Raw genomic sequence first — 56,257 nt, forward strand, 5'->3', positions numbered from 1 at the left:
GAATCAGAGAGTCCCCGGGGGTCGGGGGGAGACTCGGGTAGCGCGGCCCCGGGACCGGGGGAGAGGCCGCTCGGCCTCGGGCACAGGCGGGCGGACAACTGAAAGTTTCCCGTGGGGGATTTTCCACAATTGCGCGAGATGGAAAAGAGAAATGCATTTCCGCTACTTTTCTTCCGGGAAGTGGAAGTGAAATGTTTTGGTTGTCGCGGACGGGGAGAGCGAAATGGGAGACGAGGATGGCGAAGTTGCGGCTGGTGCGTCAGACTGAGTTAATGTAATGGCCGTATTAAATATCAGTGGGTGCATGTATCCTGCGTTGGTGAGTGTGTTCATGGATGATTGTGTAAGTCATGGTGTGTCCCCACATGTAAGGTGTGTGTTGGTGAGAGTGTGTGCTGTATGCCTGTGGACTAGTCGAACGAATAAATTCACTGGTGGACACAAAATGCTGGAGTAACTCAGCGGGCCAGGCAGCATCTCTGGAGAGAAGGAATGGGTGACGTTTCGAGTCGAGACCCTTCTTCAGACTGATGCCAGTGGAGTAGGTGGGACAGAGATGGAATGTAGTCGGAGACAGAAAGACTGGTGGGAGAACTGGGGAGGAGGAGGGGATAGGGAGGGAAAGCAAGGGCTATTTGAAGTTAGAGAAGTCAATGTTCATACCGTTGGGGTGTAAACTACCCACGTTAAATATGAGGTGCTCTTCCTCCAATTTGCTGTTCCTTCACTCTGACAATGGAGGAGGCCCAGGACAGAAAGGACAGATTGGGAATGGGAGGGGGAGTTGAAGTGCTGAGTCACCGGGAGATGGGTGGCAGTGTGAACTGTGAGGAAGATGCTATGAGGTTGCAGGTTGCCTTGGACAGGTTGTGTGAGTGGGCGGATGCATGGCAGATGCAGTTTAATGTGGAGAAGTGTGAGGTTATCCACTTTGGTGGTAAGAATAGGAAGGCAGAGTATTATCTGAATGGTGTCAAGTTAGGAACAGGGGACGTACAACGAGATCTGGGTGTCCTAGTGCATCAGTCACTGAAAGGAAGCATGCAGGTACGGCAGGCAGTGAAGAAAGCCAATGGAATGTTGGCCTTCATAACAAGAGGAGTTGAGTACAGGAGAAAAGAGGCCCTTCTGCAGTTGTACAGGGCTCTAGTGAGACCGCAACTGGAGTACTGTGTGCAGTTTTGGTCTCCAAATTTGAGGAATGATGGAGGAGAGAATGGGGGGAGGAGAGAGTGGGGGAAAGGGGTGATGGGGAAAGGGGGGAGTGGGTGAGGAGAGAGTAGGGGGAGAGTGGGACTGGGGAGAGAGTGGGACTGGGGAGGGGGACAGCAAGGGTGGTTGGGGGAAGAGTGAGTGGGGGTGGGGGGAAGGGGAACAGTGGGGGTCAGGGAAGGGGGAGAGTTGGGGGGAGGGGGAGGGTGGGAGGAGCAGAGAGTGGGCGTGGGTGGGAGAGTGGGACTGGGGAGGGGGGTGGTGGTGGGGGGAAGAGAGAGTGGGGGAAAGGGGGATAGTGGGGGTCAGGGAAGAGTGGGGGGAAGCAAAGAAGGAGAAGGTGGGTGGGTGGGGACAGTGAGAGTGAAAGGGGGAGGAGGGGGTGGAGGAGGAGGGAGGGGTGGGGAGGAGAGGTGGGGTGGGGGGAGGGGGTGGTGGTGGGGGGAGGGGGGTGGTGGGGGGAAGAGAGAGTGGGGGTGGGAGGGAAGGGGGACTGAGGGTCAGGGAAGAGGGGAGAGTGGGGGGAGGGAGTGGGAGAGGGAGGGAAAGGTGGATAATGGGGATGGGGGCAGTGAGAGTGAAAGGAGGGGGAGGGTGGGGGGAGGAGAGAGGGAGTGCGGGGGGAAGGGGGTGGTGGTGGGGGAAGAGAATGGGGGGTAGGGGGAGGGGGATAGTGGGGGTGGGGGAGAGGTGGACGGTGAGAATGCAGGTGGGGCGAGTGGGTGGAGGGGAGGGGTGGGAGGGGGGTGAGGGGAGGAGAGAGTGGGGGAGGCGGGGGTGGGTGAGGAGGGGTGGAGGAGATAGTGGGGCTGGGGAGAGTGGGGCTGGGGGAGGACAGAATGTGGGGGGAGGGGAGAGTGGGGGAAAGGGGGGATGGAGGAGGGGAGAGTGTCGGAAAGGGGGGATGGGAAGGAGAGAGTGGGGCGGGGGAGGAGAGAGTGGGGGGTGGGGGGAGGAGAGAGTGGTGGGGAATGGGGGGGGGTGGAGGAGAGTGCGAGTGGGGGTTGGAGGGAGAGTGCTACTGGGGAGGAAGGTGGGGTGGGGAGGAGAGAAAAGTGGGGGTGGGGAGGAGGGGTGGGGGGAAGGGGACAGCAGGGGTGGGGGGGAGGAGGGGGTGTTGATGGGGGGATGAGAGAGTGGGTGGGGGAGAAGGGGGGCAGTGGGGGTCAGGGAAAATGGGAGAGTGGGGGGTAGGGGGAGGAGGGATAAGGGGGATTGAGTAGGGGGTTGAGGATGCTACACCAATACAGGTGAGGCTTTGGGTCCAAGGCTCCTCGGTCACACCCTCTCCCCTTCCCTGTACCGCCTTTAATTGCGCTCCCCCTCCCCTGGAGGAGCACGGCACCACAGTGAAGGAGAAAGAAGATGGCCGCTGGCAGGACGGTGTCAGAGGATCCCTCTCCCCTTTCCCCATCTCACCCACCCCTCCCCTCTCCCCTTTCCCCATCTTCCCCCCCCCCCCTTTGAGATTCTTTTTTTTTTTTTAAGAGACAATTTATTTTAAAGAAAAAACGCGATTTCCCCAGGTCGAAATGGAAACCCTACGAGGAACGGGCCCAATTTGTCAATGTGCTTACAACCCTGGGGTTACGCCCAATCAGCTGCTTCCTCTAGTCCGCTTCCACCAATCAGCTGCTTCCTCTAGTCCGCTTCCACCAATCAGCGGCTTCCTCCAGACCACTTCTTTTGAAGTGTGAGGGAACATTTTTAAACCAAAGCTGCACCAACCGCTCCTGGGCCCCGCCCACACGCTGCACCAACCGCTCCAACCGCTCCTGGGCCCCGCCCACACGCTGCTCCAACCGCTCCTGGGCCCCGCCCATACGCTGCACCAACCGCTCCAGTGCCCCGCCCACACGCTGCACCAACCGCTCCAGTGCCCCGCCCACACGCTGCTCCAACCGCTCCTGGGCCCCGCCCACACGCGGCACCCACCGCTCCTGGGCCCCGCCCACACGCTGCACCAACCGCTCCTTGGCCCCGCCCACACGCTGCTCCAACCGCTCCTGGGCCCCGCCCACACGCTGCACCAACCAAGAGATAAAGAACAATGAATGAAAGATATGCAAAAACGTAACGATTATAAAGGAAACAGGCCATTATTAGCTGTTTGTTGAGTGAAAACGAGAAGCTAGTGCAACTTGATTGGGGGAGATAGAGAGAGAGGGAATGCTGGAGTTACTGGAAATTACAGAAATCAATATTCATACGACTGGGCTGCAAGTTGCCCAAGCGAAATATGAGATGCTAGTGGACACAAAATGCTAGAGTAACTCAACGGGTCAGGCAGGATCTCTGGCGAGAAGGAATGGGTGACGTTTCGGGTCGAGACCCTTCTTCAGGCTTCTTCAGATGCGATGGAGTTTCTTCCCACAGGCCATCGGGGCTGTTAACTATTATATCTCCAATGAATTTTAAAAATCTGTATTAATTTTAATTTTTATGCTGTAATTGTAATTTTTTTGTACAATCCGCAGGCGTTGCCACTTTCATGTCACTGCACATCTTGTATGTGTATGTGACAAATAAACATGACTTGACTTGGTGTTGTTTATTAGTATTGTTCAGCCTTTGCTGCCAGCGCACATTTGAACACTCGCGATACTCCAGGGCTCGGTGTGAACCAGGACGTTGTGTGAATTGAAAATGGCTTCGATGGCTCAGTCCGAGTGTTGGACCGAGGACGCGGTTTGTCCCATCTGCCTGGATTTGTTCACCCACCCGGTATCACTGGAGTGCGGGCACAACTTCTGCCGCTCCTGCATCACGCAGAGTTGGGACAGGGAGGGGAGAAACTCCTGCCCGGAGTGCAGAGAGGAGTTTGCAGACCGCAGCCTCAGGGTGAATCGGGCCCTGGTGAGTATCACCGAGAAAGCTCGAACACTCAGCCCGAAAACGGAAAGCAAGCAAAGTAAACTTCACTGCGAGGAACACCAGGAAGAACTGAAGCTGTTTTGCGAAACAGACAAGCAACTAATCTGCCTGATCTGCCGAGACGCGCGGGAACACAGAGAGCACCTCTTCATGCCGATTAAAGAAGCAGTTGAAATCTTCAACGTAAAAAAAGCAAAGAGCATCTGGTGATTTTCCATTTCCGCCTTTCGCAGAGACCGCACCCTCGGCGACTGCTGTTTTGCACTCAGTTTCCCACACGAACCACCCCTTCCCCAAGTACCCGCCCCACCTACAGTAAGACACGAGACACCGGTGGCTATACCTTCTCCCTTACAATAGACAATAGGTGCAGGAGGAGGCCATTCGGCCCTTCGAGCCAGCACCGCCATTCAATGTGATCATGGCTGATCATTCTCAATCAGTACCCCGTTCCTGCCTTCTCCCCACCCCCCCTGACCCCGCTGTCCTTAAGAGCTCTATCCAGCTCTCTCTTGAATGCATTCAGAGAATTTGCCTCCACTGCCTTCTGAGGCAGAGAATTCCACAGATTCACAACACTCTGACTGAAAAAGTTTTTCCTCATTTCAGTTCTAAATGGCCTACCCCTTATTCTTAAACTGTGGCCCCTTGTTCTGAACTCCCCCAACATTGGGAACATGTTTCCTGCCTCTAATGTGTCTAACCCCTTAATAATCTTATACGGTTCGATAAGATCTCCTCTCATCCTTCTAAATTCCAGTCTATACAAGCCTAGTCGCTCCAGTCTTTCAACATATGATAGTCCTGCCATTCCGGGAATTAACCTAGTAAACCTACGGTGCACGCCCTCAATAGCAAGAATATCCTTCCTCAAATTTGGAGACCAAAACTGCACACAGTACTCCAGGTGCGGTCTCACTAGGGCCCTGTACAACTGCAGAAGGACCTCTTTGCTCCTATACTCAACTTCTCTTGTTATGAAGGCCAACATTCCATTGGCGTTCTTCACTGCCTGCTGTACCTGCTTGCTTCCTTTCAGTGACTGACGCACTAGGACACCCAGATCTCATTGTACGTCCCCTGTTCCTAACTTGACACCATTCAGATAATACTCTGCCTTCCTATTCTTACCACCAAAGTGGATAACCTCACACTTATTCACATTAAACTGCATCTGCCATGCATCCGCCCACTCACACAACCTGTCCAAGTCACCCTGCAACTTCGTAGCATCTTCCTCACAGTTCACACTGCCACCCAGCTTTGTATCATCTGCAAATTTGCTAATAGTACTTTTAATCCCTTCATCCAAGTCATTAATGTATATTGTAAATAGCTGCGGTCCCAGCACTGAGCCTTGCGGTACCCCACTAGTCACTGCCTGCCATTCTGAAAGGGACCCATTTATCCCCACTCTTTGCTTTCTGTCTGTCTTACACCCATCAAGGGACCCCTGACAGTGAGAGAGAGAGAGAGAGAGAGAGAGAGGGGTTTTCGTGCACCACCTGTGACCCTCACCCACTGCATCCCGTGTTCCCGGCGAGGCCTCCATTACACCGGCGAGGCGAGAGGGTAGATTGAGCCACCGGTTCCGCGAGTACCCCTGCCAATCCCCGATGGATCTACCGGTTGCTAACCAGTTCAACTCTCCTTTGCATTCCTACGCTGACTTTTCTGCCCTGGGCTTGTGTGTTGCTTGATTGCAAACTGAAGGAATGGCGCCTCAAATTCCGCTTGTGAAGCTCGGAATTTCTCGTGTAATTCCTTCAGCATAAACATTAACATTTACAGTTTGTAGGTAACCAAACTACATCCATACATAACAAACCCACACCACCCACAACACTTTAATTCCCAACTATTACTCTATTAATCATTCCTCTATTAATCTTACTTATAATTTATTTATTTATCTTATTACTCTTATTATCTGTGTTTTCCTACCTTTTCTCCTTGTTCTGTATTTTTATGCTCACTTTGAATTACCATTGCAATATTACAGTATAGCAAAGGGGATTACAGAGGCATGAGGCAGGAGCTGGCCAAAAGTGACTGGAAGGAGGCGCTAGCAGGGAAGACGGTAGAACAGCAATGGCAGGTATTCCTGGGAATAATGCAGAGGTTGCAGGATCAATTTATCCCAAAGAGGCGGAAAGACTCTAAGGGGAGTAAGAGACACCTGTGGCTGACAAGGGAAGTCAAGGACAGCATAAAAATTAAGGAGAGGAAGTATAACATAGCAAAGAAGAGTGGGAAGACAGAGGATTGGGACTCTTTTAAAGAGCAACAAAAGTTAACTAAAAAGGCAATACGGGGAGAAAAGATGAGGTACGAGGGTAAACAAGCCAATAATATAAAGGAGGATAGCAAAAGTTTTTTTAGGTACGTGAAGAGGAAAAAAATAGTCAAAGCAAATGTGGGTCTCTTGAAGACAGAAGCAGGGGAATTTATTATGGGGAACAAAGAAATGGCAGACGAGTTAAACCGTTACTTTGGATCTGTCTTCACTGAGGAAGATACACACAATCTCCCAAATGTTCTAGGGGCCGGAGAACCTAGGGTGATGGAGGAACTGAAGGAAATCCACATTAGGCAGGAAATGGTTTTGGGTAGACTGATGGGACTGAAGGCTGATAAATCTCCAGGGTCTGATGGTCTGCATCCCAGGGTACTTAAGGAGGTGGCTCTAGAAATAGTGGAAGCATTGTTATCCCACTTTTTAAGAAAGGAGGGAGAGAGAAAACGGGTTATTATAGACCAGTTAGTCTGACATCAGTGGTGGGGAAGATGCTGGAGTCAATTATAAAAGACGAAATTGCTGAGCATTTGAATAGCAGTAACAGGATCATTCCGAGTCAGCATGGATTTACGAAGGGGAAATCATGCTTGACAAATCTACTGGAATTTTTTGAGGATGTAACTAGGAAAATTGACAGGGGAGAGTCAGTGGATGTGGTGTACCTCGACTTTCAGAAAGCCTTCGACAAGGTCCCACACAGGAGATTCGTGGGCAAAATTAGAGCACATGGTATTGGGGGTAGGGTACTGACATGGATAGAAAATTGGTTGACAGACAGAAAGCAAAGAGTGGGGATAAATGGGTCCCTTTCGGAATGGCAGGCAGTGACCAGTGGGGTACCGCAAGGTTCGGTGCTGGGACCCCAGCTATTTACGATATACATTAATGACTTAGATCAAGGGATTAAAAGTACCATTAGCCAATTTGCAGATGATACTAAGCTGGGGGGTAGTGTGAATTGTGAGGAAGATGCAATAAGGCTGCAGGGTGACTTGGACAGGTTGTGTGAGTGGGCGGATACACGGCAGATGCAGTTTAATGTAGATAAGTGTGAGGTTATTCACTTTGGAAGTAAGAATAGAAAGGCAGATTATTATTAGCAGCAAAGAGGTCCTCCTGCAGTTGTACAGGGCCATCATGAGACCGCACCTGGAGTACTGTGTGCAGTTTTGGCCTCCAAATTTGAGGAAGGATATTTTTGCTGTTGAGGGCGTGCAGCGTAGGTTCACTAGGTTAATTCCCGGAATGGCGGGACTGTCGTATGTTGAAAGGCTGGAGCAATTAGGCTTGTATACACTGGAATTTAGAAGGATGAGGGGGGATCTTATTGAAATATATAAGATAATTAGGGGATTGGACACATTAGAGGCAGGAAACATGTTCCCAATGTTGGGGGAGTCCAGAACAAGGAGCCACAGTTTAAGAATAAGGGGTAGGCCATTTAGAACGGAGATGAGGAAGAACTTTTTCAGTCAGAGAGTGGTGAAGGTGTGGAATTCTCTGCCTCAGAAGGCAGTGGAGGTCAGTTCGTTGGGTGCTTTCAAGAGAGAGCTGGATAGAGCTCTTAAGGATAGCGGAGTGAGGGGGTATGGGGAGAAGGCAGGAACGGGGTACTGATTGAGTGTGTTCAGCCATGATCGCATTGAATGGCGGTGCTGGCTCGAAGGGCTGAATGGCCTACTCCTGCACCTATTGTCTATTGTCTATTGAAATGTGCTATATAAATAAATTTGCCTTGCCTTGCCTTACTAGACCAAGTTACTGGGCCCAAACCTCTCCTGCATTGGTGCAGCACCCTCTCCTCCATCCCTCGCCCCTTCCCCCTCTCCTCTCCCCCATCCCCCTATTCCCCCTCCCCTCCCCCTCCCTGCCCCAGCTCACAACCCCTCCCCCACCCCACCCCCTCCTCCCTTTCCCCCTCCCCTTCCCCTCCCCCACTGCATCCCCCTCAACCCCCTTATCCTCCCTCCCTCCCTCCACCCCCCTCCCTCCCTCGGAGATAGATTTAAACTTTAAAATGTGAATAACTATAAAAATATAACACCGATTTCAATGAAACTTCTTCCATTAGCACCAAAGGGACGACGTTGAGTAAGGTGGGCCTAAAATTGTCGCGCTATCGTGTTCCGCTTTGGCTGTAGATCAGGAACAAACAAACAAACAAACGAGGGTTTTAGTATAGAGATGCCACACCTGGCAGTGCAACCATTTCCTCCTTCCCATCCCCAACCCCTCCCCATCTATATTCCTTCCTCTGGCTTTACAATTCGCACCTCTTGTTTCCTTACTCCTTACTTCCCTTATTTTTGTCTTTTCATGTATGGCCTTTGACCAACCTGCTGCCAAACCCCTACCCCTCCCCCCCCCCCCCCCAGGGGGGAGGAATGATGGGCCAGGAATGCATCTGCTAGGTGATAGGTGGATACAAGTGATGGGGGCATCACTTGGCCAGATGTATTCCTGGCCCATCTTTCCCACCTACTCCAATCAGTCCAAAGAAAGATTCTGACCCAAAATGTCGCCTACAGCTCTCCAACGATACGCTTCCTGACCCGCCAAATTCCCCAGCAGTCTGTGTCTTTTTGTAAACGTTCATGTACAGTTCCGTGTCTGCAGTTCATTGTTTCCGTCTGGTCTAATTCTTTTACTGACTGAATCTGAACCTCAATCCCAGGAGAAGATTAAAACATCTTTGGAAACTCTCACAAAAAATAAATCAGCGATGGAGGAAATGGAGCAGCAACAGAAAGAGAAGATTTCTGGAGTCCAGGTAAGGTTTCCAGTTTCCCTTCTCTGATCTTGTGCTATTTGTCTTAGATTCCAGGCTCGATAATATTGAACTTTACCTTTCATTTGACAGGAACAGTATCAGAACCTGGTGACCTACATCACATCGGTATTTGCTGAACTGCGCCAGATTCTCAATGAGAAAGAGCTGCTCTTTCTCAAGGATCTTCTGGAAGAAGAGAACAACGTTCTAAATCCAATGGAAAGGAATCTCCGAGCGATTCAAGAGGAGATAAACTCTATGCCAGAGAAATGCTTGAAGCTACAGGATCAGCTGAACCTAACGGACAGTTTGATGTTTCTGAAGGTAAGGGGTTACATTTTCAGTTTGGTTTAGAGTAAGTTTCGCGTCGAGACCCTTCTTCAGACCTGCTGAGTTACTCCAGCATTTTGTGATACCTTCGATTTGTACCAGCATCTGCAGTTATTTTCCAACATCACAAAATAGTGGGCGACTTTTGAAATAAATTCAGCATTGTGCTTTAATTTGGGGCTCATTTAAACAAATCACATACAATACAATACAATATATCTTTATTGTCATTGTACAGGGGTACAACGAGATTGGGAATGCACCTCCCCTACGATGGAATAAATTAATTAGCTAGTCAGTATTAATTTAAACAACCCAATGAAACAAATTAGAATAGTTGTAGGGAAGTAAAATACCTCATATTCTAAATAGCAAACACACCAAAAGCCTGTACACTGAACAGACACAAAATGCTGGAGTAACTCAGCGGGACAGGCCGCATCTCTGGATAGAAGGAAGTGATGACGTTTCGGGTCGCGATCCTTCTTCAGACTCGTGTACACTGAATTGTCCTATTATAGGTCAATCTAATCCCCTTCAAGTCTTCCCTGTTCCCCACAACCCTCCATATTTCTTTTCACCCCTAGGCCCCGCCATCACGTTTATACCCCCTGCTCCATCCGATGATCTCCTAAACCTTTCTGTTTAGCTCCCAGCACGTTCTCTCCTGTTGACATCGAACCCTCCCCTTCCATTAAATTCACCATCTTTCCTTTTTTTTAACGCAATTTTAAAATTTATTCAATACCATAGTACAGAATACATACAACATGAAGGAGATACATATTCGGTTACACCTGTTTTCACGTATATTCTCTTTTGTTCATATCTGTTATGAACATGGTTAATAACTACTTCTTCATTGGTAATAATAATTCACAAATACCTAAACAAGGGTATCACTCATCATATACCTTATCTCGCGTTCCACCTATGAATTGACTACGGTAACTGTGGTATAACTGCGCCCCCTGTCTGCAAACCCTGGCAAAATCACCCGTGTCCATCCACACCATACAAAGCAACATGAAGCTCACTCTGTTCAATATCCGGTCCCTCAACAATAAAAGCCACATTCTGAATTACTTCATCCTGGAAAATAAACTGGACTTCCTCTGTCTGACTGAAACCTGGCAACAACCTCTGGACTACCTCCCACTCAACCTCACTACACCCAACGGATACTCCTACATCAATAAACCACGCTCGGAGGGCCGAGGTGGTGGGATTGCCGTAATTCACCGACAGGACTTCAAGATCAGCCTCATCTCCATCTCATCTGCTCCTTCATTTGAACACCTGGCTTTCAAACTCTCTGGCCACACACAATTAGTCATGGCAGTTGTCTACCGCCCTCCCAAACCACACCCATCATTCCTTTCTGACTTCTCTGATTTTCTGACCCAGCTCTGTTCTCTCTCCCCCTCAATCCTCCTCGGTGATTTCAACATCCATATGGACTCCACTGACTCCACAATAGCCGCTGACTTCACTGAAATACTCAACTGCTTTAACCTCACTCAACACGTCAATTTTCCCACCCATAACCGTGGGCACATTCTGGACCTTGTCTGCTCCACTGGACTAAATCTACATCACCTCTCTGGCTCCGACCCCACCCTCTCTGATCACTTAGCCATCACCATGTCCGTCAACATTCCCACCCCAGCTCCAAGGCAAAAACGCAAAATCAACTTCCGTAAGCTGAACTCTGTTTCACCTACCTCGCTCTCATCCTCCCTCTCTGAAATAATGTCCGCCTCTCCCTTCGTTGACCTCCACAGCCCCTCTGACCTCACTGACTACTACAACCACACTCTCTCCTCCTGCCTCGACCAGCTAGCACCTATAAAAACCAAAACAGTTTCCTTCACCCACTCTGCTCCCTGGTTTACCCCCGAACTCCGCATGATGAAAACTCATGCCCGCCAACTTGAAAGACTCCGCAACAAAACAGGTCTCACAATTCACTCCCAAGCCTACAAAGTCCACCTGCAGCACTACAAAGATGCCCTCTCACGCGCCCACTCCACCTACTACTCTCAAACAATTCACTCTGGCTCCGGAAACCCAAAAGCACTCTTCTCTACAATAAACAAACTCCTCAGCCCCCTGGACACCATCTCCCAATCATTCACAGTTGACAAATGCACCACTTTCCTTTCATTCTTCCAAAGCAAAATAGACAGCATCTACAGCACCTTAACCACCAACGCACCTGCTCCCCCTCAAACCACCTGCCCCCCCTTATCCTGTCAACCCCTGCCTCAGTTCTCCCCAGTCTCCACCACCAACCTCTCTGACCTCTTCACAGGAATAAAAACTGCCACCTGCTCTCTGGACCCCATCCCCTCCAGCTTTGTCAAGGCCTGCCTTCCTGCTCTCTCTCCACTTATCACTGCAACAATAAACTCCTCCCTGTCCACTGGCATCGTCCCGCCATCCCTCAAAATCGCTGCTGTCACCCCCATTCTGAAAAAACCTGGTCTCAACCCTGACATCCCAAACAACTTCAGACCAATCTCCAACCTACCATTTCTGTCCAAAGTTTTGGAACGTGCTGTAGCTTCCCAACTCAAATACCACCTCTCTACCAATAACCTGTATGAAACTTTCCAATCTGGATTCCGCTCCAACCACTGTACTGAAACTGCGCTCCTCAAAATCACAAACGACCTTTTCCTCTCCTCCGACGCTGGCAACCTCAACATCCTCATCCTACTTGACCTCAGCGCCGCCTTTGACACCATAAATCACTCCATTCTCCTCACCCGACTTGAATCCTCCTTTCACATCACCGGCACAGCCCTATCCTGGTTCAAATCTTACCTCTCTGACAGGCACCAGTTCATCTCCATTAACAACTGTAAATCCCCCACCGCTCCCCTCCCCCAAGGTGTCCCCCAAGGCTCAGTCCTTGGCCCCCTCCTCTTCATCCTCTACCTGTTCCCCCTTGGTCAATTAATCCGCCGTCATGGTCTCAACTTCCACTGCTTCGCCGATGATATCCAGCTCCTCATCTCCACCAAATCAATTTCCCCCACCACACACTCTACACTGACAAACTGCATCACTGAAATAAAATCTTGGCTTCAAACAAATTTCCTCAAACTCAACTGCAGCAAATCTGAAATCATCATCATTGGTCCAAAAACACTCACCAAATCCACCCAAAATTTCATCCTCAATATTGATGGTCTCCCAGTATCCACCTCCCCTCACATCCGGAATCTTGGAATCATCTTTGATCAAACCCTCTCCTTCGACAAACACATCAAACACATCACAAAGACAGCCTTCTTCCACCTCAAAAACATTGCCCGTCTCCGTCCATCCCTCTCTTTCACAGCTGCAGAAACCCTCATCCACGCCTTCATCACCTCCCGTCTGGACTACTGCAACAGCCTCCTCTATGGCTCACCCTCAAAAATCATCAGTAAACTTCAATACATTCAAAACTCCGCTGCCCGTCTCCTCACCCACTCCCCGATCCGTAACCATATCACCCCCGTCCTTTACAAACTCCACTGGCTCCCCATCCCCCAGAGAATCCAATACAAAATCCTCCTCATGACCTACAAAGCCCTCCATAACCTGGCCCCATCCTACCTGACTGACCTCCTCCACAGGCACACTCCCACCTGCACCCTCCGCTCTGCTGCTGCCAATCTCCTGTCCGCCCCCATCCGGACCAAACTCAGATCCTGGGGGGACAAGGCTTTCTCCATCGCTGCTCCCACCCTATGGAACTCACTACCCCAAACCGTCAGAGACTCCTCCTCACTCACCACATTCAAAACATCACTGAAGTCTCACCTCTTCAGCACTGCCTTCAACCACTGAAGATCACCTCACCTTCTGTCTCCTTTCTCTGTTCGTTTACTTATTTATCTATTTATTCACTTCTGTATGTTCTAGAAATCCCTGTAAAGCGTCTTTGAGAGTTTGAAAAGCGCTATATAAATGTAATGCATTATTATTATTATTATTATAAGAAAATAACTGCAGATGCTGGTGCAAATCGAAGGTATTTATTCACAAAATGCTGGAGTAACTCAGCAGGTCAGGCAGCATCTCGGGAGAGAAGGAATGGGTGACGTTTCGGGTCGAGACCCTTCTTCAGACTGTGGTATTAACCCAACGATGAACAGGTGTAATATAAGTAAAAATAAATACCAATAAGTTTTTTTTTTAAATTAATTAAAAAAAAAAAAAAATAAATAAAAGTGAAAGGTGACTAGAGTTCTGGCATCGCCTGTATTAATGGTGGCCATCTTTTAACAAACGTCTGTCTTCAACTGTATTTTTGCTGTGATTTTCTCCATGACAAAGATTTTTTTACCCTGTCTCTCCATTGCGTTATGCTGGGGGGGGGGGGGGGGGAGGGGGGGTTGTGGCTTCTACCAGAAAACTGTCATCATTTTTTTTGCTATCAAAAGTAGAATTCTCAGTGGATAAATTAACTCTCCATCTTTCATATTGTCAGGGAGTATAGCCAGTATACAGAGTGCTGGATCTAAAGTGAAATTAATGGCCAACATCTATTCAATCTCCTTTTGAACACTCTTCCAGAACTCCAAGAGCTTTGGGCAATCCCAAAATATATGTGTGAAGACCCCCACCATTCCACAGTCCCTCCAACATAGCTCAGATGTGTTACTATATTTTGATGTTATAGATGGAGTGTTAAAATACCGCATTTTCACCTTCCAATCAAATTCCCTCCATGTTGGACTGTTGGTTAATTTATGTCCTCCTTTGAATGATTCCTCCCATTTTTCATCTGTTATTATAATATTTGTTTCCAACCCCCATTTTTCTTTGACATCCATATTGTTATCATTTGATTCATGTTGTATTATTTTATACATTTTTGATATAACTCCTTTTTTTGTCTCTTCCTCTGAAAATGACATTAACAGTTCCTCTTCCCACCCGGTCCCCTGTATAAAGTCTATCCCCTACCCCCAATTCCTCCGTCTACGCCGTATCTGCGCCCGGGATGAGGTGTTTCACACTAGGGCGTCAGAGATGTCCTCATTCTTCAGGAAACGGGGCTTCCCCTCTTCCATTATAGATGAAGCTCTCACTAGGGTTTCTTCTACATCCCGCAGCTCCGCTCTTGCTCCCCCTCCCCCAACTCGCAACAAGGACAGAATCCCCCTCGTCCTCACCTTCCACCCCACCAGCCAGCGGATCCAACAAATCATCCGCCAACATTTCCGTCACTTACAACGGGACCCCACCACTGGCCATATCTTCCCATCCCCTCCCCTTTCTGCGTTCCGCAGAGACCGTTCCCTCCGTAACTCCCTGGTCCACTCGTCCCTTCCTAACCAAACCACCTCGTCCCCGGGCACTTTCCCCTGCAACTACAGGATATGCAACACCTGTCCCTTTACCTCCCCCCTCAACTCCATCCAAGGCCCCAAACAGTCTTTCCAGGTGAGACAAAGGTTCACCTGCACCTCCTCCAACCTCATCTATTGCTTCCGCTGCTCAGATGTCAACTTATTCACATCGGCGAAACCAAGCGCAGGCTCGGCGATCGCTTCGCTCAACACCTGTGCTCGGTCCGCATTGACCAAACTGATCTCCCGGTGGCCGAGCATTTCAACTCCCCCTCCCATTCCCAGTCTGACCTTTCTGTCATGTGCCTCCTCCAGTGCCATAGTAAGGCCCACCGGAAATTGGAGGAACAGCGCCTCATATTTCACCTGGGCAGCTTGCAGCCCAGTTGTATGAACATCGACTTCTCCAACTTTAAATAGTTCCTCTGTCCCTCCCTTCCCCTCCTCCTTCCCAGATCTCCCTCTATCTTCCTGTCTCCACCTATATCCTTCCTTTGTCCCGCCCCCCCGTGACATCAGTCTGAAGAAGGGTCTCGACCCGAAACGTCACCCATTCCTTCTCTCCTGAGATGCTGCATGACCTGCTGAGTTACTGCAGCATTTTGTGAATAAATACCTTCGATTTGTACCGGCATCTGCAGTTATTTTCTTATACGTAACAGTTCCTCTAATTTGGATGGTTTTTTACAAATATTCTCCCATTCCTTATGTTTCTGAAGGTAATGTCGTAGTTGTAGGAATTTATAAAAAAGTCATGAGCTGGTAGATTAAATTCCTGTGCAAGTTGTTCGAATGACTTCATGATCTGTCCATTAAACACTTGTGCGATATATAATAACCCTTTGTTTGACCAATTGTTATACCCTGAGTCCATAGTAGATGGTAAAAAATCTGGGTTTATCGCTATTTTAGGGGCCGTACAAATGGAATTCGCCAGTTTTAATTTCTTTCCTACTTCTGACCATATTTTCAATGTTCCCTTGATCCAGTCATTACCCACCCTCAGCCTCCTCTGTGCCATTTCAGTCAAGAATGGGAGTGATTCCAACGGTAAATTTTGACAAGCATTTTGTTCTATTCACCATCTTTCATCCTGAACATATTCCAATCCTGAGGCCTTTTTTGTCCCCATCTCCACGGCGGTGGATATCTCCGCCCATCTCACCAACGTCCTTCCTCAGCCGAATCCACCTGTCAATTGCCAAGACTTGCCCTGAGTCCTTCTCCTTGCCCCTCTTTTCCAGCTCTACCCCCTCTACTCCACAAGACACAAGAAGGCTCCGGTACCGAAGCATCATCGGTACATGCCTGCTCCCAAATCCGCCATGTCTTGTGTCTCTGAATAAATGGTGCGTTTGTTCCAGGGCCATAGTTACTGCTTTCCTTACACAAGCACAGCTGCACTCTACTCTGGATCAGCAGTTATGACACTGAGCTAGTAATATTTTTCCATGTTAACTGGGCCTAATTCTCACGCAGACTCACGTAATATCTCCTCACAAGCTGGCGAAATAACTTTTGCAAGCATAGAAACATGGAAAATATGTGCAGGAGGAGGCCATTCAGCCTTTCGAGCCAGCACCGCCATTCATTGTGATCATGGCTGATTGTCCACAATCAATAACCCGTGCCTACCTTCTCCCCATATCCCTTGATTCCACTAGCCCCCAGAGCTCTATCAAACTCTCTCTTAAATCCATCCAGTGATTTGGCTTCTACTGCCCTCGGTCAAGTCAAGTCAAGTCAATTCAATTTTATTTGTATAGCACATTTAAAAAGAACCCACATTGACCAAAGTGCCGCACATCAGTTCAGGTACTAAGAAACGAACATACAATGGCACACAAAGATAACAGCACATACATAAACAGTTCACAGCGCCCCCTCAGAGGGCCTCAAACGCTAGGGAGTAGAAATAGGTTTTGAGCCTGGACTTAAAGGAGTCGATGGAGGGGGACATTTCTAATGGGGAGAGGGATGCTGTTCCACAGTCCAAGAACTGCAACTGCAAAAGCAGAGAATTCCACAAATTCACAACTCTCTGGGTGAAAAAGTGTCTTCTCACCTCAGTATTAAATGGCCTCCCCTTTATTCTAAGACTGTGGCCCCTGGTTCTGGACTCCCAACATTGGGAACATTTTTCCTGCATCTAGCTTGTCCAGTCCTTTTATAATTTTATATGTTTCTATAAGATCCCCTCTCATTCTTCTAAACTCCAGTGAATACAAAGAGGTGGGGGTAAAGGTTGGTAGATGTTCTGGGTCGAGAAGCTACACCAGCAGTGGAAGCCGGGATCTGTTGGCAAATTGTAACAATTTGGCTGAACTTCCTGCTGTCACGATGTGGAAATTAATTGGCCTTTCTGTTGTTATGTATTTCAGGAGGAAACTCTTCGGAAGAGGAGATGAGGCTCGCTGTGTTGTTTTTGGAATATAACTCAGGAAACATTGGACGTTGGTCTTCTAACTAGTTGTTTAATTAATGCAGGGTGAGTGATGAAGCCCTGACGCTGTCAGTAGCAGAGGGTGCCCTGGCCGTTGAAAGGTTCGATCACCCATTTTTGTTGAACACGGTGTTCACGGAAGTGCCCGATGGCATTACAAGAGGTAAAACCTAAAAAAAAACCCCATTGGAGATATTGAAGTATCAGTTATATGTAAAGGGTCTATTTACTACCAGAATCGAAGGTATTTATTCACAAAATGCAGGAGTAACTCAGCGTGTCAGGCAGCATCTCAGGAGAGAAGGAATGGGTGACGTTTCGGGTCAAGACCCTTCTTCAGACTGATGTCAGGGGGGGTGGGACAAAGGAAGTTAGAGGGAGAACTGGGAAGGGAAGGGGGAGGGGAAGAGAGGGACAGAGGAACTGTCTAAAGTTGGAGAAGTCAATGTTCATACCGCTGGGCTGCAAGCTGCCCATGCGAAATATGAGGTGCTGTTCCTCCAATTTCCGGTGGGCCTCACTATGGCACTGGAGGAGGCCCATGACAGAAAGGTCAGACTGGGAGTGGGAGGGGGTGTTGAAGTGCTCAGCCACCGGGAGATCAGGTTGGTTATGGCGGACTGAGCGAAGGTGTTGTGCGAAACGATTGCCGAGCCTGCGTTTGGTTTCGCCGATGTAAAGAAGTTGACATCTAGAGCAGCGGATACAATAGATGAGATTGGAGGAGGTGCAGGTGAACCTCTGTCTCACCCGGAAAGACCGTTTGGGTCCTTGGATGGAGATGAGACGGGGAGGTAAAGGGACAGGTGTTGCATCTCCTGCGTTTGCAGGGGAAAGGAATCATCAATCTGAAGAAGGGATTCGACCCGAAACGTCACCCATTCCTTCTCTCCAGAGATGCTGCCTGACCCGCTGAGTTACTCCAGCATTTTGTGATACCTTTAATACCGGACTGGTGAGGCACTTCAGACACGAATTACCTCCTTTGTCCAACAGGTGTTACCCTCTCTCCATTGTTACCCTCTTGATTTCAACGTATATGTAACACGCTTTCAAATTGTCTTCAGCCCTACTCGCCAAGGAACCTTGTAGGTCAGCAAGGGGGAGATTGAGGACAATGTGGAGAGTGGATCAAATGCATTTGAAAGTACGGACACGCAAGTCCGGTTTCATGAACACAATGGGGTTGATGTGCTAAAAGCTACTGGTTTCAATGCAGTGAAGCGGGTGAATGTATGGTCACGATTACTAAATGGATCTCTGATGTTGAAGACTGCAAAGACGTGGTTGATAAGAGGCGAAGGACAGATAGCACAACGAATCAGGATCCAGGTGTTTCCAATGTGATAGGGAGGGATGTTAAAGATGTGGTCGAACTGTGCCACTGATGATAGAAAATGTTGCAACTGCATTGAGAGAGATTATCCTAGACTGATAGAGTACTGATAGAGTACGGTGGTAATAAAGGTTCAATATCCGAACTGATGTGGAGGAAGGAACTACAGATGCTGCTTTAAACCGAAGATATACACACAAAGCTGGAGTAACTCAGCGGGACAGGCAGCATCACTGGACAGAAGGAATGTCTGACGTTTCGGGTCAAGACCCTTCTTGAGTCCGCCTCAGCCTACCTGACCTCCCAGTTGCTAAACATTTTAGCTCCCCCTCCCATTCCCACTCTGACCTTTCTGTCCTGGGCTTCCTCCACTGTCAGAGTGAGGGTTTGGAGAAACAGCACTTCCTATTTCGCTTGGGCAGCTTTCACCCCAGCGGTATGAATATTGACTTCGCTTAATTCAAGTAACCCTTGCTTTCCCTCTCTCTCGAACCCTCCCCCTTCTCAGTTCTCCAACCAGTCTGACTGTCTCCGATTACATTTTGTCTCTATTTGCTTTGATGTTACCTGCTGCTGGTAACAATGATCTATTCCACATATTCCTTGATCTCCACCCCCTTTGTCTTGTTTTCACACCTTACACTACCTTATATCTGTATCTCCCTCTCCCCTGACTTCAGTCTGAAGAAGGGTCTCGACCCGAATCCTCACCCATTTCTTCTATCCAGAGAGGCCGCCTGTCCCGCTGAGCTAATCCAATATTTTCTGTCTATCTTCGGTTTAAACCAGCATCTGCAGTTCCTTCCTACGCAAGGGTTACTTGAAGTTATTGAGATTAATATTCATACCGCTGAGTTGTAAGATGCCCAAGTGGTATTTCGCCATGTCTGTTGCAACATATTCTAGGATATTGGGCGTGGCAAGCGAAGAGATTGCGGCAGCGTTGACTGCATTTTTGAAACCTGTTTAACAACAAACAAAGTGAGTGAATCGGCGACCAGAGGACATCGGGTTAAGATGAGGGAGTAAGGACTTAATAGGAATCTGAGTTAGGAAAAGGGGATGTACAACGATATCTAGGTGTCCTAGTGCATCAGTCACTGAAAGGAAGCATGCAGGTACAGCAGGCAGTGAAGAAAGCCAATGGAATGTTGGCCTTCATAACAAGGGGAGTTGAATATAGGAGCAAAAGTTCCTTCTGCAGTTGTACAGGCCCCTAGTGAGACCGCACCTGGAGTACTGTGTGCAGTTTTGGTCTCCATATTTGAGGAAGGATATTCTTGCTATTGAGGGCGTGCAGCGTAGGTTTACTAGGTTAAATCCCGGAATGGCGGGACTGTCATATGTTGAAAGACAGGAGCGACTAGGCTTGTATACACTGGAATTTAGAAGGATGAGTGGGGATCTTATCGAAACGTATAAGATTATTAAGGGGTTGGACACATTAGAGGCAGGAAACATGTTCCCAATGTTGGGGGAGTCCAGAACCAGGGGCCACAGTTTAAGAATAAGGGGTAGGCCATTTAGAAACGGAGATGAGGAAAAACTTTTTCAGTCATAGAGTTGTGAACCTGTGGAATTCTCTGCCCCAGAAAGCAGTGGAGGCCAATTCTCTGAATGCATTCAAGAGAGAGCTAGATAGAGCTCTTAAGAATAGCAGAGTCAGGGGGTATGGGGAGAAGGCAGGAACGGGGTACTGATTGAGAATGATCAGCCATGATCACATTGAATGGCGGTGCTGGCTTGAAGGACCAAATGGCCTACTCCTGCACCTATTGTCTATTGAGTCCTAACAAAGAGTGGTGGGTGTATGGAACGGGTTGCCAGAGCAGGTAGTTGGTGCAGGGACTATCCTAACGTTCAAGAAAGTTAGACAGGTAGATGGATAGGACAGGTTTGGAAGGATATGGGTCAAACGCAGGCAGGTGGGACTGGTGTAGCTGGGACATGGCGGATGCTATGGGCAAGTTGAGCCGAAGGTCCTTTTTCCACGCCTTATCAGGACCACGTTACTAATCAAGACTTTGTCGTTCTCTGCCTTAAAAATATCCATCGATTTGGCCTCCACATCTTTTTGCTTCCATGAATTCCACAGATTCGCCACCCTGTGACTGAAGACATTAGAAAAGTTTGTCCTTTTATTCCGAAGTTTTTGGCTCTAATCCCAGACTGTCCTGCTAGGTAAACATCCACTCCACATCCGCTCTATCTGAATGCTGGTTTGATGTTGTTGGAGTTCTTGATGCCAATTTGTAGTCAACGCAGTCCATCATTCCCATCCCCGATTCTCCTTCCCGCAATCCCGAAACTCCTCCTCCTCGTCTTTCTATCCCACTCAGTTCCTTCCTCTTCATTCGAAACGCATAAGATTATTAAGGGGTTGGACACGTTAGAGGCAGGAAACATGTTCCCAATGTTGGAGGAGTCCAGAACAAGGGGCCACAGTTTAAGAATAAGGGGTAGGCCATTTAGAACTGAGATGAGGAAAAACTTTTTCAGTCAGAGAGTTGTGAATCTATGGAATTCTCTGCCTCAGAAGGCAGTGGAGGCCAATTCTCTGAATGTATTCAAGAAAGAGCTAGATAGAGCTGTTAAGGATAGCGGAGTCAGGGGGTATGGGGAGAAGGCAGGAACGGGGTACTGATTGAGAATGATCAGCCATGATCACATTGAATGGTGGTGCTGGCTCGAAGGGCCGAATGGCCTCCTCCTGCACTTATTGTCTATTGTCTATAGGTGTCTCGACCCGGAAGCGTCACCTATGCATGTTCTCCGGAGATGTTGCCTGACCCGACGAGTTGCTCCAGCACTTTGTGCCGATCTTTGGTATAAACCCGCATCTGCAGTTCTTTTTATTTTACAATATATCTTCATGACAATCCTGCTTACGACTTTGAAAGCAGCCTTCATTCATTATAATTTCATTATTTTTAATCTTAGCTTCCTGACTAGTTTGATAAAATCCAAGCTCATTTTCTCAGCGCGATTGTGCGTTGTGGATGGGCCACGATCTATTGATTCATCTAACAGGCTGAGTATTTATTGTGTAGGAAGAAACTGCAAATGCTGGTTTAAACCGAAGATAGACACATACATTTGGAGTAACTCAGCGGGTCAGACAGCATCTCCGGAGAAAAGGAATAGTTGACGTTTCGGGTCGAGACCTTTCTTCAGACTGAGAGTGAGCGGAGAGGGAGACACAGAGAATACGGAAGGGCAAGGTGTGAAAACGAGACATCAAATGAGATGTGGCTCAAGTAAAATGTAGAATAGATCATTGTTAGCTAGGAGACGGTGACAACGAAGCAAACCAGAGGTACAATTTAACCAGGGGGACAGTCATACTGGTGGTATAACAAGGATGAGAGAGGGATGGAGAAAGAGGGAGAGCAAGGGTTACTGGAAGTTAGAGAAATCAATAATCCTACCGCTGTGGTGTAAGCTCCCAAAGTGAAATATGAGGTGCTGTTCCTCCAATTTGCGCTGGGCCTCACTCTGACAGTGGAGGAGGCCCAGGACAGAAAGATTAGTATGGGATTTGAAGTGTTTAGCAACCGGGAGATCAGGCAGGTTTGGACGGTCTGAGCGAAGGTGTTCAGCCAAACGGAATTGATTGTACTCTCGAGTTGCATGTGGTCGGGGATCCGACCTTTTCATCTGACCGTGCGACGGTGATGCTTCGCAGAAGGTGGGGTTATAGACAATAGACAATAGACAATAGACAATAGGTGCAGGAGTAGGCCATTCGGCCCTTCGAGCCAGCACCGCCATTCAATGTGATCATGGCTGATCATTCTCAATCAGTACCCCGTTGTGCCGCGATTAAAAAACATCACTTGACATTCACTTGATACTACTTAAACGAGTCTCACAAAGAAAGATGAAGGAATCTATATATTCTACCTGGCTTAATGGAGTCTAACATTCCCCTCAACGCTGTGCTCAACAAAACGAGGTGGTCGATTTTTTGTCCCGGCACGGCACCATCTGCCACTGACAATAACTGGCCATCATCACTGATATCCTGCAAATATTCTACAGCATTCACCGTTGGCACTAAGGAAGTTCAGTTCCACACAGAGTTTAACTGAAGAATATGTCCTAGCTTCTCTTGCGACCAGCTTCATCTTGAAATAAATACTGCAAAACACAAAAGCTGAAGTTGAATGAGACGGAGTGTTCACTGGAGTTCAGAAGGATGAGAGGGGATCTTATAGAAACATATAAAATTATAAAAGGACTGGACAAGCTAGATGCAGGAAAAATGTTCCCAATGTTGGGCGAGTCCAGAACCATGGGCCACAGTCTTAGAATAAAGGGCAGGCCATTAAAAACTGAGGTGAGAAGGAACTCCCTCACATCCACCCCTTTCTTCTGCAGAAGGAGCAGTTGCTGGAAATCTATCTGGAGTTGACACAATTCCCTCTTACTCTGTCTTGCTCTCTGAACACCTTTGGAGACGAAGAACTTCTTGATGTTCTCCTTGGTTGCTTCCCACCAGAGTGTCGGGGAGTCAAAGAGGGGCCTCACAGTTCTCCAACATGCGTAGTCCCTCTTTAGGTCCTCAATGTTTCACAGCTCCCCATTTAACTTCCACGTCCCACTGCCCGCCTTCCGGTCCTCTTGCTAGGTGACAGGAGGCCTGGAGGAGGCAGTGGTCAGAGAAGATGGTTCCAGAGATGGTGCCTGACCCGCCGAGTTACTCCAGCACATTGTGTAATTCTGTGAATCTGTGTGGCTTCACGTCAAGCTCTCAAACACCCGTTTAAACTAATCCCAGTTTAGCTCGCCCCGTGTTCCGCTAAATCCCTTCAACCGTTACCAAAGAACAGAAGCAACTCTATTTTTTAGTGCGACTAAACCGGAGTATCGAATAGAGGTCCGCGAGGTTAGAGCGAGAACGTGCAGACTCCACAAATTGAGCACCAGGTCAAAACCAACACTGGGTCATTTTAGCTGTAAAACAATAGTGCCCGCATGGAATGGAAAACTGGACTACACTTCTTCCCACTCTGTCTCCTGCAAAAAGTCTATCCCCCACTCCCAATTCCTCCGTCTACGCCGCATCTGCGCCCGGAATGAGGTGTTTCACACTAGGGCATCAGAGATGTCCTCATTCTTCAGGAAACGGGGCTTCCCCTCTTCCACTATAGATGAGGCTCTCACTAGGGTCTCTTCTACATCCCGCAGCTCCGCACTTGCTCCCCCTCCCCCATTCGCAGCAAGGACAGAAACCCCCTCGTTCTCACCTTCCACACCACCAGCCAGCGTATCCAACAAATCATCCGCCAACAATTCCGTCACCTACAACGGGACCCCACCACTGGCCATATCTTCCCATTCCCTCCCCTTTCTGCATTCCACAGAGACCGTTCCCTCCGTAACCCCCTGGTCCACTCGTCCCTTCCCACGCAAACCACCCCATACCCGGGCACTTTCCCCTGCAACCGCACGAGTTGCAACATCTGTCCCTTTACCTCCCCCCTCAACCCCATCCAAGGACTCAAGCAGTCTTTCCAGGTGAGACAGAGGTTCACCTGCCCCTCCTCCAACCTCATCTATTGCATCTGCTGCTCTAGATGTCAACTTCTTTACATCGGCGAAATCAAACGCAGGCTCGGCGATCGCTTCGCTCAACACCTTCGCTCAGTCCGCCTTAACCAACCTGATCTCCCAGTGGCTGAGCACTTCAACTCCCCCTCCCATTCCCAGTCTCACCTTTCTGTCATTGGCCTCCTCCAGTGCCATAGTGAGGCCCACCGGAAATTGGAGGAACAGCACCTCATATTTCGCCTGGGCAGCTTGCAGCCCAGTGGTATGAACATTGACTTCTCCAACTTTAGATAGTTCCTCTGTCCCTCTCTTCCCCAGCCCCTTCCCAGATCTCCCTCTATCTTCCTGTGTCAACCTATATCCTTCCTTTGTCCCGCCCCCCCTGACATCAGTCTGAAGAATGGTCTCGACCCGAAACGTCACCCATTCCTTCTCTCCTGAGATGCTGCCTGACCTGCTGAGTTACTCCAGCATTTTGTGAATAAATACCCAGCTAACAATGGCCTGTTTCCGTTATCACCCTAACTTTTTTTTCCATATTTTTCATTCATGTGTTCTACATCTCTCTGCATCCTTGTCTACATCTCTCGTTTCTCTTTCCCCTAACGCTCACTCTGAAGACGGGTCTCGACCCGAAACATCGCCCATTCCTATTTTCCAGAGATGCTGTCAGAACCGATGAGTTACTCCAGCTTTTAGTGTCTATCTTCGGTTTAAACCAGTATCTGCAGTTTTTTCCTGCACGTGTAGATTACACCGAGAGAGTGTGGAACGCCACATTTCACCAGTGTTCGCACGTTACCATTGAACAGTTGCTCTGAATTTAAATTTCACCATCGTTTCCCATCCACGTATGGCACCATTTTGACCTTGGTCCCCTTTGTTCTTCTTTACACTGACCTAGGGCTATATCTCTGGTATATTGACTTTCAAGAACTCCTGTGAGATTACTTGGAGGTTTGTTCGGACAACTTCCCAATGAAACCTTGCAGTTTAATGTGGATAAATGTGAGCTTATCCACTTTGGGGGTAAGAATAGGAAGACAGATTATTATCTGAATGGTGTCAAGTTAGGAAAAGGGGACATGCAACGAGATCTGGGTGTCCTAGTGCATCAGTCACTGAAAGGAAGCATGCAGGTACAGCAGGCAGTGAAGAAAGCCAATGGAATGTTGGCCTTCATAACAAGCGGAGTTGAGTATAGGAGCAAAGAGGTCCTTCTGCAGTTGTACAGGGCCGCAGTGAGACCGCACCTGGAGTACTGTGAGCAGTTTTCGGCTCCAAATTTGAGGAAGGGTATTCTTGCTATTGAGGGCGTGCAGCGTAGGTTTACTAGGTTAATTCCCAGAATAGCGGGACTGTCATATGTTGAAAGACTGGAGTGACTAGGCTTGTATACACTGGAATTTAGAAGGATGAGAGCGGATCTTATTGAAACATATACGATTATTAAGGGGTTGGACACGTTAGAGGCAGGAAACATGTTCCCAATGTTGGGGGTGTCCAGAACCAGGGGCCACAGTTTAAGAATAAGGGATAGGCCATTTAGAACGGAGATGAGGAAAAGCTTTTTCACTCAGAGAGTTGTAAATCTGTGGAATTCTCTGCCTCAGAAGGCAGTGGAGGCCAATTCGCTGAATGCTTTCAAGAGAGAGCTAGATAGAGCTCTTAAAGATAGCGGAGTCAGGGGGTATGGGGAGAAGGTAGGAACGGGGTACTGTTTGAGAATGATCAGCCATGATCACATTGAATGGTGGTGCTGGCTCGAAGGGCTGAATGGCCTGCTCCTGGGTCTATTGTTTATTGTCTATTGCAGTCAATTAACATATATGCTACGAAGTGGGAGGGTGCGGAGTGGACAATGCGATACTGCAAGAATCCAGCCGCTCCCAAAAGTGTAGATGGGCTATTGCATGCTAGCCAATCATAGTGTTTGTTAGTAGTAGTCCCGCCTAGTATGTGCTTTATAATATTAAGTTCTCGCCTACGTCAGGCAGTAGGTGCAGCAGCTCGGAGCTGTAATGTGCTGTAGGTCCTGTGATGTAAGTGATTCAATAAAATGATGTGTTGTATCTTAGCGTGGATTTAACAACTTTATTACAAAAGCAAATAGACTTCGAATCCGAAAGCACCTGGAATTAAAATGGCTTCGAAAGACAAGGTCGAGAGTTGGTCCGAGGAGGTAGTTTGTCCCATCTGCCTGGATTTCTTCACCGACCCGGTTATACTGGAGTGCGGCCACAACTACTGCCGCTCCTGTATCACACAGAGTTAGGGCAGGGAGTGGAGAAACTCTTGCCCGGAATGTAGAGCGGAGATTACAGACCGCACCCTCAAAGTAAATCGGGCCTTGGCGAATATCGCTGAGAAAGCTCGAGCACTGAGCCTGAATACAGAAGAGAAGGGAAGTAATCTTTTCTGCGAGGAACATCAGGAAGAAAAGAAGCAGTTTTGTGAAAATTACAAGAAACTGGTCTGTCTGGTTTGTCGAGATGCGGTGGAACACAGAAACCACAGCTTGCAGCCGATTAAAGAACCTGTTGACATCTACAAGGTCAATGCAAACAGATTTGTATCTTTATTTACCTTGTTGAGTCTTTGTTGTCTAACACCTTTATTCTTTGATCTTAGGCTCGGGTAAAATCGGCCATAGAATCTGTCACGAAAAATAAATCTGATATCGAAGAAATAGAACAGCAACAACTACGAAAGATTTCCAAAGTTCGGGTGAGGCCTTTCTGTCTGGAATTTTTATGCAGCGTTGCTCATTTTAATGTGTAGTGGACATGCTGGATCAATTGACTGCTGAAATTAGGTGCGTAGGGAGGAACTGCAGATGCTGGTTTAAACCGAAGATAGGCACAAAAAGCTGGAGTAACTCAGCGGGGCTGGCAGCATCTCTGGAGAGAATGAATGGGTGATGTTTCGAGACAAGACCCTTCTTCAGACTGGTTAGAGATAAGGGAAACGAGGGACAGGGAGTAGATGATGACGCAAAGAAATAAAGAACAATGAATAAAAGATATGGAAACAATTAACGACGATAAAGGAAACATGCCATTGGGATGGGGTGAAAGTGAGAAGTTAGTGCGACTTGGGTGGGGGAGGGAGAGAGAGAGGGAATGCCGGGGCTACCTGAAGTGAGAAAAGTCAATATTACTGGGCTGAAAGCTGCCCAGGTGAAATATAAGATGCTGTTCCTCCAATTTTGCAATTAGCCTCCCTCTGACAATGGAGGAGACCTAGGACGGAAAGGTCAGTGTGGGAAATGGGAAGGAGAATTAAACTTCTTTGTTTCAGGAAAGTGTGAGAGAATTTGATTGATTAGATAATTCTGAGAACCGGACGCTGATGGGCTAACTGGTCACTTATTCTGTTAGCAAACACAATACAGAAATATATTATGTTAATCTTCAGCATTCATTTGACAGGAAGAGTCACACAGCCTTCAGTCCCATGTCACATCCCAGTTTGCTGAACTGCACCAGATTATCACTGAGAAAGAAAAGGACTTCCACAAAGATATCCGAGAAGACGAGGAGCGGGTTCTAAATCCAATGGAGAAAAATCATCGGGAGATTCAAGGGAATTTAAATTATATTCAGGAGGAACTCCTGCGTTTACAGAAACGGATGGGACAAAAAGACAGCGTGAAATTTCTAGAGGTAAGGAAGTCTATTTAAATTTGCTTCTTTAAATGGGCACCATCACAAAATGGCGTCTAATATATTTGAAACAAATTCAACCATGTTGTCTATTGTCTATACATCTGCAGTTTCTTCCTACACATCACTAACATCATATTCAATAGACAAGAGACAACAAGTGCAGAAGTAGACCATTCAGCCCTTCGAGCCAGCAACTCCATTCAATGTGATCATGGCTGATCATTCTCAATCAGTACCCCGTTCCTGCCTTCTCCCCATACCCCCTGACTCCGCTATCCTTAAGAGCTCTATCTAGCTCTCTCTTGAAAGCATCCAGAGAATTGGCCTTCACTGCCTTCTGAGGCAGAGAATTCCACAGATTCACAACTCTCTGACTGAAAAAGTTTTTCCTCATCTCCGTTCTAAATGGCCTACCCCTTATTCAGCCGAAACGCACAACCTGTCAATCAATAGTCGTTTATTTGTCACATACACATAAATGTGTAGTGAAATGAAACATTACCCGCAGTTGAACAATAAGGCCAATAAGAATAATCAATAAAAATGCAATAACACATACAATCACAAACTAACACCAAACAAAAAGAAACATCCATCACAGTGAGTCTCCTCCAGTCCCTCCTCACTGTGATGGAAGGCCACAATGTCTTTTCTCTTCCCCTGCCGTCTTCTCCCGCGGTCAGGCTGTTGGAGTTGCCACGTCGGGGCGGTCGTGGCTCCCGACATTGAAGCCCCCGCTGGGCGGTGAAAATCCCGCGGCCTATTCCAGGCCGCGCTGGACGGTAAAAGGTCCGCGGCGGGCCAACCCAAGCCCCGCGATTCGGGGCGGGCGAACACGTTGCCTCTGCCACTGCCGGAGCTCCCGATGTCTGCCCCCATCCAGGGGCCTGCGGGCTTCCGACGTCCAGGCGGCCCGCGCCGGAGCCTCCGGAGACGAGTCGCAGCCGCTCTCGCAGCATCCGAAGGCGGCCAGCGCCGCAGGTGGTGAGTCCAGGCCATGGGCTCTGCGAACCAGAGCCCCAGGTGGTCCCAGGTGCATGGCCACTGGTAGGCCGCAGCGGGAACGGAGACACGACACAGAAACAAAGGTCGCGTCTCCGTTCGGGAGAGAGAATTTTACAGTTCCCGTTCCCTCCCACCCCCCCAAACATAACATACAAACCCTACACCATATTAAAACTACAATTCAGACAAAAACAAAAAACACAAAAGACAGACGGACTGCAGGCAAGCCGCAGCTGCGACAGCAGCGCTGACTCCTCCCTGTTCGCATCGTGTCCAGACTATCCTGTCAGCATCGTGTAATTTTCAGAATAATTTTTATACTTCCTCCATCGGTTCTATGTCTGCAATATCATTATTCTTCTCTGTGTGTCAATGGGGGTGAGAGTGGAGAAATGGGAATTTTTGACACCTCGTAATAATCTGGGTGAAATTCGTGCTCTCAGCAGTTCTGTCTCGGTCAATTCAGTCTTGTGTTTTATTTATTTCAGGAGGAAGCCGTTCGCCAGCGAAGGTAGGGCATGTTCTTCACTGAAACTCTGCATGTAACTTATTTCCTCATAAACATCAATGCACAATTTGTAATCAGCTATTTAATATTTGCAGGATTAGTGATGAGGTGAATTCATTGTCAGTGACAGATGGTGCCATAACAGCTGAAAAATTCAACCACCTCTCTTTGTTGAAGGCAGCGTTGATAAAAATGTTTGACTCCTTTAAACAAGGTAAAACATATGGACTTATTTCACTTGGTTTGTGGGACACATTGATGTTTTATGTGATGCAAAGGTTGGCCAGGATAAAGCTCTGAATGGTAATTGGAGTTTCATTTCTGCACCAACCCACGGGCTGAGAATCCTCACGCACACATGGTCAGCTGGAGATGTTAGATCCTGGAACACATGCAACACAGGAGCACGATACAACAAATACCCAGGCTGTTGGATGAACCAATGCATCCCAACCCACCCACACCGCAAAAACACTCTGACCTATGAGTTTGAATTCTACCACGGTAGTCAGGAAATTGGAAGTAACGGAATTAAATTATAATGAACAACGGTAGCAGTAATCAGTGTGCGTGTGTGTGTGTGTGAGAGAGAGCAGAGACTGTAGTATTGTGTGGGGATAGTAAGGAGTAAGACCTGTGTGATCTCCCGGACAAGTTTCGATCGCCTAGCTTGGGGTCGGAGAGGAATTTCACGGATTTCTTTTCCCAAATTGGCCTGGGTTTTTAATCCGGTTTTTCGCCTCTCCCAGGAGATCACTCGGTTCTTTTGGGTGGGCGGTTGGAGCGGTTGGAGTAGCGTCCGGGCGGTAGTTTTTGGAAACCGAGCACGGGGCTTTGTTCTTACAGAGGCCCAGGAGCGGTTGGAGCGGATTTGCAGGATTAGTGATCAGGTGAAATCATTGTCAGAAGGTAATTGAGGCCAGTTCACTGGCCATATTTAAGAGGGAGTTAGATGTGGCCCTTTTGGCTAAAGGGATCAGGGGGTATGGAGAGAAGGCAGGTACAGGCTACTGAGCTGGATGATCAGCCATGATCATATTGAATGGCGGTGCAGGCTCGAAGGGCCGAATGGCCTACTCCTGCACCTATTTTCTATGTTTCTATGACGGCTGAAAAATTCAACCACCTCTTTTTGTTGAAGACAGCGTTGATAGAAACGTTTGACTCCATTAAACAAGGTAAAACATATGGACTTATTTCACTTGGTTTGCGGGACACATTGATGTTTTTGCGTGATGCAAAGATTGGCCAGGATAAAGCACTGAATTGTAAGATCCTGGAACACATGCAACACAGGAGAGCGATACAACATTGATACACGAGTCAGGAAATTATGTTTCAGCTTTACAGGACTTAGGGATAATTTGTAGTATTTTGTGCAGTTCTGGTCATCCCTTTGCAGAAAGAATGTGGATGCCTTGGGAAATGTGCAGAAGAGGTTTACCAGAATGCTGCCTGGATTAGAGGGCATTAGCTATTAGGAGAGGTGGGATACATTTGCTTGTTTTATGTGGAGTGTCAAAAGCTGAGGGGAAACTGATAGAATTATTTTAAATTATGAGAAGGTGTAAATCGTAGAGGGCATATGTTCAAGGAAACAGTACGAAAATTTAACGGAGGATTGTAAGGATTTTTAACAATACACGTAACTTCTAAGAATATGCTTCCAGGGGTCACTGCAGTAGCAGCGATCACACCGATGTCTAAGAGGTATTTACACAGCCGTGACAGGGAACATGGGATAGGCACGGGGAAGGAAAAGAGGGAAACGGGCCATGTGCAACCAAATGGGATTAGTTTATGTTCATAGGCATCATGGATGGCGCTGATATGCTGGGCCAAAGGGCGTGTACCTGTTCTGTATGTTTCTATTGGGGGAAGGATATTGAGGGCGTGCAGCGTAGGTTTACTAGGTTAATTCCCGGAATGGCAGGACTGTCATATGTTGAAAGACTGGAGCGTCTACGCTTGTATACACTGGAATTTAGAAGGATGAGAGGGGATCTTATTGAAACATATACGATTATTAAGGGGTTGGACACGTTAGAGGCAGGAAACATGTTCCCAATTTTGGGGGAGTCCAGAACCAGGGGCCACAGTTTAAGAATAAGGGGTAGGCCATTTAGAACGGAGATGAGGAAAAACTTTCTCAGTCAGAGAGTTGTAAATCTGTGGAATTCTCTGCCTCAGAAGGCAGTGGAGGCCAATTCTCTGAGTGCATTCAAGAGAGAGCTGGATAGAGGTCTTAAGGATAGCGGAGTCAGGGGGTAAGGGGAGAAGGCAGGAATGGGGTACTAATTGAGAATGATTAGCCATGATCACATTGAATGGTGGTGCTGGCTCGAAGGGCCGAATGGCCTACTGCTGCGTCTATTGTCTATGTTCTATGTTAAAGAGAAAGTGAGGAGATCTCAGTGAAACACAAAGTTCTACTCGACTTAACAGGCAGCATGATGGGAGGATCTTTCCCTTTCCTGAGGTGTCCAGAACAGAGGTTATCGTCTCAGAATAGGCAGTAGGTTTTATAGGACAGAGATAAGGAGATAGTTCTGCACTCAAAGGATGGTAGACCTTTGGGATTCTCCGCATCGGATGGCAGTGAAGGCTCAGTGATTCACTTCATTCAGTCCCAGTCTACTGCAGGGAAATGGACCCTTCGACCCACTATCTCTATTCCGATCTTTTTGCACAGCTACATCAATCCCATTGGTTCACAACACGTCAACGCCCTTATATACCTCGCATGTACAAGTGTCTGTCTAAATGACTCTTGAAGTTAGTGATTCCACTTCCTCCAACGGGAGCACGTTCCAGGTATCAACTACTCTCTGTGCAAGAGATTTATCCCTCACATCTATATACTAAAACTCGCTTGTTTGTTTGTTTGTTCCTGAACTACAGCCAAAACGGTACACGATAGCGCGACAATTTTAGGCCCAACTTACTCACCGTCGTCCCTTTGGTGCTAATGGAAGGAGTTTCATTGAAATCAGTGTTATGTCTTTTAAGTTATTCACATTTTAAAGTTTAAATCTATGTCCTAGGGAGGGGAGGGAGGATAAGGGGGGTGGAGGGGGATGGAGTAGGGGGGGAAGGGGGAGAGGGGAGGGTGGGAGGAGGGAGTGGGGTGGAGGAGGGGAGGGGGGAGGGTGGAAGGAGAGGGTGTTGCACCAATGCAGTAGAGGTTTGGGCCCAACGGGTCCACTTGGTCTAGTCTTCTTTAAAACTCCATCCTCTCACTTTAAACCAATAACCTTGTTTTCGATACCATTAAGATGGGGAACTGAATCTGACTAACATCCCCCTCTCTGTCTCTCGTAAACTTGTAAAGTTCTCCCAGGTCTCCAAATCAGCATTATTCAAGTCCTCCAATGGAGGCAACATCCTGGTGAATCTCCTTTGCACTCTCTCCAGCACAGTCACATCTTTCCTCATTTTTAATTACCTCCAGTAAACATTTAACTGCTCAACTGTCCCGCCAATCTAGCCCCAATTTCCACCACCAGAAGCGCAAAAAAACTCAATATCACGCCCGCACACCCATCTGCCCACCATTTCTCCTACCTCCTCTCTTCCAATTGCATCTGCTTGCCCAAGACATACCACAACTCTCGCCTTGACCTCGGGAGAAAATCTCCGGGAAGGATTTCTGTTGTCCATCTTACGTGGTAGGGGGAGGGGGAATAAAACCCCGGGCAGGGTTTCAGTTGTCCGCCCGCCTGTGCCCGAGGCCGAGCGGCCTCTCCCCCGGTCCCGGGGCCGCGCTGCCCGAGTCTCCCCCTGACCCCCGGGGACTCTCTGATTCTCTGCTTCTCTCCCCAGTCTCCGTCACCCTGGATGTGGAAACAGCAAATGTGCAGCTCGAGGTGTCTGAGGATCGGAAGAGGGTGAGAGCGACCGGGACCCTGAGGAGTCTCCCTGACACTGGGAGGAGGTTTGCAGGCCACGGGTGTGTGCTGGGATCAGAGGGATTCACATCGGGGAGACATTACTGGGAGGTGGAGGTGGCGGGGAGTCGGCGCTGGAGTCTGGGAGTCGCCGCAGAGTCTGTGGAGAGGAAGGGACCGGTCGCACTGACCCCGGAGAATGGAGTCTGGAGGATCAGACGGCGGGATGACGCGTTTGATGCATTCACCTCCCCTCCAACCCCTCTCCCCGCCCGTCCCATCCCCGGGAGGGTGGGAGTTTATCTCAGTTACGAGTCCGGGACAGTTTCATTTTACGACGAGGACACCAAGTCCCATCTCCACACCTTCACCGGGAATAGATTCACGGAGAAACTTTATCCTTTCTTCGGGATCTGGGATAAAAACCACTGGCTGAGAATCTGCTCCGGTTCCGCTCCGTGTCAGTATTTAACAAATTCTATCAATCGTTCACCAGCACCTGGAATATAGTTAAATCACCTCTTTATTTTAGATGTTAAACAAGTCTGTTCCGGGAATCGATGACCATAAAACTCCTGGACTGCCGTCTGTAATAATAATAATAATGATAATAATAATAATAATAATAAATTCATTTAATTGTCCCACACCGTGGAAATTTACAGTGTTACAGCAGCAAAGTGGATAACAGGAGACATTCATTATAAATAAAAATAAAGACAAGGATAAATTGTCACGAGTTTACTGTGTATTCCTTAACTGTTACTGTTGACTCCTCTGTTGGGAGCAGTGCTGGTTGTGCAGTCTCCCAGCAGCGGGCAGGAAGGACCTCCGATATCTCTCCTTCACGCACTTGGCGTGAGGCAGTCTGTCACTGAAGGAGCTACCTTCGATTTTTCGCTATAATGAAGTGATCAAACCAACGCTGTAATACAACACATGGCTTTTAATGCAACACTTACATCACAGGAGGTTTTTTTTTAATATCAAAAAAATACTTTATTCAAATAATAAATATCATTCACAAAACATATTTTTAAACAAGCCCATCCGACATTTCCAGAGGTTACATTTGATACAGACATTCACTTAGACATTTACTTACATTTAGACATTTACCCAGTATCCCTTATTTGGAGGGGCGTCTCTCTCCACCATACCCTGCCCCCCATGTCCAGCAGCGGAAGGACCCTAGACTGTGCTCCTCCCCCACAGGGCCTTAGCGTTGGCTGCACCAAGCTTCAGCACGTACTCCTGCAGTCTGCATCACAGGAGGTGCAGTACATTCCAGCTCCGAGCTGCTGCACCTACTGACTGACGCAGGCAAGTTCTTAATATATACAGCACATTATGGGCGGGACTACTACTAACAAACACTACGATTGGCTAGCATGCAATAGCTCATCTACATCACTACTGACAAACACTACGATTGGCTAGCATGCAATAGCTCATCTACATCTCTTCTTGTAGAAATGAAGAAACAACGGTAGCTTAAACAATGAACAACAAATGTAAAGAACATACTAGCAAAGTTACACAAAATCAACAGTACACAAAATCGCCATATCTAACGGGTGGCCTACAAACCCGTCCGGTCCTCGTGCGGTACGAGACCGCCTCACCTCCTTTCGTGGGAGAACAAGGGGAGGAGAGTGGGGACACAACAGGCGACTTGACAGGACTAGTGGGAGATAACACGGGCGCATCAGGCACCGACCGACGTGGGGAACCCGCGGAAGGAACAACGGTTGGTGGTGAATCAACGGTGGGAGCAAACACGAGATGCGGGGCGTCACGACTCAGAGACGCAGGACGCGGTTCCTTCACCGGAAGGATGTGTTGACGGTTGCGTCTGTAGATGGCCCCATCCCACTTCTGACACCATGTAATGAAGTGATCATACCAACGCTGTAATACAACACATGGCTTTTAATGCAACACTTACATCACAGGAGGTGCACTACATTCCAGCTCCGAGCTGCTGCACCTACTGACTGACGCAGGCAAGTTCTTAATATATACAGCACATAATGGGCGGGACTACTACTAACAAACACTACGATTTTTATACGCGTAGTATAAAAAATAAAATGGATGAGCTTGAGGCTCAGTTAGTCATGGGCAAGTATGATGTTGTAGGGATCACTGAGACATGGCTACAAGAGGACCAGGCCTGGGAACTGAATATTCAGGGGTACACAACGTATAGTAAAGACAGACAGGTGGGCAGAGGGGGTGGGGTTGCTCTGCTGGTAAGGAATGATATTCATTCCCTTGCAAGGGGTGACATAGAATCAGGAGATGTTGAATCAGTATGGATAGAAATGAGGAATTGTAAGGGTAAAAAGACCCTAATGGGAGTTATCTATAGGCCCCCAAACAGTAGCCTCGACATAGGGTGCAAGTTGAATCAGGAGATAAAATTGGCGTGTCACAAATGTAATGCTACGGTGGTTATGGGAGATTTCAACATGCAGGTAGACTGGGAAAATCAGGTTGGAAATGGACCCCAGTAAAGAGAGTTTGTAGAGTGCCTTCGAGATGGATTCTTAGAACAGCTTGCACTGGAGCCTACCAGGGAGAAGGCAATTCTGGATTTAGTGTTGTGTAATGATCCTGATCTGATAAGGGGACTAGAGGTAAAAGAGCCATTAGGAGGCAGTGATCACAACATGATAAGTTTTACTCTGCAAATGGAAAGGCAGAAGGGAAAATCGGAAGTGTCGGTATTACGGTATAGCAAAGGGAATTACAGAGGCATGAGGCGGGAGCTGGCCAAAATTGACTGGAAGGAGGCCCTAGCAGGGAAGACGGTAGAACAGCAATGGCAGGTATTCCTGGGAATAATGCAGAGGTTGCAGGATCAATTTATCCCAAAGAGGCGGAAAGACTCTAAGAGGAGTAAGAGACACCTGTGGCTGACGAGGGAAGTCAAGGACAGCATAAAAATTAAGGAGAGGAAGTATAACATAGCAAAGAAGAGTGGGAAGACAGAGGATTGGGACTCTTTTAAAGAGCAACAAAAGTTAACTAAAAAGGCAATACGGGGAGAAAAGATGAGGTACGAGGGGAAACTAGCCAATAATATAAAGGAGGATAGCAAAAGTTTTTTTAGGTACGTGAAGAGGAAAAAAATAGTTAAGGCAAATGTGGGTCCCTTGAAGACAGAAGCAGGGGAATTTATTATGGGGAACAAAGAAATGGCAGACGAGTTAAACCGTTACTTTGGATCTGTGTTTACTGAGGAGGATACACACAATCTCCCAAATGTTCTAGGGGCCGGAGAACCTAGGGTGATGGAGGAACTGAAGGAAATCCACATTAGGCAGGAAATGGTTTTGGGTAGACTGATGGGACTGAAGGCTGATAAATCCCCAGGGCCTGGTGGTCTGCATCCCAGGGTACTTAAGGAGGTGGCTCTACAAAAAGTGGAAGCATTGGAGTTCATTTTTCAATGTTCTATAGATTCAGGATCAGTTCCTGTGGATTGGAGGATAGCAAATGTTATCCCACTTTTTAAGAAAGGAGGGAGAGAGAAAACGGGTAACTATATACCAGTTAGTCTGACATCAGTGGTGGGGAAGATGCTGGAGTCAATTATAAAAGACGAAATTGCTGAGCATTTGGATAGCAGTAAAGGGATCATTCCGAGTCAGCATGGATTTACAAAGGGGAAATCATGCTTGACAAATCTACTGGAATTTTTTGAGGATGTAACTAGGAAAATTGACAGGGGAGAGTCAGTGGATGTGGTGTACCTCGACTTTCAGAAAGCCTTCGACAAGGTCCCACATAGGAGATTAGTGGGCAAAATTAGGGCACATGGTATTGGGGGTAGGGTACTGACATGGATAGAAAATTGGTTGACAGACAGAAAGCAAAGAGTGGGGATAAATGGGTCCCTTTCCGAATGGCAGGCAGTGACCAGTGGGGTACCGCAAGGTTCGGTGCTGGGACCCCAGCTATTTACGATATACATTAATGACTTAGACGAAGGGATTAAAAGTACCATTAGCAAATTTGCAGATGATACTAAGCTGGGGGGTAGTGTGAATTGTGAGGAAGATGCAATAAGGCTGCAGGGTGACTTGGACAGGTTGTGTGAGTGGGCGGATACATGGCAGATGCAGTTTAATGTAGATAAGTGTGAGGTTATTCACTTTGGAAGTAAGAATAGAAAGGCAGATTATTATCTGAATGGTGTCAAGTTAGGAAGAGGGGATGTTCAACGAGATCTGGGTGTCCTAGTGCATCAGTCACTGAAAGGAAGCATGCAGGTACAGCAGGCAGTGAAGAAAGCCAATGGAATGTTGGCCTTCATAACAAGAGGAGTTGAGTATAGGAGCAAAGAGGTCCTTCTACAGTTGTACTGGGGCCCTGGTGAGACCGCACCTGGAGTACTGTGTGCAGTTTTGGTCTCCAAATTTGAGGAAGGATATTCTTGCTATTGAGGGCGTGCAGCGTAGGTTTACTAGGTTGATTCCCGGAATGGCGGGACTGTCATATGTTGAAAGGCTGGAGCAATTAGGCTTGTATACACTGGAATTTAGAAGGATGAGGGGGGATCTTATTGAAACATATAAGATAATTAGGGGATTGGACACATTGGAGGCAGGAAACATGTTCCCAATGTTGGGGGAGTCCAGAACAAGGGGCCACAGTTTAAGAATAAGGGGTAGGCCATTTAGAACGGAGATGAGGAAGAGCTTTTTCAGTCAGAGAGTGGTGAAGGTGTGGAATTCTCTGCCTCAGAAGGCAGTGGAGGCCAGTTCGTTGGATGCTTTCAAGAGAGAGCTGGATAGAGCTCTGAAGGATAGCGGAGTGATGGGGTATGGGGAGAAGGCAGGAACGGGGTACTGATTGAGAGTGATCAGCCATGATCGCATTGAATGGCGGTGCTGGCTCGAAGGGCTGAATGGCCTACACCTGCACCTATTGTCTATTGTCTATTGATTGGCTAGCATGCAATAGCCCATCTACATCACTACTAACAAACACTAGGATTGGCTAGCATGCAATAGCTCATCTACGGTCGCGATTGTCGTATGTTGAAAGACTGGAGCGACTAGGCCTGTATACACTGGAATTTAGAAGGATGAGAAGGGATCTTATCGAAACATATAAGATTATTAAGGGGTTGGACACGTTAGAGACAGGAAGCATGTTCCCAATGTTGGGGGAGTCCAGAACCAGGGGCCACAGTTTAAGAATAAGGGGTAGGCCATTTAGAACAGAGACGAGGAAAAACTTTTTCAGTCAGAGAGTTGTAAATCTGTGGAACTCTGCCACAGAAGGCAGTGGAGGCCAATTCTCTGAATGCATTCAAGAGAGAGCTAGATAGAGCTCTTAAGGATAACGGAGTCAGGGGGTACGGGGAGAAGGCAGGAACAGGGTACTGATTGAGAATGATCAGCCATGATCACATTGAATGGTGGTGCCTGCTCGAAGGGCCGAATGGCCTACTCCTGCAGTCTCTCCTAACTCCATTTATTCCATCATTAATCTATTGTACCAGCATCTGCAGTTATTTTCCTACACATCAGTAAAGGCGATTTCGAGTGGTTCATCTTGCTCCTCTAGCATCTTTGGTTTGTACGTTCTCCCCGTGAACTGCGTGTTGTATTTTTCTATGGGGTGCCTCAGTTACCTCCCGCGCTCCAAAGACGACCTTGGCTCCTGTAAATTGTCCTGTAAAGTGTGTTGCATGGTGTTAGTGCGCGGCGATCACTGGTCAGCGCAGACGAGTGCACGTTGACGAATAAATGAAGCAATGCTGCCACCTGTTGGCTGCACAGAGACATTCATAGTCCTCTCAGCGGCCTCCCGGAGTTGAAGATGTCTCGCTTGCACTCCGACGAGGCCGACGTTGGAGTCACAGTGCAGAGGCGGTGTAAGTGGGGAGATAATAGTTAGCCAGGTCTCGGAGCCTGTGCCATGCCGCAGTATGATTCCTGACACTGACACCTCCTGAAACAGGAGACGGGAAATTGAGGCGGGCGGGTCAAATGTGCTCTGTTTTTGAGATAGTGGGTGAAATATTGTATTGGGCTGCAGTCTCGGCCGACCCAAAAGCTCATGCCCTCTGCAATGTCTCCGCGTTGTGGAGATGGCGGTGGAAAGTGAGTTAGTTGTGCGGGAGTTGCAGGGGAGTAGAGGGACGGGTAGCGGAGATGAAAGGGATTATTGGGAAGAGGAGGTAGAAGAAAATAACTGCAGATGCTGGTACAAATCGAAGGTATTTATTCACAAAATGCTGGAGTAACTCAGCAGGTCAGGCAGCATCTCAGGAGAGAAGGAATGGGTGACGTTTCGGGTCAGTCTGAAGAAGGGTCTCGACCCGAAACGTCACCCATTCCTTCTCTCCTGAGATGCTGCCTGACCTGCTGAGTTACTCCAGCATTTTGTGAATAAATACCTTCAATTGGGAAGAGGAGAGTCATGCAGACGGTAGGTCACCGGGAGGGCGAGATGCCGATGGAATAAAGTTCGGAGAGAACTTTGTGGAGACACACGTGATTGAGCGGCATGATAAAGAGATCAGGTGGTGCTGCCAGACAGACGATGAGCGAGTCTGGAAGGGTTAGAAACTGTTCTCTGGCCAGACATCAGATGTCTCGGGGAAACGTAGAAACAGAGAAACATGGAAAATAGGCGCAGGAGGAGGCCATTCGGCCCTTCGAGCCAGCACCGCCATTCATTGTGACCATGGCTGATCGTCCACAATCAATAACCCGTGCCTGCCTTCTCCCCATATCCCTTGATTCCACTAGCCCCTAGAGCTCTATCTAACTCTCTCTTAAATCCATCCAGTGATTTGGCCTCCACTGCCCTCTGTGGCAGAGAATTCCACAAATTCACAACTCTGGGTGAAAAAGTTCCTTCACATCTCAGTTTTTAATGGCCTCCCCTTTATTCTTAGACTGTGTGGCTCCTGGTTCTGGACTCCCCCAACATTGGGAACATATTTCCTGCATCTAGCTTCTCTAGTCTTTTCATAATTTGCTACGTCTCTATAAGATCCCCCTCTCATCCTTCTAAACTCCAGTGAATACAAGCCTAGTCTTTTCAATCTTTCTTCTAGTGAACAGATTGGAACAAATTGCAGGAGTAACTCTACGGGACAGGAAGCATCTCTTGAGAAGAAGGAATGGGTGATGTTTTGGGTTGGAACCCTTCTTCACACTGAGAGTCAATAGACAATAGACAATAGGTGCAGGAGTAGGCCATTCGGCCCTTTGAGCCAGCACTGCCATTCATTGTGATCATGGCTGATCATTCACAATTGGTACCCTGTTCCTGCCCTCTCCCCATACCCCCTAACTCCGCTATCATTAAGAGCTCTATCTAACTCTCTCAGGGGAGAGGGTGACCCGGAGGGTAAATTGTGAAAACGAGGGGCCAAACGGGTCGTAGATCCAGGAAAATGGGAAATAGATCGTTGTTAGCTTGTGGAAGGTGATAACGAGGCATACAAAGATAAAATGTAATCAAGAGGACAGACAGATTAGGAGAACTAGGGTGGAGAGATGGGATAAGCGCGGGTTACTAGAAGTTAGAGAAATCAATATTCATACCGAAGGAAGACACAAAATGCTGGATTAACTCAGCGGGACAGACGTTTCGGTTCAAGACCCTTCTTCAGACAATATTCATACCGCTGCCCAAGCAAAATATGAGGTGCTGTTCCTCCAATTTGCGGTGGGCCTCACTCTGACAATGGAGGCCCTAGGGCAGAAATGGGAATGGGAGGGGGAGTTAAAGTGTTTGGCAAAGGAGAGCTCAGGTAGGTCGAGGCCTCTCCACGTCCACACTATCCAGGCCTTTCACTATTTTGCTCGACCTCCCATCTCTCTCCCTTCCAATTCCTGTCATACACCGACTCGCTTAATGTGTTTCCAGCCTTTTGCTGGTGCGAAATCAGTGGGAGATTGCCTGGGACTCTTCGCCCCGAACACTTGCAACGAAACAACATCATTTAGTATTGTGTAGATAGGAACTGCAGATGTTGGTTTAAACCGAAGACAGACACAAAATGCTGCAGTAATTCAGCGGGACAGGCAGCATCTCTGGAGAAAGGGAATGGGTGACGTTTCGGGTCGAGACCCTTTGTAAGGGTTAAAACTGTGGAAACCATTTTGTGCTAACTATGGCAGACATTTTAAGCTGAATATGCTCCCATGGGAAGTCGGCCTTCACGGTACCAGACACCTGCAGATATCGACTTCTCCCACTTTAGATAGTTCCTCTGTCCCTCTCTTCCCCTCCCCCTTCCCAGATCTCCCTCTATCTTCTTGTCTCCACCTATATACTTCCTTTGTCCCGCCCCCCCTGACATCAGTCTGAAGAAGGGTCTCGACCCGAAACGTCACTCATTCCTTCTCTCCTGAGATGCTGCCTGACCTGCTGAGTTACTCCAGCATTTTGTGAATAAATACCTTCGATTTGTACCAGCATCTGCAGTTATTTTCTTATACTACCTGCAGATAACAAGTTGTTTCTCATGGTTTAGAAGTTGTTTTTCATGGTTTGTTGAGGACTGGACATTCCAATGTTCTGAACTAGATCCTTATCGCAAAACGGTGCCCCTCTAATCATCTTAGCTATGCAACTTCTCTTTACTCCTGCTTGACTCCCGAACACAATTAAAGGAACTATACTATGGGAACTCTACTATGTTATTGTTAACACTGGCTGAAGTCATGTAACTGTGGAAAATTACTGAACTGTGGAAAATTACTGGGTGTGCTTTTTGTTCTACTTTGTGCTGTTCCAGAACAAGGGGTCACAGTTGAAGGATAAGGGGGAAGTCTTTTAGGACCGAGATGAGAACGTTTTTTTTCACACAGGGAGTGGTGAATCTGTGGAATTCTCTGCCACAGAAGGTAGTTGAGGCCAGTTCATTGGCTATATTTAAGAGGGAGTTAGATGTGGCCCTTGTGGCTAAAGGGATCAGGGGGTTACAGGATACTGAGCTGAATGATCAGCCATGGTCATATTGAATGGCGGTGCAGGCTCGAAGGGCCGAATGGCCTACTCCTGCACCTATTTTCTATGTTTCTATGTTTCTAAACCCCTGCCCTGTATCCCTGTAGCTGATGGCCGTCCCTGGACTGGTCCATTCCCCTGCCGAGGGGTTCGATAGTGACATGGCCCAACCCTTGGGAGTCGCCACAAAGTCAGTGTTAAAGTCCAGAGGAAGTAACGTGTCCAGTTCAATAGACTGTTCAGATGTTCCTCGGGCTGTTGGCTGAGAAAGTGCAGGAAACCAAATGCAGAATTCAGCCTGAGAGAGGGATGGGGAATCACAGTGGAGGCGGCCGGAGACTCAGGGTCTCCTGCGAGCAGCGGACGGGAGAGAACGCAAAGCGGTCCCACAATCTGTGATTGGTGTCGACGTGGAGAGCGGACCACAGTGTGAGAGGCAAAGGCAGCAAAACAGCAAATTTGAGGAAGGATATTCTTGTCATTGAGGGCGTGCAGCGAAGGTTTACTAGGTTAATTCCCCGAATGGCCGGACTGTCATATGTTGAAATACTGGAGCGACTAGGCTTGTATACACTGGAATTTAGCAGGATGAGGAGATCTTATCGAAACGTATAAGATTATTAAGGGGTTGGACACGTTAGAGGCAGGAAACATGTTCCCAATGTTGGGGGAGTCCAGAACAAGGGGCCACAGTTTAAGAATAAGGGGTAGGCCATATAGAACTGAGACGAGGAAAAACTTTTTCGGTCAGAGAGTTGTGAATCTGTGGAATTCTCTGCCTCAGAAGGCAGTGGAGGCCAATTCTCTGAATGCATTCAAGAGAGAGCTAGAGAGAGCTCTTGAGGATAGCGGAGTCAGGCGGTATGGGGAGAAGGCAGGAACGGGGTACTGATTGAGAATGATCAGCCATGATCACATTGAATGGCGGTGCTGGCTCGAAGGGCCGAATGTACTCCTCTGGGACCTATTGTCTATTGGCAGCTCATTGAATTAGGAGACGTCACAAGTGAGTCATTGCTCCATCAGGAAGGGCCATTTGCTTCTTGGCGGATGGTAAGAAGAAGATAAACACAGAAGTAAGTACATCATGGTTTATTGTGGGGTTTTTTACAGAGTAATATATCAACATATCTGTTGGCCTGCTGCAAGTATTTATTCCGTCGCTAGACACATGACAATAAAACTCTTGAAACTTCGCGACAATGAAGAAATAATTGCTCGATTATAGAAACATAGAAAATAGGTGCAGGAATAGGTCATTCGGCCCTTCGAGCCAGCACCACCATTCAATATGATCATGGCTGATCATCCAAAATCAGTACTCTGGATTTTCCCCCATATCCCTTAATTCCCTTAGCCCTAAGAGCTAAATCTAACTCTCTCTTGAAAACATCTAGTGAACTGGCCTCCACGGTCTTCTGTGGCAGAGAATTCCACAGATTCACAACTCTCTGGGTGAAAAGGTTTTTCCTCATCTCAGTACTAAATGGCCGACCCCTTATTCTCAAACTTTGACCCCTGGTTCTGGACTCCTCCAACATCGGGAACATTTTTCCTGCATCTACCCTGTCCAATCCTCTAAGAATTTTATATGTTTCTACAAGATCCCCTCTCATTCTTCTAAATTCCAGCGAATACAAACCCAGCCGACCCAGTCTTTCTTTTTTTTATAATTCTATTTTGATTTTGATTTTCCAGTTCCATACATTCCACAATGATACACATTCTCATTCACCTTAAACCCTCCGTAGTTAACAAATACTGCATATCCCAAAATAAATCATACCACAGGTATTGGAAGCACTACAAGGATGGGTAATGACTTACTGGACATTTGATCATATCCAAAACTTAACTACATACACAAACAAAAACAACTAAAACCAACATTTGGGGTATACCTCTATAATATTTCATCACTACTTCTGGAGCGGTATGAAATCAAGGAAAATGAGATAGGACACGGAAGTAGGATACAAAGATCCGCTTTAAACAAATGATGGCCGTACGGGCATAATGTACAACATCCATTTTTCCCACCTTTTCAAAAATATTCCCTGTTGCAATCTTAAAGCAAAAGTTATCCTTTCCATTATAAAAATATCATATACAATGTTAATCCAGTCATCCACATTAGGTTTTCCAGGTTTCAACCACTTCCTAGTAATAGCTTTCCTGCTGGCAGCACTTAAAATCTGGTAAAGATGCTTATCTTTAATAGAAGCTTTTTGTACTGGTAAAGCACCAAAATATAAAAACTCAAATTTAAATGGAATATCAATATAAAAAACTTTTTGTAAAACTTTACGAATCTCCTGCCAAAATGGGATCACTGATACACAAGACCAAAATATGTGAAAATGGTTTACCTCAAGGCACCCACATTGTCGCCAGCATGAAGAAGAATTTGTGTAATGCCTTTTTTGAGCTGGTGTAATAAAAAACCTAATAAGGGTTTTCCAGCAAAACACCCGCCAAACATTTGAACTTGAAGTTTTCCATTGTATCTCACATAAGCTCTCCCAGGTTTCTTCCGTTAGAACCAGATTACCTTCCCTTTCCCATTTCTGTTTTACATACAGTGAGTTGCCTTTTCTCTGCCGTAAACCCTTGTATAATTTTGAGATGGTTTTCTGTTTTGAGCCTCCATGGTAAGCATCAATAAATACATTTAACAAAATATTATCCCATTTTACTTCTGCACATTCCTTTTGTATTTGATCTATATAATGGCGAATTTGAAGGTATCTATAGAAATCATCATTATTCAAAACAAATTGCCTCTTCAGATTTTCAAAGCTGTTCACAGACCCCTTATGTAAAAATGTGCAATATGATGTCAAACCTTGAGAACTCCATCTTTTAAAACTAGTGTCCTGTCTTTTTGGTACAAAATCTGGATCAAACGTGCACCATCTCAAAACCTTCACAGCATCCCTCAGATGATTTTGGGTAACGACCTTATTCCATACCTTAAGTGATAATCGAGTCCATGAGTTTCCCAAATTAATTAACTTATTTGTTAATTCCTTATCTCCGATTGCAGCCTGAATCGGAAATTCCTCTGTTATAGCAATCTCAATCTCCTTCCATCTAGCACAATAGTCGGGGTTGCACCAATAAATTAATGTTCTCAGCTGAGCAGCTGCATAATAGTCTTTCAAGCACGGGAGTGCAACCCCACCTTTATTTTTGGTCAGTTGTAACCCCTGGTATCTGATTCTTGGTCTTTGTCCCTGCCAAATATACCTCGAGATTTGTTTATCCCATTCTTGAAATTGTTGGTCTGATATATCTAGTGGAAGTGATTGAAAGAGATACAACAGCCTCGGTAACATAACCATTTTGACCGATTCAATACGAGATCCAAAATTAAGATAAGGTATTAGGTCCCACCTCCTAATGTCTTCCCTGATCTTATTGTTCAATGGGAGGTAGTTAAGCAAGTGCAGTTTAGTCAGATCTATTGGAATGTTTATTCCCAGATATCTCATGGATTCAGCATCTCACCTCAAATTAAACTTTTCCCTTACTTTTACTGAGGGGCTATATTTGAAACTAAGAATTTGTGTTTTGATAACATTTAACTTATAGCCAGAGAAGGATCCATATCGTTCCAAAACATAAAATAACTGTAACAAAGACTGTTCAGGGTCTGACAAATACACCAATACGTCATCGGCAAATAAAGAAATCTTTTGTTCCCCTCCTTTCATTACTATTCCTTTGATATTATTATTCTGGATAATCCACTGACTCAAAGGTTCGATAAAAACCGCAAATAAAAGGGGGCTGATTGGACATCCCTGTCTTGTTCCTCTTTTTAGCAAAAATGGTTTTGAAACTACCCCGTTAATTTTAATTCTTGCACTTGGGCTATCATAAAGAGCCTGTATTGTTTTAATAAAAGTATTGTGAAATCCAAATCTATCTAAAACTCTAAGCAAAAAAGACCAATTTACACAATCAAAAGCTTTTTCAGCATCTAACCCAACTCGGACTGCTTCTAAGTTAAATTTTGTTATGTGGTCAATTATGTGCAATGTCCTTCTAATGTTGTCTTGGGTTTGTCTCCCTCGAACAAACCCTGTCTGATCCAGGCTAATAATTTGTGGTAGCAAACACTCTAATCGTTTGGCTAGTATGTGAGTAAAGATTTTGTAATCCTGATTGAGTAAGCTCACTGGCCTAAAATTACTGCATACAGATTTATCTTTTCCCTCTTTCGGAATCAATGAGATTACTGCCTCCTTCCAGGAGGGGGGTATTACGTTCTCTTTGAGAACCCAATTGAAAGTGCATTGTAACGTAGGGACCAATGAGTCCACCATTACCCGGTACCATTCTGAAGGGAACCCGTCTGGGCCCGGGGCCTTATTTGGTTTAAGATGTACTATAGCAGACCTAACTTCTTTCTCTGTTATTTCAGCTACAAGGGACTTACTCTGTTCACTGGTCAATTTTGGCAAATGAATCTCATTAAAGAAATCCTCCATTTTCTCCCCACTGATTTGAGGTTGTAAATATAATCGTTTGAAATATATATCAAAACAATTTTGTATTTCCTTCAATTTATAGTGTGTAAAATTAGTTACAGGGTGTTTTATTTTATGAATTGTGTTCTCTGCCTGTTGTTTTTTTAGTTTATTGGCTAATAATTTACTGGCTTTTCCTCCCCCATCATAATATTTCTGTTTTACAAAAATCAACTTTTTTTCTATATCTTTTGTATAAATATCATTTATTTCATTCTTCTTCTTCACAAGTAGTTCTCGGATTTTTTGATCATTTGTATCCTTATGGTTTTGTTCCAGTTGTTTCAGTTCCACTTGCAGCCGATCTAACTTTTCATGTCTAGCTTTCTTTATGTGAGCACTGTATCCTATTATCTTGCCCCGCAGCACCACTTTACATGCATCCCACAGTATCAGAGGTGAAACTTCGTCATTGTCATTTAGTTCCAGATACTCTGTAATATCGTTCTTAATCTGTTCTTTCATATGAGTCATTACATATGTATTTAATCTCCATAAAGTGTCTCTTTGATACCGATCAAGAAGTAGTTTTAAATACACAGGACTATGATCTGAAAGGTCCATGCTCCCCACCTCGCAGCTTACAACCCTATGAAGGTCTTTTCCAAAGGTAAGAAAATAACCAATCCGAGAATATGCCAAATGTGGATTAGAAAAATATGTGTAGTCTCGTTTTGACAAATTTAGTTCTCTCCATACATCAATTAATCCAATATCCTTCATTGCCAAATTAATTATTTTATTTATCAATTTCGGCTGAGCTATATGAACATTTGAAGAGTCCAGTTTAGGATTTAATCTAACATTAAGATCCCCCCCACAGATTAATACACCCTGGGTTTCAGATATTATCAAATCAAACACTTGTTTAAAAAATTTCCAATCCGAGTTGGGAGGAGCGTAAATATTTAATAGAGTAACCAATGAGCTGCCTAAATTACCTCTCATGAAGATATATCTCCCCTCTGGATCTCTGTTTTCAAAGGTGGGATCAAAACTTATATTGCTAGAGATTAATATTGCCACCCCCCTCCTATGACCAGCACTATATGATGAGGAGTACTGATGTTTAAAGCCCAGTCGTTTTAGTTTAGCATGCTCTGTTTCAGACAGGTGTGTTTCTTGTAGAAAGGCCACCTCGACTCTATCTCTCTTTATTTTGGTTAATATCTTGCTTCTCTTAATAGGATTGCTAAGGCCATTCACATTATAAGTTACTATTTTAACTGCTTGCATTTAGTGTCCAATAAGTAGAAAAAATAAAAGTATATAAACCATACCAGCTCCAGTATCCATGCACGAAACAGCTCCCAAAAAACAACTACAGAACAAAAACACAATAATAACACTAAAGTAAATAAACGGACTTCCAACTGTGGGGTCCTGATTTTGACCCTATTAAAGCCCTGATGGTGAGAGGGCTTTGAGATGTTGCCTCTCCCCCTGACAGGTGGGAGAGGGCCGTCTTCTAACGGTGGCTCTTCCGTTCCAAACTGTCCATCTATCCGGCTACCCGGTTAGAAGAGTCCACCCGACATATACGTAATATCCGTGTTCATAGCCTATACCATGCTCGTTTAATGTAACGAGTAAAAACAAGGCCTTAAAGTCTGTCCTCCGATGGGAGATGGGTCCTGAAACTCCCCAACATCAAAACTCGACTCACCCGCTTCCTTTGGTCACCTCTGCCGTTCGAACCTTTTGGTTCAGTCATTATCCCGAGTCCTGATGTCTAAAAGCCTGTAACTTTTCCTTGAAATCCACTTTCCTGACCGTTCTCTCCCGGTTCCCCGGTCTCCCGGCACTACGCCAAGTGAGATGCTTGATCCGCTCCAGAAGGGACTCAGGGTGTTTGATGACCGACACTGGGAGTCCCCTCTTCGCCATATCCTCCTTCGCCTCCTCCGCCGATCCATATACCACTGTTCCCTCCTGGTAGAAAACTCTTAACTTAGCCGGAAATGGAGTTTGAAATCTGATTTTCTTCTCCTTCAGGATTCTTTTCGCTTCGGTGTATTCCCTCCGTTTTTTTAACACATCTGGCGCATAATCGTGATCCAGGTTAACTCTCTTCTCGAGGTATTGAAATCCTCTATTCTGCCAGGCCAGTCTAAGCAGCTCCTCTTTCATCCTGTAACTTGACAACTTGGCCACCATGGACCTCGGTCGGGCATCCCCGGGCGGCTTCGACATCAGAGCTCGGTGCGCTCTCTCTACCCGTAGTTTAAAGGCGGCCGGAAGCCCCAGTCCTTCCCTCAACAAACTTTCCACAAAATCCACCATTGACGGGGAGTTCTCCTCTGCTCCCTCTTTAACTCCATGAATTCGGATATTTTCACGTCTGGAGCAGCTCTCTATATCCGTCAATTTGGCATCTAGGTATATTTGGAGTTGCAGCAGCTCCGTCACCACGTCCTCTGCCACCTGTAGCCTGTTTTCAGCCGCGTCAATCCTCTCTTCCGCCTCCCCGATTCTGGTGTTCGTCTTAGTAATTTCTTCCCGAATTCCGTTCAGCTGCTCACTATTGTCCTTTCTAAACTCTCTCAACTCTTTCAATATGAGGCTGAGGTCCGCTCTCTCTCGTTCCTTATCTGGATGCATTTGCTTATCATCGTCCTCCCTTGCACTGCTACCTGAGGAGGCTCGGCTAGACCCTTCCCCCTCACCGTCGAAAAACTCCATCTGCGTCGACTTTTTACTCTTTCCTCTGGGCATAATCCTGACCCACAATATTTACGAAACTGCCACAAAAGTTTTGGAAATATTCGAATTGTAGTGGGTAAATATTAACTCAAAATGTCGGGAGCTCTTACCCTAATCTGCCATCTCGTGGCTCGTTCAACCGGAAGTCCCAGTCTTTCATCATAAGTCCCAGTCTTTCATCATACGTCTGTCCCGCCATCCCGGAAATTAACCTGGTGAACCTACGCTGCACTCTGGCAATAGCAATAATGTCCTTCCTCAAATTAGGAGAACAAACTTGCACACAATACTCCTCCAGGTGTGGTCTCGCCAGGGCCCTGTACAACTGCTGCAGGACCTCCTTGCTCAACTCAAATCCTCTCGTAATGAAGGCAACATCCCATTGCCTTTCTTATTGGTTGTTGGACAGTTACCGGGGCGTAGCGGGGTGAGGGGGAGGGGTCGTGGTCGGGGGCTTAGGTCGAGAGAACGAGCAGATTTGGACACCGTCCAGAGAGCAGCGCCGGTGACAAGAACGCAATCTAGGAGGACGAGGAAAAGGCGGAGAACAAGGGGGCGGACAAGCTGAAGAAGGGTCCCAATCTGAAACCTCGTCTGTCCAGTTCCCTCTACAGACGCTGTCCGACTCACTGAGTTACTCCAGCACTTTGTCTTTTGTTGAAGATTCCAGCATCTGCAGTCTCTTGTGACTACAAAGACACCGAGCTCCGATTTCCTCTTTAACTTGGGATAATAAATGCTTTTGATATTAGCGTTAATTATCCTTTCAGATCGAAAGCCGCGCTGAACTACTGCCCTATCTCATTGGTGACGCTCGGACGATCCTTGATCGGACTTGATCCAGTCTGAAGCAGGGTCTCGACCCGAAACGTCACCCATTCCTTCTCTCCCGAGATGCTGCCTGACCCGCTGAGTTACTCTAGCATTTTGTGTTTACATTCGATTTAAACCAGCATCTGCAGATTTTATTTCCTACACTTGATCGGACTTTGTTGGCTTTAACTTGGACTAAATGGTTATTCCCTTATCATGTTCATCTGCAACTGAACCAGCCTCTCACCAACTGGAAAGCGGCCCTGAAGGACCATTTGCCTCTTTGGAGACCCTCGGACTATCTTTAATCGGACTTTACTGGACTTTATCTTGCACTAAACGTTATTCTCTTTATCGTTTACGTGTGCACTGTGAATTGCTTGATTGTAATCATGTGCAGTCTTTACCTAAGAACACTGAGGACATCTGGTCTACCCCAACAGCTGCTGACGACATTCTACTGCTGCACCATAGAGAGCATCCTAACACATGGCATCCCTGTGTGGTACCTCAGCTGCACGGAGGCAGAAAGGAAAGCTCTTCAGCGAGTAGTCCATAGTGCTCAGAGGACCATCGGAACACAGCTACCAGCCTTGGAGGGCATCTACAACATACGATGCCTCAGAAAAGCCACCAGCATCCACAAAGACTCTTCACACCCCTGCAACAGTCTGTTCGAACTTCTACCATCGGGCAGACGATACAAGGCCTTCTACGCCCGCACCTCCAGACTCAGGAACAGCTTCGTCCCCAGGGCCATAGCTGCTATGAACCGGCCCTGCTGAGCCGGATGGTCACATCGCACAGTGAACCGGCACAGATCTACTTGCACTTTATTCTGTTTTAAAACTGTTACAATTTGTCTCGTTGGGCAGTTGTTGTTTAAATTAATTAAATTATTTCATCGTATGAGAGGCGCATTCCCAATCTCGTTGTACCCCTGTACAATGACTGGAAAGATATATTGTATTGTATTGCAAGATAATATAAGAAAATAACTGCAGATGCTGGTACAAATCGATTTTTTCACAAAATGCTGGAGTAACTCAGCAGGTCAGGCAGCATCTCGGGAGAGAAGGAATGGGTGACGTTTCGGGTCGAGACCCTTCTTCAGACTGATGTCAGGGGGGCGGGACAAATGAAGGATATAGGTGGAGACAGGAAGATAGAGGGAGATCTGGGAAGGGGAGGGGAAGTGAGGGACAGAGAGACTATCTAAAGTTGGAGATGTAATGTTAAAATTGTACAGGGCATTGGTGAGGCCGAATCTGGAGTATGGTGTGCAGTTCTGGTGGCCAAATTATAGGAAGGATGTCGACAAAATGGAGAGGGTACAGAGGAGATTTACTAGAATGTTGCCTGGGTTTCAGCACTTAAGCTACAGAGAGAGGTTGAACAGGTTGGGTCTTTATTCTTTGGAGCGTACAAAGTTGAGGGGGGACTTGATAGAGGTTTTTTTAATTTTAAGAGGGACGGACAGAGTTGACGTGGGTAGGCTTTTCCCTTTGAGAGTGGGGAAGATTCCAACAAGGGGACATAGCTTCAGAATTGAGGGACAAAAGTTTAGGGGTAACATGAGGGGTAACTTCTTTACTCAGAGGGTGGTGGCTGTATGGAATGGGCTTCCGGTGGAAGTGGTGGAGGCAGGCTCGATTTTATTATTTAAGAGTAAATTGGATAGGTATATGGATAAGAGGGGATTAGAGGGTTATAGTCTGAGAGCAGGTAGATGAGACTAGGTCAGAGAGAGTGGTCGGCGTGGACTGGTAGGGCCGAACGGGCCTGTTTCCGTGCTGTAGTTGTTATTATGGTTATAAGTCGACGTTCATACCACTGGGCTGCAAACTGCCCAGGCGAAATATGAGGTGCTGTTCGTCCAATTTCCGGTGGGCCCCACTATGGCACTGGAGGAGGCTCATGACAGAAAGGTCAGACTGGGAATGGGAGGGGGAGTTGAAGTGCTCGGCCACCGGGAGATCAGTTTTGTTAAAGCGGACCAAGCGCAGGTGTTCAGCGAAGCGATCGCCGAGCCTGCGCTTGATTTCGCCGATGTAAATAAGTTGACATCTAGAGCAGCGGATGCAATAGATGAGGTTGGAGGAGGTGCAGGTGAACCTTTGTCTCACCTGGAAAGACTGTTTGGGTCCTAGGATGGAGTTGAGGGGGGAGGTAAAGGGACAGGTGTTGCATCTCGTGCGGTTGCAGGGGAAAGTGCCTGGGGTTGGGGTGGTTTGGGTAGGAAGGGACGAGTGGACCAGGGAGTTACGGAGGGAACGGTCTCTGCGGAAGGCAGAGAGGGGAGGGGATGGGAAGATATGGCCAGTGGTGGGGTCCCATTGTAGGTGACGGAAATGTTGGTGGATGATATGTTGGATCCGCTGGCTGGTGGGGTGGAAGGTGAGAACGAGGGGGATTCTGTCCTTGTTGCGAGTGGGGGGAGGGGAGCAAGAGTGGAGCTGCGGGATGTAGAAGAGACCCTAGTGAAAGCCTCATCGATAGTGGAGGAGGGAAAGCCCCGTTTCCTGAAGAACGAGGACATCTCTGATGCCCTAGTGTGAAACACCTCATCCCGGGCGTAGATGCGGCGTAGGCAGAGGAATTGGGAGTAGGGGATAGACTTTTTGCAGGGGACCGGGTGGGAAGAAATGTAGTCCAGATAGCTGTGCGAGTCGGTGGGTATATAGTAAATGTCAGTCACTAGTCTGTCTCCTGTGATGGAGATGGTGAGGTCCAGAAACAGGAGGGAGATGTCGGAGATAGTCCAGGTATATTTAAGTGAAGGAGAGATATCGGAGGTCCTTCCTTCCCGCTGCTGTGAGACTGCACAAACAGCACTGCTCCCACCAGACCAGTCAACAGTAACAGTTAAGGAATACACAGTAAACTGATCACAATTTATACGTCTTTATTTTTATTTATAATGAATGTCTCCTGTTATCCACTTTGCTGCTGCAACACTGTAAATTTCCACGGTGTGGGACAATTAAATGATTTTTTAATTATTATTATTATTATTATCATCACAGGCGGCAGTCTAGGAGTTTTATGGTCATTGATTCCCGGAACAGACTTGTTTAACATCTAAAAGAACCGAGGTGATTTAAATATATTCCAGGTGCTGGTGAATGATTGATAGAATTTGTTAATTACTGACACGGGGCAGAACCGGAGCAGATTCTCAGCCACTGATTTTCACCCCAGGTCGCGAGGAAAGGGTAAAGTTTCTCCGTGAATTTATTCCCGGTGAAGGTGTGGAGATGGGACTTGGTGCCCGCGTCGTAAAATGAAACTGTCCCGGACTCGTAACTGAGATAAACTCCCACCCTCCCGGGGATGGGACGGGCGGGGAGAGGGGATGGAGGGGAGGTGACTGCATTAAACTCATCATCCCGCCGCCTGATGCCCCAGACTCCAGTCTCCGGGGTCAGTGCGACCTCTCCCTTCCTCTCCACAGACTCTGCGGCGACTCCCAGTCTCCAGCTCTCACTCCCCGCCACCTCCACCTCCCAGTAATGTCTCCCCGATGTGAATCTCTCCGATCCCAGCACACACGGCCAGAATGTAAACCTCTTCCCGGTGTCAGGGAGACTCCTCCGGGTCCCGGTCCGTCTCACCCTCTTCCGATCCTCAGACACCTCAAGCTCCGGATGCGCTGTTTCCACATCCAGGGTGACGGAGACTGGGGGGAGAAGCAGAGAATCAGAGAGTCCCCGGGGGTCGGGGGGAGACTCGGGCAGCGCGGCCCCGGGACCGGGGAGAGGCCGCTCGGCCTCAGGCACAGGCCGGCGGACAACTGAAAACTTGCCCGGAGTTTTCTTTCCCCTCCCCCTACCACGTAAGATGGACAACAGAAATCCTTCCCGGGTATTTTCTCCCGAGGTTGAGGCGAGAGTTGTGGTATGTCGTGGGCACAATTGGGAGAGAGGAGGGAGGAGAAATGGTGGGCTGATGGGTGTGCGGGCGTGATATTGAGTAAAAATGGGGGCTTGATTGGCGGGACAGTTGAGGAGTTAAATGTCTACTGGAGGTAATTAAAAATGAGGTCGTTATATTTTGGTAATACAGGGGGAAAGATGTGACTATGCTGGAGAGAGTGTAAAGGAGATTCACCGGGAAGAAGCCTCCATTGGTTGCCTCCATGCTGATATGTCGTGGGCAAGCAGATGGAATTGGGAGAGAGGAGATAGGAGAAATGGTGGGCGGATGGGTGTGCGGGCATCATATTGAGTGATTTTGCTTATGGTGGTGAAAATGCTGGCTAGATTGGCGGGGCAGTTGAGGAGTTAAATGTTTACTGGTGGTTATTAAAAATGAGGAAAGATGTGACTGTGCTGGAGAGAGTGCAAAGGAGATTCACCAGGATGTTGCCTCCATTGGAGGACTTGAATAATGCTGATTTGGAGACCTGGGATAACTTTACAAGTTTACGAGAGACAGAGAGGGGTTAGTTAGTCAGATTCAGTTCCCCATCTTAATGGTACCAAAAACAAGGTTATTGGTTTAAAGTGAGAGGATGGAGTTTTAAAGAAGACAAGACCAAGTGGGCACAAACCTCTACTGCATTGGTGCAGCACCCTCTCCTTCCACCCTCCCCCCTCCCCCTCACCCTACCCGCTCCCCTCCTCCATCCCCCCACCCACTCCTTCCACACAACCTCCCCTTCCAGCTTCCCCTCAACCCTACTCCATCCCCTTGAACCCCCCTTATCCTCCCTCCTCCACCCTCCCTCCCTCCCTCCCTAGGAGATAGATTTAAACTTTAAAATGTGAATAACTTTAACAATATAACACTGATTTCAATGAAACTCCTTCCATTAGCACCAAAGGGACGACGGTGAGTAAGCTGGGCCTAAAATTGTTGTGCTATCGTGAACCGTTTTGGCTGTAGTTCAGGAACAAACAAACAAACAGGCGAGAGTTTTAGTATATCGATGTGAGGGATAAATCTCTTGCACAGAGAGTAGTTGATACCTGGAACATGCTCCCATTGGAGGAGGTGGAGTCACTAACTTCAAGAGTCATTTAGACAGACAGTTGTACACGCGAGGTATATAAGGGTGTTGACGTGTTGTGAACCAATGGGATTGATGTAGCTGTGCAAAATGATCGGAATAGAGATTGTGGGTCGAAGGGTCCATTTCCCTGCAGTAGACTGGGACTGAATGAAGTGAATCACTGAGCCTTCACTGCCATCCGATGCGGAGAATCCCAAAGGTCTACCATCCTCTGAGTGCGGAAATATCTCCTTATCTCTGTCCTATAAAACCTACTGCCTATTCTGTTATGATAACCTGTGCTCTGGACACCTCAGGAAAGGGAAAGATCCTCCCATCATGCTGCCTGTTAAGTCGAGTAGAACTTTGTGTTTCACTGAGATCTCCTCACTTTCTCTTTAATATAGAACATAGACAATAGACAATAGACACACGAGTAGGCCATTCGGCCCTTCGAGCCACCACCACCATTCAATATGATCATGGCTGATCATTCTCAATCAGTACCTCGTTCCTGCCTTCTCCCCATACCCCCTGACTCCGCTATCCTTAAGAGCTCTATCTAGCTCTCTCTTGAATGCACTCAGAGAATTGGCCTCCACTGACTTCTGAGGCAGAAAACTCCACAGATTTACAACTCTCCGACTGAAAATGTTTTTCCTCATCTCCATTCTAAATGGCCTACCCCTTATTCTTAAACTGTGGCCCCTTGTTCTGGACTCCCCCAAAATTGGGAACATGTTTCCTGCCTCTAACGTGTCCAACCCTTTAATAATCTTATATGTTTCGATAAGATCCCCTCTCATCCTTCTAAATTCCAGTGTATACAAGCCTAGACACTCCAGTCTTTCAACATACGACAACCCTGCCATTCCGGGAATTAACCTAGTAAACATACGCTGCACGCCCTCAATAGCTTGAATATCCTTCCCCCAATAGAAACATACAGAACAGGTACACGCCCTTTGGCCCAGCATATCAGCGCCATC

The 56,257-nt window shown here is 47.1% G+C and overlaps 2 protein-coding genes across 2 annotated transcripts in view; one reads left to right on the forward strand and one right to left on the reverse strand.

Annotated features, from left to right (window-relative positions):
• The first annotated feature begins 3,858 nt into the window (after positions 1-3,858).
• Positions 3,859-33,915, forward strand: LOC144602633 (zinc-binding protein A33-like). The gene is made up of 6 exons (XM_078415766.1): positions 3,859-4,269; positions 9,060-9,155; positions 27,600-27,833; positions 29,330-29,352; positions 29,445-29,563; positions 33,172-33,915. Exons 1-6 carry the CDS (start codon positions 3,859-3,861, stop codon positions 33,744-33,746), a joined length of 1,458 nt encoding a protein of 485 aa, XP_078271892.1. The 3' UTR covers positions 33,747-33,915.
• A 5,048-nt stretch (positions 33,916-38,963) lies between these two features.
• LOC144602588 (E3 ubiquitin-protein ligase TRIM21-like) overlaps positions 38,964-56,257 on the reverse strand; it is a 40,028-nt gene continuing 22,734 nt past the window's right edge. The window contains exon 4 of the mRNA XM_078415717.1: positions 38,964-39,206. Coding sequence (XP_078271843.1) covers positions 38,964-39,206 — 243 coding nt within the window. The remainder of the gene's footprint in view (positions 39,207-56,257) is intronic.

Source organism: Rhinoraja longicauda, chromosome 19 (genome assembly GCF_053455715.1).
Source record: "Rhinoraja longicauda isolate Sanriku21f chromosome 19, sRhiLon1.1, whole genome shotgun sequence".
NCBI classification, from domain to species: Eukaryota; Metazoa; Chordata; class Chondrichthyes; order Rajiformes; family Arhynchobatidae; genus Rhinoraja; species Rhinoraja longicauda.

What these genes read in the sequence shown, in the direction of transcription:
- LOC144602633 (XM_078415766.1), top strand. Translation starts at nt 3,859, where the DNA reads ATGGCTTCGATGGCTCAGTCCGAGTGTTGGACCGAGGACGCGGTTTGT. An exon ending in AGAAGATTTCTGGAGTCCAG is followed by an intron (nt 9,156 to 27,599) that starts GTAAGGTTTCCA and finishes TTCATTTGACAG; the next exon opens with GAAGAGTCACACAGCCTTCA. An exon ending in ACAGCGTGAAATTTCTAGAG is followed by an intron (nt 27,834 to 29,329) that starts GTAAGGAAGTCT and finishes TATTTATTTCAG; the next exon opens with GAGGAAGCCGTTCGCCAGCG.